Source organism: Perognathus longimembris, chromosome 28, assembly GCF_023159225.1.
Source record: "Perognathus longimembris pacificus isolate PPM17 chromosome 28, ASM2315922v1, whole genome shotgun sequence".
NCBI classification, from domain to species: domain Eukaryota; kingdom Metazoa; phylum Chordata; class Mammalia; order Rodentia; family Heteromyidae; genus Perognathus; species Perognathus longimembris.
The window spans coordinates 84,050,565-84,122,653 of NC_063188.1; the positions used below are offsets into that span (position 1 = coordinate 84,050,565).

Consider the following 72,089-nt stretch of genomic DNA (forward strand, 5'->3'; position numbering starts at 1 on the left):
GACAGGATGATGGATGAGTTATTCTATGACTTTTCACACAGTTAGTTTACATGAAGATAGAATGGTAAGTTGTTCATTCTCCACTAGACTTTACTATCACTGATGACAGAGATTACATTTGTTTTTCTCATCATTTTATCCTTATCATCTTAAATAGTGCTTGGAATATAATGGATAGCCAGCAAATATCAGCATTTAGTGAAGGAAAGTACAAATGGGAAAATTGTATCTAACCCATATTGGATTAAATGGTGACCAGTAAGTTTAAAACCTACAAATTCTACCATCACTCTGTGGAAAAAGCAGCAGAATTGACTTAACTCTAGGTCCTCTTCTCATTACTTGGAAGAAGGGTAACATGCTCTGCTGTCTATTTCAGTTACCATTTTATAATTTACATCTTAAATGTCACCATCTTAAATGCCACCAAACACTCATGTATTGCTGAGTTCTGTCCAAACAAGAGTATCTATAAGACTCTTATCTACAATAAATCAATCAGAAAAAGCCAGAAGTGGTTCTGTGACTCAGGTAGTAGAGAGATAGCCTTGAGCTCAAAGAGGCTCATGGACAGTGCCCTGGCACTGAATTTAAGACCTAGAACTGTCACACACAAAAAGAATCAACTCATGTGTTAAAGGCTTGGATGTTATCTGAGAGTACTGCTTGGAGTTGGGGGAATTGGAGTTTAGTATAATGAAGATAGGTCCTTGGGGACTTGTTCTTGAAAAGGATATTGGAACTCATCCCTTCTTTCTTTTTATTTCCTGGCCACCATGAGAGGAGCAGCCTTTTCTAACATGTGTTCTCCAACATGGTACATTGACTTGGCACAGACACAAAGGCAATAGAAATGAATAAAGATGACTGAAATTCTGAACCAAGATAAAGCTTTCCTCCTTATAGGTTGATTATTTTGTCACTTGAACAGAAAGAAGAGTAATGAAGAATCAGAGGTAGATTTATTACAAAGCTAATAAAACTTACATGATTTCCTTCTAAGATCATAGGTGACATGTGGACATTGTATTAATATCATGCATTTTTAAAGAATTGAAAATTAAGATATTTTAACCATAATCTGTTTTATGGAAAATTTCTTTGTATCACATTTTCATGCATGTCGGGTAGCAATGGAGTGGCTACAGAATTTGGGGTGACTCTGTTACATGAACATGAGTTAGAAGTCATTTTAATTGGAGAAAGTCAAGTATATTTATTTAATCCTGTGCAGAGTAAAGGACATTATTATTAGCTTTCCAGAAATGTCTTCTGCCACCATGTGTCAACCAATCCAATACCATTATTCTGTTGTAGGGCCAAATTGTAGCACCTATCACTGGAAGAATGAAACAAAGGAACATACGTAGTCAAAATAAGAGAAGAAAAGAATTAAGAGATCTTAAGTAGCCCACTTAGTAAATATTCCTCTCTGAGTTCCAATGACTATGCCCTCTTATTGCTTTTTTAGGCCTAAGGGTCTCCATTACTGCTATTGTGGAGAACTATACCATTTCTGTTGGTTTTCTGTACCTATGCATTTGAAAATAGTCCTTTTATTAAACTGTAATCTAATAGCCAGAATAAAAATAATCAAAAACTGAACACCAGCAAAGGTGAATTTCTTGTCCTCATGAGAGGGACTAGAGTCTTTGTCCAGGGATCCTAAACATCATTTTTCATATAGTGCTCTGAGTTGAGAAAAAGCTTGTATCTCCACAGAAACACACTTTCATAGAGGGTGTCAGAGAAAGTCATATCTTCATTCTGGAGAAACCAGGAGTTAGAATGTTCAATTGAAGAGAAAGGTTGATTAAACAGGAAGAAAATGTGAAAAAGAAACATGAAGGTATTTTATTGTAAATTTTGAACATGAATCGTTGAGCATGAACAGCCAAGCTTAGTATTTATTAGAGTGTTTGTTATTTATAATTATTAAAGTATTTTTATTATCTTCAAGTACAAGTAGCTGCCATTCAACAAAGCAGTTTATATAGTATATCTTGATCAATGTCAGTCTTTCAACATTCTCACCCATACTTCCCAATTGACCTCTTCCCTCAATTTTATTAATTTTGTAGGATATGCATTGACTTTTTTCTACTACTTTCTCCAGCCTTCTCTTCTTATTAAAATGGACAACTCAGTTTTGCAATACAGGAAAAGGCAACTTTCACTATTAACATATTATATGTATTTACTATTAAGAGATAGACTGTCTCAGGAAAAGTAGTTAACATTACTGTCAAAACATTTAGTTCCTCTTTAGCAAGGAAGACTATAATAAAAATTGTGTAACTATTTAACAATCATTAGTAAATGAAGCTTTTATAGAACAGAGGAAAGGAAGTAAAAACAATATAAAATTGAGAATCTTTCATTCTACATTAAGTTCAACTGCTTCTAGTTCTCAAAAACAAGTTACCTTGGGGCTGGGAATATGGCCTAGTGGTAAGAGTACTTGTCTCATATACATGAAGCCCTGGGTTTGATCCCCAGCACCACATATATAGAAAACGAGGCACTGTGGCTCAAGTGGCAGAGTACTAGCCTTGAGCAAAAAGAAGCCAGGGAGAGTGCTCAGGAACCTGAGTTCAAGGCCCAGGACTGGCCAAAAAAAAACCAAACAAACAAAAACAATAAAAAAAAACAAGTTACCACTAATAAATGATTAGAATTATTTTTAAGAAAATAATAAATAAAATTATTCTGTCATAGAATCTAATTTTCCTAAGCTTCTCAACCTGCTTCTTTTAATCTTCTTTCTTTTGTTTCTCTTTATGACCCATTACCAGGCATTTGTGAAAAGAATCCTTCATTAAGCAAGGAGATCAAGTTAAATGTAAAATAAGAAAAATTTCTAAAAGAATAGGAAATTACATGGTGAAATAAATGAATAAAATGCTTGCTAGTTAAAAATATGTAACAGTTGAAAAATAAAGGTAAAAAGTCTTCTTGAACATGCATCAAAGAGAAAAACAGAAAAGTTGAGAAGTATTTAGCATTCGTGTTTTTTTTCTTTTAAGGCAGATTTTCTTTTATTATGATAAACTTATATTTTCTAAAAATGCCTCCTCACGCATGCTTATTTTGTCAAATGATCCTGTTTCAACTTCCCTACTAAGATATTTCACTCATATTTTGATCGAGTGACTTTTGTACACAGAGGAATGCATGATAAATGCTTTCCTCAAATGCCAGAGAACTCCTCTTTCCTGCTTCTGTTGATACTACAAGGTGTCAATACACATCATTGTGGCTGGATCAGATTCCCAACACCATGTATATTAACATCTACTGTACATTTCAATTTGCCATAATAATATTTCACATATTTAAAGATAGAAAACAATTATGATAGTTTATCTTTTTAGAAACATGATCTTCCATTTTGATCCATTTAAATTTAAAAGAAATTAAAGAATTTTTCTAGAGATTTTGAAATCAATGCAGGGAGGTAGCCAGATAGCAACCACTGATTTTGATATATCTTGAGATTTTCTGTATGAAGTCAGTATAGCCCACAATGTGTTCTATTAGATGGCACATAACCATTTCTGTAATTCTCAGAAAATAGGTGATAACCATAATGTATTATTCCTCATTCATTTTGTTATACCTCAAAAACATTCTACTCCAAGATATCCATGTTTTACTTTAAACTGAGAGCACTTGGGAAGCAAAAACTGCAGGATGGTCTTTTGTGATGTTCCTTTGTTTTGTAAGGAGAAACAATTGCCTTCAATTTTCTCACTGGAATTTTATTAACCAAGGAAGATACAACTCATATCACAGAGGAAAAGGCTGAATATCAAACACCAAAACTAAAAGGGGAACTTTAACCAAAGCCCTTGTTTGTTTTGGGGGTGAGTATTCATCTCCCGTAAAATCTCCTTACTCCCCAAATAAGGACAATCCTTTGACTTTCATGTGATTCCCATGTGCATATTGATAAATTTGCATTACTTTTTCCTTGTATCTACTGTCAGTTTATTTAAGCAGATTCACTTAGCCAACATGTAGGGTGAAATTTTGAGCTTCCTTACAACTCTTTTATTGAACTAATATTTATTGAAAGTTTGCAATGAATAAAATTCTATATTTTGAGTATGTTAATCAGAATGGGACAAGGAGATCAAGTACTCTTCATATTTGTTGAAATCTGCATATCTTTTGAGAATTTAGAACCTCTTTCTACTTGTTATCTACAAAGCTGATTACTCTTTTCTGCTCCTCTTTCATCATTCCACCCTCTAATCTCACTACCATCAACTGTTTTTCCCTCCAGTTTCTTAGATGTCATTTTCTTCCTTGGTTTTTCTTCTGTATCATTTAGAAACTCTACCCTTTCACAGTCTCTGACATGGTTAGTGCTGGATACAGTCTTACAGAATGAATAATTAAATGCACTATGGTCATATGTGAGTTTCAAAAAGACTGTGGGAGCAGATGTCATCAGGTGAAAAAAAAAAGAATATTTTGGCTTGAGTAAGTTTGAGAAGGATACACACACACACATACTGAGTTTGGGGTTTTTATTGTTTCTCTGTTTTTTAATTAATTAAATTTTGTTGACAAGGTGTTGTGCAAAAGGGGTACAATTACATAATAGGGCAGTGAGTACATAACTTGTGATATCTTACACCCTCATTTTTCTTTCCCTTCCCTAGATCAGGTAGGGAATACCCCATGTACCAAAATTATATACAGTAACCACATGGCATACACCAAAGGAAATTCACATAAAACTTTAAATGTAACTGAGTTTTGTTTTTTTATCCAGGAAAAATTATCCCTTTCTAATGATCCTTGAGACATAAAATCCTTTGCTTCAATGGGTTTTCAATAAATATCTGACTGGTTGATGCCTTAAAGTTTACATGGTTGCTATAAAAGCATTTACTGAATTTATATAGATTTAGTCTTCTGTCCAAAAATATTATAAGGTGGATTCTTAATGCATTTTGCATTAGTCTTAAAACATAAATGGCCACTGTAGCTTTGTGGCTTTTAAATGACAGCTATTTTTTATTTCTCATGAAGTACTTTTATTGGCTGCTGACTACTATGTGAGAAATTCTTGCCACATGTTGTACTCTTTGAACAGCAGGCTAGTCCCTGCAGAGGATGGTGGGGATATAAGTACATTTTATTGCATTGTTGTATATTTTTACATGGTTGATAGGCTCAATAACATCAGATTGTACCAATATATCCGCACACTAAGCATTATTATCCCAGTCCCATGGAAATGACCAGCATCTTGAAATGAAATCACAGGTGGCAGCATTCTCTGACCTTTCATTCCCTCTAGAATTGTTCACTTCATTCAATGCATCAGCTCCCCTGGTATTTTCCTGATACTTAGTTTGGAAAGCTATGATCTGGCCTTTATCGTTATCTCCTGAGTTTTGCTAATAGTTCTGACTCATGAAACCCATGATAAATTAGAATTTTTTAAAGAACTCTACCAAGAATTGCAAAGGATATGAAGAAGTTTCAAAAGTGAAATGAATGCCTATGCATATAGATTCTTGATCCTGACACCACAAGCCTTTCTGGAGATCAGCTGCTTGGACAACATTAATTCAATTCTTAAGCCTCTTCCTTTGTCATCACTGACTTTGAAATGATAGAATCCAAACACAGCAACCTAGAAGAGATTCTGATAGGTACCTATAGGGGGCCACTGGAAGGCATAGTCCCTTCCAAAGCTTATCTCTAGTAGTTCTTATCTTTAACTTTAGCCAACAATCCACTGCCTAGGATCTGCCAGTCTCACTTATTCATGTTATCAGTCAAATATCTTCTTTGTTTTATTATAATATATATCAAAATCATTCCCTTAATGCAATGTGTGACTTCTGTCTTCTAGTACTTACCAAAAGAAAATTTCTTCCATAACTCTCTTCAGGATTCCTTCCCTGAATGTCAGGTCAGAATGTATGCATTCTTTCTCAAATTCTCTCTGGTTCTGACACAGGGATTCTGGAAATCCTACTCTTATCACCACTCCACTTCTTCTCATTTTGTTTAATGTAGTGCCAGATAATAAACTTATTGCTTTTCTAATGCTTTTCTTTTGGAATAATTACACAGTCACAAAAAATACAGCACAGAGTGTACAAAAGTTCTATTTACCCTCACTATGTTCCTGTGGAGATTACAGCTAATATAATAATAGTACAGCCTCAGATAATCAATAATACTACATTAATAGTGGTACAACATCAGAACCAGTATAATGTGAACTTCACATTGACACAGTGTGTATAAACAGTTGTGTGCCATTTCATCACATACACACATTCGTGTAACTAACACTGCCATCAAGTTGCAGAACTATTCTAGCACCACAATGATCTGGCTTGACATTGGGGACTCTGAATTGTGTATATGTCTTCTGTTGTAGCAGGCTTCCTCTCACACAGCTCAAAGGAGGAACTGTAGGCAACAATTTCCTACTTTCAGATGGAGTGTTAGGTCTACATTATTCACCTAGCCTCTGTTGTCGTCCAGGAACAAGCAACTCTTCCTTACTGCTGAGTAAAGGTGGGAGTTTGAGATGAACACTAGGATTCTGCCAAGACCACCCTGACTCTGAGAGGAAGAGGTACTTCATACATACTTCCTACATGGCTTCCACAGACATTATAGAAAGGACCTCATTTCTTTTAGACAACTATTAAACTTAGCTTTTGTTATTGGTGTGGAAATTTAGTTTTATCTGTGATTGTATAGAGTAAAACAGTTGTTATCTAAATGCTTTCTCCCTGTGCTGATATTTTATGGTCCTTTGGTTTAAAAACGTGGGCGTTTATGAGGGCTTCCTTTGTTTGGTTTTGTTTCTCTTTAGTTGTTGGCATTCTTTCATATGTTAGAGTACTTTTTATTATTTTTTAAAAATTATCCTTAGTTGTATAAAGGAGTTTCAATTCAACATGTTAATTTATGAGTACAATGTATCTTGACATTTTAGAGTCTTCTATTTGTGCTCAGAATTTCTAGTTCTACTTAGTAAAGGGAATAGGGAAAAGTACTTCTACTCTGTTTTTCCTGATGTGGGAGTGTTGCTTTAATGGTGCATCATCAGACTAGCCAGGCTCACTTCACCAGCAGCACAGAGGGTCACCTGCAGGAGAGGCCTCCTTTACCATTCTCTTCCCAATGTACTACCTGCACATCTTGACACCAAAGCCTGGATATTTGGGGCAGAGTTCAGGGAGGAGGTTGAACAAATCAAAAGATGCACAGAAATTTGACCACTAGGAAATGACAGAGAGAAGAAATACATGTTAGGGTTGTAGTAAGGGCAAGAGCTGATTCATGAGGAGTCAGGAAAGGAATGCAATAAAGTACTTTGGTCAGTAACAAACATTATTTTGAGGGCTAGTCCAAAAGCAATGTAGAGTCCTTCAACATTTACATTTACCAACAAAGTGTTCTATCAGACTTTCAGCTCTGTTTTTGATATCAGGGATCAAAAAATAGTTGCACCCCTTGTCTTATTAGGAAGGAACAATTGATTTACCTTGTTTCTGTTATATATACAGTATTTCAAGGCAGAAAGGTATGAAATATAGAAAAGATGAAAGTTTATATATTGGGTTCTATAGATGATTCCTAAAAGTAAGTTCCAAAGATTTAGTAAGAATTCATTCCAGTAAAGTATTATACAGAAAAAGGAATTTTATTTATTTAGAGGGCATAATCCTAGAGGGGAGAAGATAGTAGAAAACGCGGCAGCATAAATGTTCTGAATCTATAAAGACTATATCCTAACAACTATTTCCCACATCTTAGCTTACATGAAACTCTTCTGGAATATTTACTGAAATAGAGAGGACTGATTCTCCACTTCATACAGAGACTGTAATTCAGAAAATCTGATTAAGGGCCTAGAGTGTCTAAAAGTACCCCCAGGTGAAACTAATCCTGTTTCCCTGAAGACTATACTTTGAGTAGTTATAAAGACCTGGCCCATAATGAGATGCTGTCAGAGAAAGTCCAGTGTGTCAACCACATCTGCAAGGGGTGCAGTACATATTCAATCCACACCCCTACTTATCACACCAAACATCTCCATGTTCTCAGGTAATGGAATTCAATGTTAGTGAAAGTTCACGGATTACTTTACAAAGAAAGCTGTGGAACAGATGAATGTATTAAAGGAGATTAGAAGTAGAATTGTTTATTTACCTGTTCATAGAATTATCAGGTAAATTTCATTTAAAAATGCGTGAAAATACATATTTACTAGTTTAGACCATTTTATTTGCTCATTAAAAGAAACAAATGCCTGACAATATCCTCTGAACAATTAGACTAGACACGTGTTTGTTTGGAGAGGAGGGGGCTGGGAAGGTGTTCTTAGCAAATGTCTTAGAACTATCTACTGTTTCTTTTCCTGGTCATTATTGTTAAGGATATTCTCAAAGAGATACCCATACCATTGTTATATTGTTGTGTGTTGTTTAAGATTTCATGGCCTCCTGATGTGTCTCTGCAGTCTGAAGATTTTTCTCTCAGATGATGTTGTCAGGTGAATGTGGTGAATCTACGTTTAGGGCACTGCTAATGATGTCCCAGTGGGAAAATGTGCTTGAATTGATGAGGACAAAGGACTGTTAATGAGATAAGCTATTAATGGGATCTTTATGGGACACAGGCAAGCTGAGCATGTTCAAACGGAAACTATGTGTACCTTTTGAAGATGTTTCTATTTCCAAAGGCAGATCTTAGCACTTACAGGTATTAAAACATGATGTAACCCTCTTAAACTATAATTACTTCAGCAGTCTTGAAGAGTATGTAACTATGGTGAACACTGAGAAGATAAAACTTCTGTTTAAAAACTAGGTGCCTGAGGAGAAACCAGAGTTTTCTTCAAAGGTGTACTCAGAAAACATGACTAATTGCCATCTGATAGATGAACAAATATTAAGTGACCAAGTGAAACAAAATACAATTTTATGCTACTATAACTGTCCCCATGTGCATGACCTGATCATCCTAAACTCCAAGATATAATTTCTAAATGAGAACATTAGCATTGACTTTGTGATTAGAGAATAAACAGATTGGGATGGAGGGAGGCAATACAAAAAATTCCAAGAAATAGCCCCCTATTGATTGATTTCAGGGTGTTTTTGAACCATGAACTAATGTTGAGTCTGTTCAATAGCTTTAATTCTCCACTATTATAGAGTCCCACAAGCTTTCCTTGGGGAATGCTATCTGATTTTATTGATGCACATGATACCATCAACCAGATAGATACCTCTTATAGTATAAGTTGTTTTACATAAACAAGAAATAATGAGTTACAGCTAATACTTATTAATAGAGCTATACTGTAAGAAGCCTACTTGGAGATAAGGACCTAAAGTCTGAGATTAAAAGCACTATTCTGTGCTATGAAATGTAATGGAAATTACCACAACTGTAAATGCACACATATCCCAGTGTGATAGTCTGTCCTTGAGTTTCTTCTCAAACCACTCTGATGGTATTTGTTAATAGTTAGAGAAGCACAAAGTGTAAAATTTGACTCATAGAGATTCACCATCAAACATGAAAAAAAGATAAACAAGAATGGTTGTAGAACTGTGTTGAAAGAGTCCTGACACATTTTAAAGATCTTTGTTTTGGGCATCTTACTTTTCAAGGTAATTATTTGGGTGTCACAAAGAGGCAAGTATGCTACTGTTTTATTCATATGCACAATCTCTTTCACTGCATTGATTTTCCTAGGATAGACTGGATATTTTCACGAAAGTTCATTTGAGTTTTCCCTCTCATTGGTAGAACTACGGAGCAAAGCAATCTGTTGTAGATATCTGTTAATAAACGAATCTATCTCTCAGCTGGGAAAGGAAAATATATATATTTGAGAGAGCCCATGTTCTCTACCAACTGAAGTTGGTCTACAGTTCATTGAAAGGTAATCTGAAAGAATAACTTCTAAGGAGACTCAAATGAATAAAAAGCTTTGACTCTGAATGAAGTCATTAAAAATACTGTCCATTAATGGGAACTCTAGTGGTAAGATGAAAATTAGCATGATCACAATGGAACACTATAGTATATCTACTAAAACTAAGTATATGTTTTATACCATATGATACATTCCCAACAAACTGTACTTGAGTAGTATTCAAAGTAGTCCCAAACTAGAAACCAAGCCAGTATCTATGAGCAGATTGAGTAATACCTCGTGCTATGGCCATGCAATGAAGCAATACACACCATTGAAAAATAATAAATAACTGCTATATGTAGCAATGTAGATAATGCAAAGTAAAATGATTCACACACAATAATATATAAAATATATTGTATAAATATATATAGTTTTTTTGTAGTATATATAGTTTGCATATTATTTATATACAAAATAAATGAATTTTTATCTAGTATTTAATTTATACATTTTCATAATGATGTACAAAGGAGTTACAGTTTCATACGTAAGGCAGTGAGTACATATCTTATCAAAATTCTTACCTCCTCCCTCATTTTTCTCCCTCCTTTCCCCCTCTCCATTTCCTCCCACCCCCCATGAGTTGTACAGCTGGATTACAGCATATAGTTTCGTAAGTGTTGCTGTTGCATTGTTTTATGTTTTACCATTTGTCTCTCAATTTTGATGTTCCCCTTCCCTTCTCTAATTCCAATAAACATATATACAATACCCAGGATACCAAAATCAGTAACACTGACATCAGGGATAAAACTCTGGGGAAGAAAGAAAAAGGTAAATGGCATAATTTCACATGGTACATTGAAAATAACAACAACAATGGTAAATCACTTATTTCCATAACTTGGTTTATCTAGTTTTTTTAAAGTCATGATTAATCTATGGTTGCAGTTGCCTTCGAGCAAAGGTATAGACTGGAAGGGAGAATGAGGGAGTATACTGAGATGCTGAAATAAGTTTTTGTTATTGTTGTTGTTTTGCTTTGTTTTAATCAGTCGTGGGGCTTGAGCTCATGGCCTGGGTTGCTGTCCCTGAGCTATTTCACTCAAGGCTAGCACTCTATAACTTTGAACCACAGCACCACTTCCAGTTTTCTGGTGGTTAATTGGAGATAAGAGTCTCACAAACTTTCCTGCCCGGACTACATTCAAACCACAATCCTCAGATCTCAGCTTCCTGGGTAGCTAGGATTACAGGTGTGAGCCACTGGCGCCTGGCTGTAACTGTTGTATATTTTGATATGGGTTAAAATGCACCATCCATATGCACTTCAATTAAAAACAGAAAAGTAAAACAGCAGTATGCTTGAACCTTGGCAAGGTAAGCATATAGCCAGTTATAAAACTGATCTGATAGAATAAATGTTTTACTTAATAAGGAACATGAAGTAACACATTAGACAGTGAACTTGATTATGTTTATTGTAAAAGACCCAAAATATTATTTACTTAAATACCTGCAAGTTACATTATGCTTCCATTGCATTTGGAGCAAGGGTGTTACACTGATGTTTGAACTCAGGGTCTTGTGCTTGCTGGGCAGGTGTTCTACTACATGAGTTATGCCCTTCCTGCTCTGGTTATTTTTCAAATAGATATCACTTTTTGCTTGGGCAAAACTAGAACATATTCTCAATAATTTGGATGTCAACCACATACCAGCTTTTTAATGGGTTGAGAGGGCTTTCACAAAATTTTTGCCTAGGCTGGCCTCTCAATCTACAGTTCCTTTCAATCTCAAAATCCGAAGTACTTAGGATTACAATCATGAGCCATCATCACCAGTTCCACTTAATTTTTAAGAAAAAAAAATGAATTTCTATTGCTTTATGTTCCATGTCCTAATTTACAGACTTCGGTTTGAGGAATAGAAATGTGAACATATTTGGACATGTATCCCCCATGCATACACATAAACAACACATGGAATAGGTAAAGAAAACTGAAGAACTTTCCCCAATGGAAAAACAATTTAGATATATTTATGTAAGGTAGGCTTGTCTGGAATCTTTCAGTGCAGATTTTTCTTAAAAGTCTAGGTAGCTAGGCTCTGGTGGCTCACGCCTGTAATCCTAGTTACTCAGGAGGCTGAGATCTGAGGATTATGGTTAAGTGAGCTTGGGCACAAACACCGTAAGCCTTTTTTTTTCTGGTCATGGGGCTTGAACTCAGGGTCTAGGAACTATACCTGCGCCTCTTTGAGATCAAGGCTAGTGCTCTACCACTTGAGCCACAGCACCACTTCTGGTTTTTTTTTAGTAGTTTATTGAAGATGAGTCTCATGTTTCTGCCCCGGCTGGGTTTGTACCGTGATCCTCAGATCTCAGCCTCCTGAGTAGTAGCTAGGATTAGAGGCATGAGCCACTGGAGCCTGGATTATGAGACTCTTATGAACCACAAGAAAACTGGAAGTGGCACTGTAGCTCAAAGTAGTAGAGTGCTAGCCTTGAACAAAAGAGCTTAGGGACAGTGCACCCAGGCCCTGAAGTCAAGCCCATGATGGACAGAAAAAAAGTCACATTTTATGAAACCACCTCTATGGGCCATGTATACTGCTTAAAATTTTTCTTGTTTGTCACATTGTAGAAGATACCTTTCCTTGATTTCCAGTGATCTGTATCAAGTTTACATGAAATGTAAAAGTTGAGCAAAACAGAATTGGCAATCATTTGATAGTTTCATTCATAGTACAATTAATATTTATTAATGCCCTCAGGAGGTCTGAAATCATATTAGGCCTTATATCCCATACCCATCTCCCCTTTTGGCTCTCTGGTATATAATTCAGTTTGACGTGTCAATGAAATATGGAGAAAGGTAATTATATTCATGACTTTTCGGAAAAATTTCCAGCTGGAAAGGAAGCTAGATCCCTGGAGATAGGGAGGGGTAAAAAGGAAGAGATGGAAGAAAAAATAAAAATATATTTATGTTATTCACTTAATTAAGTTTTAAGCAATTACTAGTCATTTATTGAGCACCTACTGTGAGTAAGGAATCTAGTGAGTCACAAGTCAACTGGTCTGGGAACGCAATTAGACAGTCAGAGAATTATTAAATCGAATCAGAGATTACAAGGGCAGTGGGGAGTTTGATGTCAATCTTACTGTAACTCAAGTTCCTCAATTTCCAACTCCTAATCTTTTCATTCCCTTCTCACCCAGCAGTAGCAGATTAATGCAGATAATTATAATTAGATTCCACTACCATTCTGATGGCTCTCCCATCTGCTTAGCCAGCTTAATTTTCTCCAGCCTTAAAGAGAAGAAGAAGAAAATTTGTGGAAAGACACTATTAGTTCCATTTAAAAGATATTAAATTTGAAGTATATACCAAAGAAAATTCAGGTGAAGGTCAAGTGAAATGGGAACACACTTGTAGCAATCAATATTACACTACCAGTGGTGATCTCAGCAGGAAAGGCATGGAAGCAACCTTGACAAAGCCAGTTACTTATCAAATGCAAAGACTGGCAAAAATGGTCAAAATCAATGTATTTAAGAACTCTGGATACTAATAAAAAGTTTTTTTAAATGATCTGAGACAGCACTTATTAAAGAAAAATAATTTAATCTCATTAAGAACAGTGACCTCTGGGACATTTAATGTCCCCTAGTCCCATCTCAATAGCCTAGATGACATGGGAGGATGCAACATATTTCCAAGTCCTTCAAAATAACATTATCAGATAACTGTTTCTAGTTGATCTATCTGGTAGTTACCTGAAAACCCCACTCTCAGAGCTCATGTTTATTTGAACTGAGCCAAACTGAACTGCCCAACCTCTGGATACTGGATATATTTGGAAAAATAATCAGAAGCCAGTATTGAACATTGTGGCTGCCAAAGGTAGCCACAACTGGGGTAAATGAGAATCTATCCTTAAAATATAAAAGCAAGATGTAGAGACAGATACCCAGAGGCATCATCATATTCCTGGGAATTCTAAAACCCATGTACATGCACATGGCTGTGAGTATTCCAAAGGCTGTATTCATGTCTGAGCAAGAGCTAAGAAGGCTCCAAACACTCATCCTTAGCCAACACAATCAAAAAGGAGGCTCTACCTACGAAGGGCACTTGATTTCATGATTGTTGTTAGAGTTTGAATCTGAAATGTCTTGCACAGGCATTATGTGTTGCTCTCCTGGTCCTCAGTTGATGACACTATTTTAGGAGGTGATGGAAACTTTCAAAAGTAGGACCTGGCTGGAGATATGGCCTAGTGGCAAGAGTGCCTGCCTCATATACATGAGGCCCTGGGTTTGATTCCCCAGCACCACATATGCAGAAAATGGCCAGAAGTGGCGCTGTGGCTCAAGTGGCAGAGTGCTAGCCTTGAGCAGAAGGAGGCCAGGGATGGTGCTCAGGCCCTGAGTCCAAGCCCCAGGACTGGCCAAAGGAAAAAAAAAAAAGTAGGACCTAGCTAGAGGAAGTAGGTCACTAGGGGTATTACTTTGAAAGTTGTATGTGATCACTGGTTTGTCTCTCCCCTCTTTCCTATCCTCTCTCTCTCCTTCTTCTTTCTCCCCTCTCCTCCTTCCTGTCTGCCATGATGTGAGCTGCTCTGCTCTACCATACCCTCTGTACTATGATGGATTGAACCCTTTGAAACTATGAGTTGAAACAGATCCTTCCTCTCTTAAGTTGCTTAGGTCAGGTATTTTGTCATTGCAATGAGAAATCTAACTAAAACAATTAAGTTTCTGGACTATATCAAAAGAATGATTTTTTGTGAAGTGATGAGAGTGGTAGGAAAAATGTTAACAGTGTGGTTACTTCATTGGTTGAAGCAATTTGCTAACAAAAAAGGAATAAAATAGAGCTATAATTCAAAAGGGAGTCAAAGTGATGGAAACATATACTTTTTTGGCAATAGTGGAGGTTAAACTCAGGGCCTGAAGCTTGCTAGGTAGGCTCTCTACCATTTGGACCACTCCACAAGCCTTTTTCTTGTGGGTTTTTTTTGTGTGCTCATTCTGGGGCTTGAACTCAGGGGTTGGGTGCTGTCTCTGAGCATTTTTGCTCAAGGCTAGCACTCTACCACTTGAGCCACAGCTCTACTTTCAACTTTTTGAAAGTGTATTGGAGACAAGAATCTCATGAACTTTCCCGCACAGGCTCACTTTGAACAGAATCCTCAGATCTCAGCCTCCTGAGTAGCTAGGATTACAGTTGAAAGCCACCAATATCTGGCTTTTGTGGTTATTTTTGAAGCTGTGTTATGCTTTATGTTCCAAAAATCCTAGGCTATGATCCCCCTATTTGTACTTTCACACACCACTGGGGATGTCAAGCACATGTCAAGCCCAGTTACTATGCTTCCCCCACAGTTGGGCTAACAGGAGCATACTACTTCATGCAGCCATTGGTTGATTCACAATACTTCAATCTCTATCTCCAAATGTAGTCAACACTTGGGAATCTGTATTATCTCGGGTGTCTTAAAAGATAGACATTTAATTGAAAAGAGAATCAGAGAACTCTCAAAAAGATTCATTGATGCCCCCCTCTTCAAATGCAAAATGCATCCCCTGGAGGGCATATTAAACACAAATTTCTGAGTTCTGGCCACACAGTTTCTAATTCAGTAGGTCTAGGGGGAGGCCCATAAATTTGCATTTCTCACAATTTCATGAGTGATGCATTTGCCATCGGTCCAGTTTCCACACTTGAAGAATGACTGTTATAGATGATCTAATCATACTGGCTCTGAATTGCTCGTGATGGGAAGACTGGAGGACAGGTCTATTGAACAAGTGGTAGACAGGATGGTGAAAAGAGGCTAAAGTCTGTAAGCAGAGGACATGGCTATCACAATGGCAGATCCTAAGGAAAAAAGTGAAAGACAAAACACTAAAAGGATAAGGGCCAGATGTGATGGCTCACGCTTATAATCCAAGCTGTTTGAGAGGTAAAATTTGGGAGGATTGTTGTTCTAGGGCAGCCTAGAAGTTAGCATGACCTCTTCTCAATAATTAACATGTATATGGTTGTGCAATCTGTTATCCAAGTTACACACTATAAATAGGAGGATCATGATCCAGGTTGGCTTGGGAAAAATTGGCAAGATACTGCCTGAAAAATAACTAAAGTAAACTGAACTGGATCTATGGTTCAAATGGTAGAGTGCCTGCTTAGCTAGAATGAAGTTGTGTTCAAATACTAATATTGGAAAGAGACAGATGGACAGAAAGAGAATGAAAAAGAAAAAGAGAAAAAGAAAAAACAAAAAAGCGAGAGAAAAAGGAAGGACAGAAAGAAGACAGAAAGGAAGGGAAGTAAGAAAGAAAAATAAGAGTGTAGGATGTTTGCACTAGTAGGAAAAGTCTGGGATTTGAGTTGAAGTTTGCAGGGGTGGTTCCTAAATAAAAATATGGATCCCTGTGAAGCTATGTTAATGGGTCACTATAGAAATAGCAGAAGAAAATGGATGTCAGAATGGAAGAACACATGAATGCGAGGCCAGGTTGTAGGAATGTCCGGAAAATGGACAGTGAAATCACCAGGAATGATAACAAGGAAGGGAGTAGAGAGAGGAATTCTGAATCTGGTGCTAGAAAAAAAGAGAAAATACCCTGAAAGCATAGAGACAGTAAAGTCTCCCCGAATTTCCTCCAGGTAGAAATTGGCAAAGTTAAAACAGCAAATTGGCTCCTTTCAACTGCAAAGCCCATGCTCAGATATTACACAGCCATGTTTACTTAAAGCAGGCTAATGTGTTAGTTCTGAAAGCAACTACAGAGAATGTGTTTCCATTTTGAAGGTGCTTTGTGTCTATATAGCTTACATACACAATGAGTGAATGCTATTCTATAGCCTGTTCTTCCTAGAATGTAATCACACAATGAAGTCATGTTCCTCAGGTAGATTTAGAACTGCTCTGGTAAACAATGCTGATGATGATCTTCCCTCTCCTTCCAGCTTCTTTTTATGCATAAACACTTTCAAGTGTACTTTTTCTGTATGCAAGGAAAAAATCAGCAGAGATAATTTAGGCATATTATGAATCCCAAAGTAACACAAATGGCCAATAAACTTATGAAAAGATATTCAGTCTCACTAGTAATCAAGGAAATGTAAATTAAAACTACAATAAGAGCATTTTTGACTCATCAGACTAACAATAATTTAAAAAGTGTTACAATCAGCAGTATAGAGAAGGAACATGGGTAGACAGGTAATCGTACACCCTGCTTGTGTGTATATAAATGCACAGTCCATTGGGAAGGAAACATGACAGTGCCTCATAAAACAAGAAAGGTATTAACCTTACAGCTCAGAATTTACACTCTTCGGAATACATCCTAAGACACTCCTGACTACGTACAAACAAGGACACACAAGTGAATAGTTAGGATAGCATTGTCAGAAAAAGAGAAAAAAGAAAAAGAAAGAAAATGCTCATCTATAAAGTAACAGATAAAATCAAAATATGACAACTTCATGAAACTGATTGCTGTCTAGACAAAAGAAAGTGATTGGAACCATATACATAAGAATAGATTGCAAATATTTAATAGTAACAGAATTTATTTTTAGTGTTGAGGATTGAATCTAGGACCTTATACATGCCAATCAAGTGTTCCACCACTGAAATAGATCCAGCCCCTACTTGCTATCAATTAAAAAAAACAAGTTACAGAGTGAAATGCATGAAACAATTTCATATATATAATTTTTGTATTGATGTGTATAATAGTATTTTGAAATGGCTGTCAAACTTATCATAGTGTTTTATTTTGAGGAACAGGGAGAGAGCAGTGAGCTGGGAGCATGTCCAAAGGGATTTTTTACATCTTATTTTTTCTTTAAAAATAAAAGATGATGGGCTGAGGATATGGCCTAGTGGCAAGAGTGCTTGCCTTGCATACATGAGGCCCTGGGTTCGATTCCCCAGCACCACATATACATAAAATGGCCAGAAGTGGCGCTGTGGCTCAAGTGGCAGAGTGCTAGCCTTGAGCAAGAATAAGCCAGGGACAGTGCTCAGGCCCTGAGTCCAAGCCCCACGACTGGCCAAAAAATAAATAAATAAATAAAAGATGCCTAGACTTCCATTATTAGGTATGAAGCACATGTACAAAAAGTCTAGAAGGAGATATAAAAATTGTTGTTATAGCCAGGTGCTGGTGGCTTATGTCTGAGTTCTTTTTTCTTTCTCCACCAGGAAAACTTCTTTTTCTGTTATTATAAAGGTGATATACAGAGGGGTTGCAGTTATATAAGTTAAGTAATAATTACATTTCTTATGGTCAATGACACATGTTCTCTTCAAATTTTTCCCTCCTGTTCTCACCCACTAGTTTTCTAGTTCATTTTCAACCTAATGTCTAGTGAGTACCACTGCTGCATTTGTTCACCCTTTGTCCCACCATTTCTGTCCCAAAGACAGATAAACAAACAAATAAGACAAAAAGAAAAGAAAACTAGAACAACAGAGAAAAGAAGTGGAAGTAGAGCCATGGCTCAAGTGGTAAAGTGCTAGCCTTGAACAAAGAAGCTAAGCCACACAGGGCCCAAAGCCAGGACAAAAATGTAAATAATTTTATATATTATTCTTTTGAATAAGTGCCACTTTCTAAAAGAAGAAAAAGTTCCTTAGAATTATTACAGAAACAGAATTCTTTTTTCCCTGAGAAAGAGGGGAAATCAAGCCTTTGTGAGAAGTGATCAGATGCTATACTGGAGGTTAATGTTCTCTGATTGTGCTATACTGGTTTTTACCAGTGCATGTAATCTCAAACTAATTAGTGTGTTCCTTCTTCTGTGGAAATCCCAGTGGCATCTGTTAGAGGAGATTTCATCACAAATAGAGATTATAAGAAAATGACCATAAGGAGTGGGATGAAAGGAACAAGCTCCAATAAAGACCAGACCAAAGAAAATCCCCAATGAGAGAAGAAAAACACAGAAGATAATAGAATATTTAGGTTACTTCTATTTCAAACAATCCTCCTTCCAGCTGGGCAGCTTCTTCTAACACACGCTGTTGTTGTCACCATTCTTGGAATAGCTTTGGGGTCTCAGTCTGACACTCTGTCTGTGACTATAAACAACTCTTCCTCTACACTTACCACAGCCACAGAATACTGATACTGCATTAGAAACATGAATCATGGCATAAATACTTTTGTATTATGTTTAAATAAATCATTGGATAGTTCTATAGACATAGGAAGAATACAAAATAAGCTTGCTTTTCCTTCTTGCTTTTTCAGTAGTACTGGGATTTGAACTCAGGGACTTGTGCTTTGCTAACAGACACTCTTCTGCTAAATCATGCCTCCAAGTTTTATTTTCCTGTTGGTTATTTTTTTTGCATAAGATCTTGCTTCCTGGCCATGTACATGCCTGAGGTCTGCCTATTTTAGGCTTCTCATCTTAACTAGGACGACAGGCAGGTGACATCACATCTAGATTCTTTCCATTGAGAAAGAATCTGAGAGATTTTTCTTTCTGGGCTAGTCTGTAATTGCAATACCCCACCACCCAGCTCAGCCTCCTAATGATCTAGGACTACATTCATCAGCCATTAAGTTCCTGGAGGATTTTCTGGGTTATTTATTATGCAGTAGAATTGAGGGTGTTTGTTCTCACACTTGTTTTTCAAGCTGATTTCATTATTTGACCCACCCTGGTCTTGGGTTCCCAGGAGAATCTAGTCTAGATCCATGGAATCTAGTCTACCCCTGGCTGAAGCCTAAAGAAGGAAAACGACAAGATCATAAGGCTTGTACTAAAAAAAAAAATCAAGTTTTTGTCCCTTAATAATCCTGTTAAATGCATACTCCCAGGACTTTAAACAAATGCTTGATGCAGTCTGCTTGGACATGAACCCATCTATAGGAATTCTTGGAGTGGGGAGGAGGAAAGCAGAAGATTTGGGAACTGACTAATGAGTATCTTCCTGTCAGCTTCAGGTGGTGGTCTCAATGCTCCCTTCTTGATCCCTCTTCCTGTTGCTTTTCAGAGCCAACCTGAAACTGCTGTCCTCCTCTGTCTCCACCAGAAAGCAAACACTAGGACAGAAGTGTGAGACAAGAAATAGACTGCTGTTGTCACCCAGGGCAATCCTTCCCAGATCCTCCTTTCAAACGTAACTGCAGTTGAGGATGGAACCATTTATCTCCACATCTCCCAGACCCTCAGCCTTCATTACTGGTGTCTCTGGGGATGAGAGAATGATCAGTGAAAAATACAGCAAACTACATGGGATGGAATAGGGATCTTGGACAAAGTTAATATTTACATATGTCCCAATGTCAATGTGTGTTTAAAGTTAAGAAGTTGGTTATTATATAACATAAGGATGTTACATCATCTGACTTTTGGGGGAGGGCGGCCCTGGGGCTTGAACACAGGTCCTGAGTGCTGTTCCTGAGCATCTTTATGTTCAAGGATAGAGCTGTACCACTTGAGCCACAGCACCACTTCTGGCCTTTTCTGAGTAGTTTATTGGAAATAAGAGTCTCATGGACTTCTCTGTCTGGACTGGCTTTTAATCAGGGTCCTCAAATCTCAGCAGCCTGAGTAGCTGGGATTACAGGCATGAACCACAGATACCCAGCTTCTTCCAACTTTTTAGTATGCCAGTTTATTGCTATAAATATAGGTGAATTGAAGTAAAGAAAGCCTACATGTAGGCTAGACAGTTTTCTAATCATGTCTGAGGCTTTTCTGTGCCTCAGAAAATCTCATCTCTGCTCACTCAAAACTCTTGAGAGCAAGCTCTATGTAAGAAATGCCAAGAGAAATTTTTGGCTTGACATGAAGTTACTAACAATAACAGCAATAATAATAAGCACTCATAAATAGTGTATATGTGCCAGACATTTTGAACATGTTATTTCTAAGCCTTGCAGTAATCCAATGAAGAGGCAATATTATCAATCTTATACAGAGACAAGATGAGCAGAATCCTAGAAAATTTAATGTCATTCACAAGTGCCAGCGCATGGGTTCCATAGGCCCCTGGTGCTATAAAGATACATTTCTTCTAGAATAGAAAATGACAATGGCTTTTCCAGTAAAAGAGAGAAAAATGATGATACATAGATCTTACTATTACATATAGCTCCAACTCTTCCATAATTTCAATTTCATGCATCTTGGTCTGTAACCACTGCCTCTGTCTTTCCAGTTCACTTCCTTGAATAACTTGAATCCCCTAATTCTTCAGTCTCACTGAGATTCACAATTCATTGAGCCTATTCTTCTCCCACTGACTCTGACCTCTTGAGTGTTACCATTTCTCTTGCCATCCAGTTTAAAAAATGGATGATCATGATCAACACTAAGCATACAATGCAAACTTTCTTTTCCCCCTCCCATCATAAGTCTCATATGCCGAAACGTCAACCATAGTTACATTGTGCTTTCTACCTAAGCCATATCTCTATGTGAACTTTACTGAATAAAAACATATATTCATGCTGAGTTGTTTGTGAATTTGTGATTACTCACTGCCCCCCACCCCAAAGTCCTCATTGCTACCTGGTAACCCCATTGTATTTCCATAGTCTTTTCTCTTTACTGCTCTCTTATAGGACTACTTTTCTATATTTTCAACTATTTCCAACCCCAACACTTTCTTCTTAATTTCAGCTAACCTTGATTGTTGTTTTATTGATTAAATAGAAGAAATCAATAGAGAATTTCAATAAGCTGCCACCAACACATATACCTGCTTATTAGCATTTTACCCTATGCTCAATATTTTCTATTGTTCCTAAGAATGGAGTCACTCATGATTCAATTTAACACTCAAGCTTCACCATATGAACTTGGTTCTGCATCCTTTTACCTTACTCTGTATCCTTAAAAGCCTCATTTTCGGTGATTTTTTTTCCCACTCCTATATTGTCTCTCCCTTTAAGTCTACAGATCTTTGAAATTAACATACAAAGATAGCACTAAAATGGCCACTATTTTTCAAGGCTCTCTACACTACCGATCCTTACATCTGTTATCTTAACTGTCGTTAATTCCTTTATTCTCACTTTTAAAGCATATTTGTATAAAACATTCATACCCAGTGCTCCACAGAAACCATTCTCAAAATCACCAGTGATTTCTAGCTAATGAAGCAATTGTCAATCTTTACCTTAATTGAATTGCCTACATTAGGGTGAAAATGGTAGCTGTCTCATTATTTCTTTGCTTGACTTTCAGTCCATCATAGACTCCATGTTTCCCCTCTAACTTACTGTCTACTTCTTCTTGGATTATTTATTTTCTTTCTTTCCTTCTGCTCCACTTGTGAATTATAATGGCTCTCTTCTTTTCTCAGGATATACTCACTTCTTTGATGACTATAACTACTCCATTCACCTAGGAATGTGTTCTACATTCCCGAAATCCCTATCTCTCCTTAACTCCAGACCCTCATATATAAACACTTGCTTTATGTCTTATTGTGAATGTCTATGACCTATTGTACACTTTATTTATCTAAAACTAAACTCAATCTAACCTCCTCTCTTAAACTATTTTGTTTGGGAATATTTACTAATCCAGTCTCTCTAATATTGTAGAGAACTATATTTCCCATGTTAATGACATCATCTTGGCTTATTCTGGGCAAAGAAAGGTGAAAAGAAGTGTAATGCACTATTTCTAGACAAAGCCTTAGGAGTCAATCCATGGTTGTCCATGATTTCTTCTACTACCTCTGACAAGATTTGCACTTATCTTGATTATAGGTGCATTATCAAGGTTCCAGAACAAAAAAGACATGAATGAGTAGTATGAACAAGAAATAAACTTTTGTTGCCATATGCTATCAGTGTCTTTGATGTTGCTATGTGACTTGGCCTAGTCTAATTGATTGAGTAGTTGATACAAAAAATAGGTCCTGCTAAAACAGAAAAAAATAATCATGGAACTGGCCTCAGGGCCAGGCATTGAGAGGGTGAAAATGGCACCTGAGTATGGAAAGGATGCTGATCTCTAGTACAGAGTACTGAATTGCTAAAATATTGCTAAAAGATAATGGATATCATTCAAGACTTGGCCACTTTATAATGGAAAATATTGGAAAACATAATGCTAGTAGCCTGTCTCAGTTCTAACTGAGTATATTTGATGACATAGCTAAAGAACACAATGAACTCAAAAACATGTCCCATTTTGAAGCAGAGATGATAGGGAATAGGAAGAGTTTAAAATTTTTCAGGGAGCCAGGTGCCTGTGGCTCAGGCCTGTGATCCTAGCTCTTCAAAAGGCTGAGATCTGAGTACTACAGTTTGAAGCCAGCCCAGACAGGAAAATAATCCATCTGTGAGACTCTTATCTCCAATTAATGATATAAAAAGCCAGAAGTAGCATTGCCTTTTGGCCACATCCCCATCAGCATCTGTTGTTATTAGATTTCTTAATAATGGCCATTCTAACTGAGGTGAGGTAGAATCTCAGTGTTGCTTTGAGTTGAATTTCTTTTTTCTGCCAGAGATGTTGGTGGGATTAAAACTGCTCTGGAAAGAGGTATGGAAGTTCCTCAAAAGACTAAACATGGAGCTCCCCTATGATCCAGCAATGCCTCTTCTGGGCATTTACACAAATGATCACAAACAAGGCCATACTAAAGCTACCTGTGCAACCATATTCATTACAGTACTATTTACCATAGCTATAATATGGAACCAATCCATATGCTCCTCAGTAGATGAATGTATGAAGAAAACATGGCATATATACACAACAGAGTTCTATGCTTCCATCAGAAAGAATAACCTCACCCAATTCATAAGGAAATGGAAAGACTAGGGGAAAAATTCATACTAAGTGAAGTGAGCCAGACCCAAAGAAATATAGATTCCATGGTTTCCCTCATTTGTATTAATTAGTATATGTCTAGGATAGTCCTAATAAAGGATCACAATAGCTCAATAATGATGTATGATCACATAAGATTTATGATCACTCCAGGATATGGAAACAATAGGTTTTGCCTTGCTGTTATTTTTAATGTACTATGTGAAATTATTTTTTTTTGTTTCATTTCTCTTTCACATGGTTTATCCTGTTTTGTCAGTGTATTTGATTTTGATATCTTGGGTATTGTATATATGCTTATCTAAATTAGAAAAGGGAGGGGGAACATCAAAATGGTGAGATAAACGGTGAAGCAATGTAAGTAATACACACAAGACAACATATTGGAAAGTAACTGTACAACTTGGGGGGATAGGGAGATGTTGGGGGAAGGGAAAGTGGGAGAAAAATAAGAGAAGGGGTAACAAGTTTTACAAGAAATGTATTCCCTATCTTACATAGGTAACTGTAACCCCTCTACACATCACCTTGACAATAAAATTAAATTTAATGGTAGAAAAGAATGTATTAGAGAAAAAAGCCAGAAGTGGTGCTGTAGCTCCAGAGCACTAGCCTTGAGAAAAAGTAGCTTATGGACAGCACCAAGGCCCAGAGTTTGAAGCCATGAACTGGCAAAGTTTTTTTTAATTAAAAATAAAATTTCTGGGACATGTCAGGTCCAGTGGCAGTGGCTCATGCCTGTAACCCTAGTTGCTCAGGAGACATATCTGAATATTATGGCTCAAAGCCAACCGGGGTCAGAAAGTTCAGGAGATTTTTATATACAATTAATTACCAAAAAGCAAAAAAGTAGAGCTGTGTCTCAAGTGGTAGAGAAGAAAACCTTGAGTAAAGAAGCCAAGGGACAATTCCAAAACCTTCAGTTCAAGCCCCAGTACCACCATGCACGTGTGCACGGATGGATGCACACACACACACACACACACACACACACACACACACACACAGAGTTAGTTCAGGGGCTTCATAGGCTGGAAGATATGAAGATAGTGGTGTTTTTCACCATTATGAAACTATAAAACTGAGAAAACCTTTCAACCTCAAAACCTTTAAAAATCTGACCTTGAAGCAAGGACCAAATAAAAAATATCCCTGTCATGTTCTTTGAAAATAAAACACTGAGATTTTAGGATCATTCGTCACTGCAGCATAACCTAACCTATCCTGACAGAACTTTCAAACCCACTTGTGTAATCTTTCTCATCTTAGTCAGTGGCAGCAATTAATTCGTTCTCATTACTTGGGTCAAAAAGAAACATTGATAGCTGTCTTTTATTCACATTCTCAACAAAATGGACAAATCTTACTAGTTCTACTCTTGATCTAAACCAGCATTGTAGTAGGCAGAAAAAATGACCTCTTTAATTATATTCTCATCTCAGTTCCGTGAGTCCACAAAAATGTTACTTTGCCCAGGTGAGTCAGATGTGACAAAAGGAAGAAAGATATGAGAGGTGGCAACATGAGAAAGTTTCAGGACCTTGTGATCTTAGATGGAGAGGACTCTGTCCAAGAACAGGGGAATGGCATTTGGGAGCTGAGAACAACCCTCAGTTTATAGGACCTTATTCCTACAACCAGAAGGACTAGCTAATTGATTCTTCCAATGATCTGAATAAGGAGGAAATGAATTTTTCCTTTTTGCTTACCAACCTTCAAATCTGTGAAATAACAGATGTTATAATGCACTAAGTCTGTAGTAACTTGTCACAGCAGTAATAGGAAACTTATACAGGCAACATCTCTTCTTTGGAGTATTGTAAGAAAAAGTCTTTAAGTGGACTAATTAATCTGTCTTTTTGTTTTTGTTTATCCAGTTCTGGGGCTTGAACTCAGGGCCTGAGCACTCCCTTTACCTCTTTTTGCTCAAAGCTAGTACTCTACCACTTAAGCCACAGCATCACTTCTAGCCTTTTCTGAGTAGTTAATTGAATAAGCGTCTCATAGACTTTCCTGCCCGGGCTAACAGTTCTTAGCCTCCGAGTAGCTAGGATTAGAGGCGGAGCCATCAGCACTGGGCCTAATCAACCTGTTTCTATGTTTAATCCCACTCAGTATTCTTAACCCAGAAGTCAGAGTGCTGGGGTGTTTTTGGCTTGATTTTAGGGTTTTTTGTTGGTTTTTACTTTGTTTTTATGTCATAGTCATTTCTGTGCTCAAATATACAACAGCTTTTCAAGTCTACTCATAAAAAACACCAAAGTCTCTAATGTCACAATCCAGGCCCTCATTACCACTATGACCCCTTTTCCTACTACTCTCTTACTTATCCCACTTTGTTTCCTTCATTCCAATCACACAGCCTCCTTGATGTTCTCTGACTATACATATAGATGCATGTACCTGCCTAAGGACATTTGTAGTAGCTACTCTCTTTGAGTGAACTTACCTCCCCCTGGATAGTCACATGGCTCTTGCCTCTTCTGGCTCACTAAATGGTCACTTTCCCAGTCAAATCTTCCCTTACTTACTCTATTTCAACTATCTGTACTTGTTAATTTCACATATATTCTTTGTGTAACTTATTTGTTGTGTGCTTCCTTTAATAGAATTTAAGCCCTATGATTGAAAGGAAATTTGAATGCTTTGTTGATTCATGTACTTCCAAAACCTAGAAGAGTCTGATACCTAGCAGGAAACATTTGTTGAATAAATGAATAAATAAATGAACCAATGAGTAGATGGAAAGAAATGAGGGTTGGAGGGTGGATCGGGGTAATCAGAGTTTAGTAGCAGAGGGCTGGTAGACTCAAAACTCCCTCTTGAGAGTTTCCACAGAACCATGTTTACAGATACACCCTGTAGACTCTTTTGTAGATATTTCCAATGTTTACATAGCTATATCTCCAATGGCACAAAAAAAGGTTCTGATGAAATATTCTCAAAATCCATTTGTTTTAAGCAACATCTGTTATTACCACAATGTTTGAATACAGGGAATATTAGATGATATCCATGACAGATGAGTGAAATGGTAAGAATACAGTCAGCAGCTTATTTCTACCACTTACAAATTATAAGACATTAAGCAGGTACCTAGTCTCTGTTATTCTGAGTCCCATCATATGTACTATGTGATTATGAACACTTAACTCATAGGGTTATTAAGAGATACGACCAGTTAATGCATGCAATAATAAGTTAAAACATACAAAGTATTTGGAGTAGTTTCTAAAACATAGCAAGCACTAGCATGTGATCATTATGATCAATACAAGCATGTTTTCTATCCTTAACCACCCTGCTCTCCTTTGCCTTATATGCCAATCATGTCCTCCTTTGACACAGACACAGACATCTACATTGCTTACCACTTTTATTCACCTTTATTCCCATTCTTCTCCTATCACTAACCTAGAGTTTCACGTTGTTCCCCTTAGATATCCAGGGATGTAGACCTAAACATCTTTTGACTCAAAGAGGCAGCATGATTGAAGATGTGTGTAGAGAGGCAGATCAGAAAATTGGAGAAGGATGTCATGGTCTAGGATATATGTATATATATATATATATATATATATATATATATATATATATATCTACAGTTCAATGTTCAGTAAGAACATGAAGCACAGCACCAGCTACTCAGGAGGCTGAGATCTGAGGATTGTGGTTTGAAGCCAACAGAGGCAGAAAAGCCTGTGAGTCTCTTATCTCCATTTAAATCATAGAAAAAGCTGGAAATGGCACTGTGGCTCAAGTGGTAGAGTGCCAGCCTTGAACAGAAAGAGCTTAGGGACAGCACTCTGGCCCAGAGTTCAAGCCCCCAGGACCAGAAAAAAAATAACATAATTATACAAGACACTGAAGGGGGTGTCAAGAAACCCTTTCAGAACCCTTTCATTATTCATATAGAGAACCTTACTAGGATTGTGGGAACTAATCACATAAAGTCCGAGAATGCTAGAGTAACAGACCACCGTCCTACATACCATTCACATACAAAGTTGACCAGGACAAATTTTCATGCTATGGGTGAATCAAAGACTAGTCATGGAGAAATAGAGATTCAAACTTAGATCACCATCATGCAGCAAAGGATGCTGCTTAGATACTTCCAGCATAACAAATAGGAAACAACCCCTTTTCATTTTTACAGTTTCAGGGACCATATTAATTGATCTTATTCTTCACTGTCTTTTCTATTACCAGAGCATAATAATACTACTTATAATAAAATAGTAGTAAAGGCTTACGAATGAAAGGAAGTAGTAGATATTTTTCAAGATCAAACTTACAGTGGCATCCACACTGAAATAAACCCTAGCTGTCATACTAGATTCCATCTTCAAAACCAAGAGGCTTGGCCAGGCTCAGTGGGTCACACCTATAATCCTAGCTACTCAGGAGACTTAGATCAGATCTGAGGATTATGGTCTGAAGCCTGCCTGGGCAGGAGATACTTGGCCCTAATTAACCACCAAAAAGCCAGAAGTAGAGCTGTTCTCAAGTGGTAGAATACCAGCCCTGAATGAAAAAGCTAACGGATAGCATCCAGGTCCTGACTTCAAGCCCTACCAATAGCACCAAAAATAATAAAATAATAATAAAAATAAAAAATTATATAATAATGATGATGAGAGGCTTAAATTAATCAACTAATTATTATTTTGGCGCATCTCTCATTCTCTCTCCCCCTCTCATTCTCCCTCTCAGTCTCTCTTTGTACTTGCTGGCCACCATGTTGTGAGTTATTCTGCTCTGCCTGCCATGATGTACTAAAACCTCTTAAACCATTAACAATAGCCTTAAAAATTTTAGCAGTTTGAGCAGATCCTGGAGAGGGCAAAGGCAGCCCTTCACTGACAGTAGAACTGACAATAGACGAGGGACTGACTGACTCCTGAAACTCTACTGAATAAAAATGGTGATAATACAAATGCTGTTAAGTATCCAAATCACCATCAGATGGTGCAGCAGGGGCCTCCCATCAGTGGAAAAAGGCGTTATTTCTAAAGCATCCACTTAATCCAAGAGAGGAGTATTTTCTTCCAAAGTGGTAGCCTTTCCAGCATCTAGACACAGCAGTTTTGTAATTCTGTTTTGTAACTGCGTTTTCTAGCTCTGTGTTTGGTGGGGTAAGAAATTAGAATATTACAAGGTAGTATTTGTATAAGATGACTTCAATTTAGTAAAATAACTGATCATGGACTGTGACTATTGTGTTTACAGATAACACACTGTACTTCATTCCAACCCAATCCACTTTTCAGGACATAAAGGCTTGGTAAACTTTGTTAAGGGGTGCTGAATTTGTTCCATTAATAATAGAGAGCTATAAAAGAGTGTTTTCTTAACAGTCTTCAGATTGATTTGGAAGATTTGCAAGCATGGGATTAGAATGTTAATGCAAAAGTCTAGGCAAGAGGTGACAACAGTTTTGTTTTTAAAAGAAAGGAAAGGTTTCTGAGTACAAATAAATGATAATATAGATGCCATTCCCAGTGAGGGGCTTTGATTGGCTCACAAAACATGTTTTCTTTTGAGTAAGAGAGGTCTAAGACAAGAGTCAAGAGACCATCAAGCAGGAGGAGACCTTAGTACTTCCCTCTGGTAGGCTCATCATTTTTTTTGTTTGTGAAATGGGTTTGAATTCAAGGTCTCATGATTATTCAGCTTGTTTCTTCTGGTGCTCTACCACTTAAGCAATGCCTCCAGCCCTGCTTTGTGCTGATTATTTTCTCAAACTTTTCTGCCCAGGTTATCCTCAAACTGTTATCCTTCTGGCCTCAGCTTCTTGAGTAGCTAGGATTATAAGCATCTCCTGGTAGAATCACCAATTTTTGTTTTTAAGGTTAGAATTGGTGGCCTAAAGTCTTAACAGAAGACAATCATATAAATTTCCTTAATGTATAAATATTTGAAGATATTTCATGATAAGAAATATCAGGTGAATTTAAATTAAAAGATACTTATCATTTGACCAGAAAGCCGTATTTCTTTTCAAGAGAGTGGACCAGCATTTCATGACACTGCAAAATCTCTGACATGGCCGTTCAGTTTGGTGGAACAAACTAGTGTATCAGGCACTAGCCATGTACTAACTTCTGAGTATATGAAAATAAGTAAGAAAAGGGAACATCTTAACAGAGTGTATTCCCCAAATAGCACATAATGTGTCTAGGGGACTTTGTACACTATCTTCAGTCAGGGTACCACTCTGACTTACTGACGGCCCAGGTTGATGATTTTCTCTGTGTTGAAACACCTCACTACATTTACCATATTAATCAACAACTATCTTTTTATGTGTTCATTTTCCCCAAAGGATCATGAGGTCCAAAGGTATAAGGATGATACCATCTTTCATTTGTAGAACCTTGGACAGTGCTTGACATATGCTAGGAGCTCAATAATGAACAAAGGTTGACTTTTATTCTTTTAGTGAATCCCATTCTTTTCATTCTGTAACCAGAAGGAATATTAGAATCTCATAGATCCTCTGAAGACATCTGATAATTACCATCAAACTTATTGCAATGTATGAATACTGGAATCTCTGTACATTTATTCTGAGTTATCCTACCAATAAATTAAACATATCACTAGCTCTTCTCTTCCTATTGGTATAGATCAAGAAATCATGGGACTTGAAATCTAAAGACTTGAATGATGGCTCTCTCCTGTAATCCTAGCTACTCAGGAAGCGGAGATCTGAGGATCACAGTTTGAAGCCAGCATAGTCAGAAAAGTCCATGAGATTTTTATCTCCAATTAAGGAGCAAAAATCAGAAGTGGAGTTGTGTCTCAAGTGGTACAGCACTACCTTTGAGCAAAAAAGCTCAGGGACAGTGCTAAGGCCCTAAGTTCAAACCCCAGTACTGGTACAAAATAAGATATAAAATAAAAATAAAGACACCAGTGAAATTCTAGCTCTACAATTTACTATCTGATGATAATTATAAATCAGTTTTGTTGTTTGAGAAGAATAGAAGAAATAGTTCTTCTGAAGATCAAATAGGACCATGAATGCTTATTGTTTAGTGTTCATTGTCTGGGATGCACACCAAGTAAAAAGCAGAGTTCTTTTCCTTGGTGATAAAAAGAGTCTTAATTTGATAACTTTGTAAGGTTAGAAAAACGGCCAGGCCTTATAATTCTGAATTGTAATAAATAATATATAATAATTCTAAGTATTTTAATAAAAAAATTCATCAGAGAAATTAGAGAGTTTCCTGAAATTGGTCTCTTTTGGGTGGAGAGAATTTTATAGCTCAGTTGATGAAGAATGACTCTGAGTGGGAATGAGAATCATCTTGTTTTTAAAACACCCATTGCCCAATTATTATGTAGCTCTTTATCTTCTTTTTCAATAACTGTGGTAAAGAGAATTTCATAGTCTATGCCTTCTGCAAATACATCTTGCAAAGGAAAATAACCAGATTTAGTGAATTGGACTGACCTGTTGACTCACTGGATGAATTCAATAATTCTCCCTCAGATAGTTGGCAGAGGAAAAAAAGAAATACCAAGCCTTCAACTTCATGTTTGATTCTGATTTTACCCAGTTTATTTTCCCTTTAGGCCCCCAAATGACAATTAAAAGTGCTTTGTTACCTTATGACATTTATGGATGATAAACTCCTTGCTTTAGCTCCATAAACATAGAAATGAGAGCAGCAGCGCGCGCCAGTCCGGTGGATCTGTGTCTTGCTTCAACAGTGTTTGGACGGAACAGACCCGGGGACTCCTCTTTTTCACCACCAGCTGCCTTCAGATCTCCTCTCCACTCACAACCTCTGACCCTTATCTTCTCGCCCGCCAGTCTCCTGCTTCCAGGACCAACCAACGCCGTGTGTGTGGGGGGGGGGGGGGGGGTGGGGGGGGGTGGGGGGGGTGGTTAGCTCTGTATCGACGACTAGCCATGACCTCCCAGCCCCGTCAGAATTATTCCACGGAGGTGGAGGCTGCTGTCAACCGACTGGGCAACTTGCATTTGAGGGCCTCCTACACCTGCCTCTCTCTGGGCTACTATTTCGATGGCGACGATGTGGCCCTGGACGGCGTGGACCACTTCTTCCGCGAGCTGGCGGAGGAGACGCGTGAGGGCGCCCACCGCCTCCTGAAGATGCAGAACCAGCGCGGCGGCCACGCGCTGTTCCAGGATGTGCAGAAGCCTTCTGAAGATGAGTGGGGGAAAACCGTGGAAGCCATGGAAGCCGCCCTGAACCTGGAGAAGAACCTGAACCAAGCCATTTTGGATCTTCATGCCTTGGGTTCTGCACGCACAGACCCCCATCTCTGTGACTTCCTAGAGAACCACTTCCTGGTTGAAGGGGTGAAGCTCTTCAAGAAGATGGGTGACCACCTCACCAACCTCCGCAGGCTGGCTTCCCCTCAGGCCTGGCTGGGCGAGTATCTCTTCAAACGTCTCACCCTCAAGCACGACTAGAAGACCCCAGAGTCCAGCAGCCTTTGGGGGCCATCTGTGCATCGCGTGACATCAGGGTTTCCACCTGAGCCTCTCCCTCTAGCCATGGGCAACTTCCTAACTAACCACCCCGGAGCTCTTCTCAAGCCTTGGACCAAATGAAATAAAGCTTTTTGCAGCAAACAAACAAACAAACAAACAAACAAAAAACATAGAAATGAGGATTCATGAAGATTCTGTTTACAGCTTCTATTATAAATAAATACTTTCATTACTGTCTTCACTAACATGATGAACAACTCAATTTAAAATATAACAGCCCCCCCCCCCCACACAACTTCTAGAGTAGACTGCACTTTACTGAAGGGAAGAAATCATGGCAAGGGTAGAAGATGCTGTGCTTGTACAAAAAATTGTGACTTCATTATAAATGGCATTTGGATATTTTAGGATATAACCATACAGTTAAAATGAGCAACTAATGAGTTTCTCAGTAAGGTATTTGCTTTCATTTAGGAAACATTCTATGTGTCAGTTATTGGTCAGCCAATGTGCTAAATGCTGTTGAATCAAAGAATACATCTTTGCTCTTGTGGAGATATTTAAACACTGACAGATATTAGAACATATCAGCACATCAGTGAATATTTATGAGGCAATAGGTGTCCTTGTGGCCTAAGAATAGAAGAAATGTGAGAATTATTAGATAAAGGAGAACTACAAAAGCAGACCAAGGAAATACCACATGCAAAGATCCTGTAAGTAAAAGGAGTTGTTTGATAGGCTTAAAAAAGTTCAATTTGATTGAAACACTGAGTAATAGTTTGGGAAGAACATTGATAAAAAATTACTCTGGAGTTAATGATACTGATCTTTAACATCGTAAGGGATGAGGATTAATTCATTTGTGTACTCAGCAAATATTTAGGCTGCATACGGTCTCCATCCACCTTTCTAAGTTCCAAAGATACATCAATGAGTAAATGGTCCCACTTGTGTCCTTCTTGGATAGAAGTTAAAATGATCAGTATTGATCTCTAAATTTGAGTTTGTATACTTTTGCAACATTTCACACAGAACATGATGGTGGTTTGGTTTAGGGTAAACAGCGACAATAGAGATGAAATGGAGAGACGTGGACAGAGTTAGGAGATGTTCAAAGGTAAAATTAATAGGCTTTGGTGATAGATAAGAAATTGGCTTGTGAAGGAGAGTTATTATCTTTATCTCAGTGCCTCATCCTTAAGACACTGTTGATAAAAGTGACATTCACTGCAAGAGAGATTAGTTGCATTGAATTTCCTTTGTTGGGATAGTAGGGAGTGGCCATAAGTTGAATTTCATTAGTTGCTTCCCAGAATATGTTGACTTTCAGGGAATATTAAAGGAGAAATGTAGAGTAGATAGTTGGCCATACAATTCTGGAACTCAAAGAATTCTTGGCTAGAGAAATTGGGTTATCATCAGAATAGGAATGGAAATTGAGATAATCCAATTACAAATTTCATTGCCAGAGGGTCTATGTCTATATTTGCTTGCATTTGACACATAGAAGGTACTCATTAAATATTTTTAAATGATGGCTACTCAGTAGATGAACATTTTTAATTGTCGTATAAAAGCCCATGAAACTGTACTCATCTGGACAACTTCAGCAATATTATATTTTTCCTTTTGTATTAAAAATAGTAAGCAAATTATCAATATAATACCTTTAGGGTAGTACAAAAAATGAGTGTGTTGGGAGATAGATGTGATTTCATCTTGACAACCGCGTGTTCCTCTTTCGTTAGGATGCATATCCAATCACGTGTAATTTATTAAGGAATAATATTGGACAGTGACTGAAAGACATAAAAAGAACAATGAAGTAGAAGACAAACAAGAAAGGGAGGAAGAGGAAGTTAATGCCAGGGCTACATAGAAGAGAGTCCTCTGAAAAATAAGTCGATAACTTTTGTTCCATTTGGCTATATTTGACATAAATCTCTAGTCAGACTCTGAGATCAGGAAATGTGTTGAAGCAAAATAAATCCAGAAATTTCTATGTGATTCATTTTCTTTGAAGGACTTCCACTAAGAGCCTTCCACCTTCCTCAACTCCAATTCATTATTGCAAATTGTTTCCTATCGGCTTGTCCCTGAGTGAAAAGCCAAAGTGAAAACGCTAGAAGATATTGAGGCATCGTCACCCAGTGTTTCTTTGTGTACTGAATCTTTTCAGGTGCTAGGCAGAAGGGCCACATGAGAAGCTGTGATCTTTTAAAATATATTAACAATAGAATATTTAATGTTGAAAAGGGTGACATTGGTCAAGATGTTTTATTCTCATACATTGTTGTATTGTATTGAAATCCCTTTGTACAGCTTCTTAAAGATAATTAAAAATTAAGAGACTAGGAAGGAAATGGGGCAGTCAGGACAATCAGCTAAAGTGGGGCATGACAATGGTTCTCTATCTAAGAAACTGCTTTCCAGGACAATTAAAAAATGCCCAGTAAAAAGTACAGTAATAAGCAGCAGTGATAATCTAGAATACTTAAAACAATGTGGTTGGCAAATGGGAGGACTAAACCAGTAAGAAAATAAGAAAGGAAATGGAACAATAGGATACTGTGCAACAAAGAAGGTATGTGGCTCACAATACTATTTTCAACTAAACATGGAAACCCACTTGGTTAATACCACAAAAAGGATTATTATATAAGTAAGAATTTAAATATTATGAAACCTAATAATGTACCCATGAATGATCAGTGTATCATAATGGATTAAAAATGGTAAGAGATGTTAATGAATTCTCTCTTTCTGGAACATTAAAGGATATTTATTGAGCTTAGCAAGGATCTTCAGGAAAGCTCTCTAGTTGTTTTTGGTTCTTAATCAAAGATGCCTTCTTTAGACTCTAGCATACTATTCCTACAAATATGTTGGCAGAATTTTTACTGAGTCAAAAGAATCACTTTTCTTGGTATCAGTTGTCAGGTTCATGGATTGCCTCAATCATAAATTCCACAGAAATATCAACAAAGTTTCTGAATAAACAAAACAACAACAACATAAAACCACAATGCCCATCCTAGGGAATATCCCTGAGAAGATTCCCAAAGTAGAACAAACTTTGAGAGAGCCACAAAAATGCTTTGTAATAGCTGCCTATCTGCATCTACCTCCTTTTTTCAGCTTCTCCTAGGGCTTTATCCTACAAACAATATTCAACAAGTCTTCATACCCTGTAAATACACAGTAGACTGTAAAGGTTAAAACCAAATTCCATAGGAGATATTGTCCATGATTCTCTTGGGGCTTCTGGGGGTGGTTTCCCCAGCCATGGCAAAGGGATGAATAGTGATTCAAGCTCCTTTGGGGCCCTATGTGCAGCAATTACAGCTGAGGTTCTTCCCTTCCACTGCTCATTAAGGCAGAATCTTTCTTTTTCTCTAACTGGAGTCTGAAGTCCAGAATCCTGTCATCTTCCTTCCACTCCCTACTCAGGTTTCAGAATTGTGATTTTCTTCATTACATCCTAATTGGCAATACATGAGCATTTTTTCCACCAGTCTATTACAATTGCCTGATGCCTATTCAATATGCATATGTTAATATTCCATGAATAATTTTTTGAATCTCCATTTATAAAAATGTTTAATTGGAGCCCTGCCTTATACACACCTTCCTGGATTTAAAGAGAAATGGGAGGAAAGAAGCATGTCCAGACCAATTTCTAACAACAAAGCACTGTTGCCTAGCTGTTTAAATAGCTGCTCCAGTTCCATACCTCCTTTATAGTGGTGGGAGGGGGACAGTGATAGATCAGGTAGCAAGGATTGTTTACTTAAGGTAAAATGGCAAATCTTATCACAATAATGCAATGGTCTAAGTGTCATTTATAAAGCTGACACTACTGGTCAACCGCAAGTGCATGTACTTTGAATTGTTTGTTTCCCAACTGGGATGCAGCCTCTGTTCACACTTCTCTGTGCTCAGAAGTAGTAAGATGAATAACTGAGGCCACAGAATCTATGAACTGGGTTCCAACTTGCAACTGACAAGTGTTGGCTTAGGATGCTCTAAGAATATCCAAAATTTATTGACTTATAGCGTAGTACTACTAGCTATACTTAAGAATTTTATGATTATTGACCCCCTTCATACTTATGCAATTCGGGGAGGTCACATTTTACATAATTACTGTCTTGCCATTGATCTCACAATTTATAGGTGACAGGATGGTATTTAAAACCAAATGTCAGCTGAGTTCTGGTGGCCCACACCTGTAGTTCTAGCTACTCAGGAGGCTAGAATCTGAGGACTGCAGTTCAAAGCCAGCCCAGGCAGAAAGGCCCATGAGACTTTTATCTTCAATAAACTATTCAGAAAAAAACCCAGAAGTGGTGCTTTGGGGGACAATGCCTAGGCCATGAGTTCAAGCCCCAGGACTGGAAGAAAAAAAATCACACTCATGAATAGGCCATGGCTCAACTAGTAGAGGACTCGCAAAGTATGTGAACACCCTGTGTTCAATTCCCAGTACTGCCAGGGAAGAGATGGTTAATGGCAAGTTCATACTGGCTATTGGCTCAGATACTTGCTACATGGACTTCTCCAGAGCGATAAGTGAGGGTTGGCCTTACGTGGCAAACAGTTTCCAGCAGAGAGGACCACTCAAGAAACAGTAAAGTAGAAGGCACAATGATTTTTGTGATATAGTCTTAAAAAGCAACCACTTTCATTTCTAACACATTCTGCTAGTCACATAGGTTGTTTTGTGAAAACGATGTTTGTCAGTCTCTGCAACAATGAGCAAGAAGGTTAAAAGCCAGGTAAAAGTAAGGTTTTCATACAATATCTTAGCCTCTGCTTGTGCCTGCAGTAAACTCTGAAGTATTAAAATCAAAGTGTGTCCTATTCCAGGAAAAGGGATCTGGGTTTTCATGATACCAAGAATATAGTATTGGCATGGTATGTTGATTTCCAGGAATTTCTAGCTCTCTATGCAAAGGAAATAGCTCCAGTAAACCACAAGGCAGTACAGGAAAGGGCACAGATGTTAGATGTTTAAAGCACACAGAAACTCAGAAAATCAGAGGGAATCTGATGGAGCCCTTAGTAATGTGATTTCATTCCAGGTTATACCTCACCACTATATTCTCACTCTTAAACATTTTCTATCTTGCAAAATTTGACTTTTGCGTTATTAAATTCTTGGCTTTACAACTGTGACCCAGAAATATGCACCTCTCTAGAGAAAAATTTGATTGTGTTAAAGTTTCAGTTGTTAAACTATTGATTACCCTTTCTTCATCTTTCTAGGGAATATATATATATATATATATATACACACACATATAGTTACATATTACACATATCTACATATTTTCTAGAAAAAATACATATACACTCATTTATATGTATGTGTGTGTGTGTGTGTGTGTGTGTGTGTATGTCTGAAATAATCCAATGGACTTTGGCAAATTGCTCTTTATTCTTCTGTCTCCTGACTTCATATCCTGACTTCATGCCAATTATTTATTGAATTCGTGTTCATCTCTGTCCAACTTCCTACTTATCCCATCCAATTTCTTTCCAAAAAAAATAATGCTCTAATGTATAGCTCTTCACAAAAACTTTCCAAGTAATCCTTGAATAAATATTAATATACATAGATACTCACCAACATATTTATTGATAGATAAATAGATAGATAGATAGATAGATACGACTGTTCTAAAAATTAGACTCTCCTATATGTAGTTGTTAGAGAAATTGGCTCTTAACAAGTCACAACCTATGCTAAGGTTCATGGATAAAAGATCCCTAAGATTTCAGTACACGCACTGACACAGACATACACACATCAAACAGACCAAGATGAATCGGGATGATCCAAGGGATGACCGTAGGAGAAATCATTCCAAGAATCCACTAGTCTCATCCCCAAATTGCACAGAAATTAACACATGCTCTCTACACTGATATTTCCTCTTTTTTTTTTTTTTTTTTTTTTTTGGCCAGTCCTGGGCCTTGGACTCAGGGCCTGAGCACTGTCCCTGGCTTCTTCCCGCTCAAGGCTAGCACTCTGCCACTTGAGCCACAGCGCCGCTTCTGGCCGTTTTCTGTATATGTGGTGCTGGGGAATCGAACCTAGGGCCTCGTGTATCCGAGGCAGGCACTCTTGCCACTAGGCTATATCCCCAGCCCGATATTTCCTCTTTTTAAACCTTGTTTTGCATTTCCTTTCTGAGTGCTGGTCAAGGGACATAAAAAACAATCCCATAACAAATTGACTTTGTCAAGGATTTGCGGATTCTTTGGGGCCTCAGCTCAGTGGCAGAGAGCTTGCCTAATGCATACCAGGTCCTCAGCATTGGTTAAAAAAAGAAGGAAAGAAAAGAAAAGAAAAAAAAGACAGTTGTTGATTCATCTACACAGTTCAAAATTTGACTTTTGAGGCTTTGGTACTATATGTGCTTTGGGGCTTACTTCAGAAGTAAATATCTAGTTCCTATATTCACAGGAGCTTTCTATGTTCGTTAAGCTGTTTTAATGCAGTATGGGACACTCTCACGATAACACTGCCAAGTGTCTCCAGATTTCTTCTGAAATCAACTGAATTCAAATTGAAACAGTACTTAATGCTACAGTTCTTTCCTCTGTGTCTTTGGCACACTGGCGTCCATCTCCATGGCAACAGGTTGTTGATGCAACACACAGTAAAAAAAAAAAAAAAAAACAACTAGAGATTGCTTATCGAATTTTGTGAGCTTAGACTGAGATTTCCTAGGACTGAATTTCTCTAACATCAATAGATATGAGACTCCAACTAATGTAGTGATTATTATTCCACCACAAGAAGCAAAATGAAAAACTGAGGTCTAGTTTTCAGAGGTAAATGATTAATGACCAAAATATTTAGCCTCAGCATCTGTCTATAGGTAACCAACTAGTGTCTCTTTTCATAATACCATTTTAAGTTGGTTTGTGTGATAAAAGTTAGCGATTTTTATTTTACATCAATCAGGAGGGTAGCATGCTTCTAGAATAACCTTGTAATTTAAACAATCTTATTGAACATCTAACATGTTTCATCTTGCACATTTGTCACTTACGTAGGCACATTTGAGTAAAATAAAATACCAAAGGATCTAAGTTCTATAGTATATGAATTCCCTGATAATTTTATTCTAGACTTTGCCTCTAGAGATTTAGCTTTGATGCATCTGGAATGGAGCCTAACAGCTTAACAGCCACCATCCCTTCTCTGTAAGTGACTGTGATCTCAGTGACCCTAGGACCACATCTTCAAAAATCACTTCTCTAGACACTTTTTTCTAAGATCTTAAGATGTATTACTAAAGAAGTCAACCTATGCATTCAACATTAAGGGTCTAGTACGTGAACAAAACATATTAAAATGCATTCTTACACACAAGCCTAAAATTCTGGGATACCCAGGGCTCTCCAGTGAAAGGAGGCCTTGTTAATCAAAATTGCATTAAAAATTTGTGAGTATAAAGACGATCCAACTTATGAGCTTTTCCTGCTCAACAATGGTATCCAAGTGATTTCTTCAATAGAAATTGTACTTCAGATTTGAAATGTGCATTGTTCTTGGCCAAGAATGTATGGTTGAATTCTCTCTCTCTTCTTCTTCTTCTCTCTCTCTCTCTCTCTCTCTCTCTCTCTCTCTCTCTCTCTCTCTCTCTCTCTCTCCTTTCTCTCTCTCTCTGTAGATGCTTTGTGGCCACTCTGCAGTGGGCTGTGTTACTGAGCTGGGATGTGCAGTGGTTCAGAAGAATCACTGTTTTTCACTTAATGATATTTTTCAAGTAGGATGCTTTTATCAATCCGGATATAACCTTCTTATAAATTGAGGAGCATCTGTGTTAACCTTCCAACAAAACCTTGGGAATTGTTGAGATCTGTATTCCTGAGATCTAAAGATCATCAATAGCCTCAGGCAAAGAGAGACAACAAAGGAGATCTTAAAAAGATAGAAGGACAAAATAGACCCTGTACTCAAGAGAGAGAATAATCCCAGGGTAAGAGTGAAAAAGCAATGAACAGAAACAGAAATGGTGGGACAAAGGATCAATCAATTTAGTAGTGTAACCCACTAGACACTATGTTGGAAAAGAAATATACAACTTGTAGGGAAGAAAGTTGAGAGGGGGAAACTGGCAGAGAATGAGGGAGGGAGTGACACTGTTCAAGCAGTAATGTACACATAACCTGATTTATGAAACTGTAACCTCTCTGCACATCACCTTTACAATAATTTTTAAAGCAATGAACAAGGAAGATCCATGGAGACAGAATTAGTTAATATATGTCCATCTGCCTCTCGAACTTGGGTTTTCCAAGCTCTAAGTGTGTTAGGGGAAGATCATGTAATGTAGACCTTAAGACCTAAGATGAGATTCACATGTGAACAGTTTATTTAAAGAACTTTCCCAAGAGAAGTCACTACAGGGTTGGAAGAAGAAAGCTTGTGAAGAAGAAACCAAAGAAAGAATATAATACAGACAAAATGCTACAGAAAGGACCTACAACTTTGTCTTTATGCTTCAGAGTTGCTACCACCAAAAGTAAGTGAGCTGAGACTTTTTTTTTTTGGCCAGTCCTGGGCCTTGGACTCAGGGCCTGAGCACTATCCCTGGCTTCTTCCCGCTCAAGGCTAGCACTCTGCCACTTGAGCCACAGCGCCGCTTCTGGCCATTTTCTGTATATGTGGTGCTGGGGAATCGAACCTAGGGCCTCGTGTATCCGAGGCAGGCACTCTTGCCGCTAGGCTATATCCCCAACCCCTGAGCTGAGACTTTTTATACCCCAGTCATCAATCATTGATTGAGGGCAGCCATAGGTTATCAGATCCACTCAAGCACTTCCAGGTCCCAGACAGACAAACAGAACCTCAGAAGTCCAAAAGTAGCTTCCAAACTGGGGTTAAGTGGCTCATGTCTGTAATCCTGGCTGCTCAAGAAACTAACATCTGAAAACTGTGCTTCAAAACCTGCCAGGGCGGAAAAGTCTGTGAGACCCTTATCTCCACTAAACTACTAAAAATGCTTAAGTGGAGATATGACTCAAGTGGTAGAGTGATAGCAAAAGAAGATCAGGGACAGCACCCTGACCCTGAGTTCAAGCCCCAGGACAGGCACCAAAAAGACATCTGGAATGATTAGGGGACCAATGATATCTACTATATTTATTTACGTGCTTAACAGTCTTCCATCAACATAATGAACTAGATTCTGATTTTTTCTTTTTTTTTCTGTACTGGGTTTGAACTTAGCTTTCCTGATTACTAGACAGATCTTCTATCACTTGAACCATTCTACCAGTTAGACTCTGAAATTTGAGGATTACAGAATTGTAGGAAGAAGGCAGTTAGTGTACGTGGAAACTAACACCAACTATCTTACATTGTTCTGAATACAGCAGTGTGCCATGTACAGAGAAGACAAAGAAGAAGAAAATGTATCCAATTGAGCAAGGGTTGGAGTAGCCAAGGGAGGCTGAGGAAGAGATTTTTGCAGGGGATCTTGTATAAACCCCCATTTCAACACCCCCACCCCTACCCCATTTCAAAAGTGAAAAGGCAACTTCCTGACAACATGTGGAAGCAAGCTCATAATATGAGGCTCTCCATCTGCTCCACTATATTGCATGATTGATAAACTGTAACAACTAAAAATAAACCTACCCAGCCTTGCAACCAAAATAGCTATCTCCACAGATCAGAATTGTAACAGAAATAAACAAGGGTGACCAACCTTAGGGCTGCAAGCCTGGTAAGCTTGCTGGGTTCTGCCACTGGAAACCGACAATGCTGAATTTACCTTCTGAGAAATGTAGGGACAACAGTCATTCTATAAGCGTGAAGGAAACAGCTTCTTCAATTAAAGCAAAAGGCTGGGAAATACCCCCACCAACACCCCCAACTCCTGGAAAGAGATGGCAAAACACAGCTGTGCCTGAAGTTAATGATAAAGAACTCCCGGCTAGCAAAGAGAGAGGAGTCCAACTTTGCCTAAAAACCAGGAAATAGGCCAAGTTGACAGCAAGCCTAGAGACTATTTTTGCCACATCACCGACATCACCAGGGCTAAAGCTTCAAGCTGATTCTGCCCAGGTGTAAGGAAGGCAGGAAGCAAGTAGGAAAACAAGATGAAGTGCTTAAAATATGTTTGCATACCCAAGTTACAGAATGCACAAAACCAGTTTAAGGTTAAGTATGAAAGCCAGTGAGGGTTTGTAAGAAATTAGAGCACAAGTTTATTCCAATAGAAATAATACACTAGAACAGACTGACCAATTAATGCAAAATAAGGATGTTCTGAATATCCAAAGTAATAAATAAAGGAACAATTTCAACTATGAAGACAATATGAGATTATGAATTAAATTGGAAATCAAAACAAAGGTTTGAGCATATAGAGGATGTTAATGATAATAGGCTATGAGCACCAAAGATCCAGGACCCTTTCCTGGTTATGAAGCATTGGGAGCCTGGGTTGAAGCTCAGTATGGACACCTTTAGGGAGGAGAGAACAACCTCAGTGTTAAAATGGAAGGAACAGAAAAGTGTTTCCTAAACCAGATGCAAGTGGCTCATGTAATCCTAGCTCCTCAGAAGGCAGAGATGGGGAGGATCATGGTTCAAGTTCAGTAGGGGCAAAATGTTCACAAGATACCATTTCAACGAATAGGTGGACATGGTGGCTCATGCTTTTTTCATCTTATCTAACCAGAAGACTGAAATTGGGAAGAGTACCATTCCAGGACAACCTATGGGCAAAAAACCCTGTGAGACCCCTATCTCAACAGGAAAAAAAATAACTGGACATTGTGGCACACATCATGAACAGTAAGATCAGAGTCCAGACCAGCCTCAAAAAAACTTGAGGCTCTATATCAAAAATAGCCAGAACAACAATTTTGTTTGATCCCAAGTTCAGTAATGTGAAGTAAAGTTTCCCAGACTTTAATGGCTTAGAATGAAAGAAAATCAGGTTTTTCTGTCTGAAACTGGAAATCCAAAGAATTACTCCATGAGAATCTTCGCTTTTACTTTGTAGCTCAGCTGCAGGAAATGGGGAAATTTGGGTCAAATGTTTCATTCACATTCCAAATTGATAAAGGGTGGGAAAGTTTGAGAACTGTCTGAATCAGAAGGCTAATGAGAAAGTTTGACAACATAAGATCATCTTTTCACTAAGTTAATTGCCTCAGGGGTGATGGGAGAGGAAATGGAGAAAAAAGTGTCAGTATCTTGTTCTGGGCTAGTTAAGTTACTTTATATTAACCATCCCAGAAAGTAGAGTTTAGAAGCTTAGCAATGCTGAGCCTCATTGCCACCGTATCATTCTTGGAGGAAGAAGATTGGCGGTAAGACATCCATATACACAACGGAATTTTATGCCTCTGTCAGAAGGAATGACATTTCCCCATTCATAAGGAAATGGAAAGATTTGGAAAAAAATAATATTAAATGAAGTGAGCCAAACTCAGGGAAACATAGACTCTATGGGTTCCTTCATTGGTAATAATTAGTACATATCTAGGATAGTCCTTGCAGATGATTACAATAGCTCAATAGCTATGTACATATGATCCCATAAGATGATGCTAAGTGAAATGAACTCCAAGTTATGGAAATAAGTTTTATCATAAGATTTATCATTGCTTTTGTCATTTTCAACATACCATGTGAATTTATGCCTTTTTCTTTTGTCTTTCTTCCCCATGGTTTTCCCCTGATGTCACTATAATTGATTTTGGTACCCTGAGTATTGTATAGATGTTTATTGGAATTAGGGAAGGGGAACATCAAAATAGAGAGACAAAAGGTAAAACGCAAACCAATACAACAGTAATTCTTACAAAACTATATGCTGTAAACCAACTGTACAACTCGGATGGGTGGGGTGGGGAGAGAATTGAGGATGGGGGAAGTTGGGAGGAAAAAGAGAGAGGAGTTAACAATTTTGATAAGAAATATGCTCACTGCCTCACTTATGAAACTGTAACCCCTTTGCACATCACTTTGACAGTAAATAAATTAATTATTTAAAAAAAATAGCCAGAACAAGAATGGCTGGAGGCATGGTCCAAGTAGAGTAGAGAATCTGCCCAGGATGAAGCTTTGAGTTCAAACTCCGCTACTACAAAAAGGAAACATGCTGAAAAAAATACATATAAATTTATACACTATGACATAATAGAGACATAGAAGTAATTAAAGAATAAACATATAATGTAAAAGCTATTGAACAAAAGAGAATATGTACTAAAGAATAATTTAACTGATAGTAGAATTCAGAATAGCAATTAATGCCAAAAATCTTTACAAAAATCTGTCTTCACAGCGCTGAAAAGAAAACTACCAACCTATAATTTTATATGCAGATTAGTAGAGGTAGAAAAAAGGAGAAAAATGAAACTTTAAGACACATAAAGATTAAAGTTTTCAATCAGTAGATCCATATTAAAGAAATTATAAAGAGTAACCTTTGGGATTAAAAAAGTAAGCACTTTAAGAAACAGTATTCTAAAAGAAATAACACTAATATCCAAAACTAAATCTCTAAAGATCAATAATAAAAGCACGATAAAGTCTGTTTGTGAAAACGCCAAAATGACTAAGTGATTTTAGTGTATAAAATGACAAAATTAAGTACATATTTCAAAATATTAAAGATAGAATAACAAAATGGAATGTAAAATTAAGCAGATAAGAAAAATAATCATAGAGAAATTTTATCAATTCATTTATTAAGTTCCTATTATGCAAAAGTAAAGACAAAAACAACACAGTATTAATCCATCTATATGCTTTATATAAGAGAAACATGTAAAACAAAAAGCACAGAGAAAGTTTAAAAATAAAGAGTTGGAGGCAAGTGTGGAAACTCATGAGTTTAATCTTAGTACTTGGGGATGTGAGGTAGAGGACTGTGAGTTCAAAGCTAGCCAGGCCTACATAGTAAGACCTTGTCTCAAAACACCAACCAACCAATCAATCAATCAATCATAAAGTAATCCATCAATAAAGATGTGAGAAAAGTTATACCAAACATCTAATAAAGAACTAGTGTAGTTATATTAATAGTAAACAAAATAGATTTATACAAAAAGCATTATTAAAGGTAAATAAAAACTAACATTAAAATTTAGGAAAGAATCAGTACCGAAGCATAACTATTAGACTCATGGACTTAAATTCATCGCATAATAGCCTCAAAAAGAGAAAAATCAATAGATGAATGGATCAAGAAAATGTGGTCCATATATGCAATGGAATTTTATGCTTCTATCAGAAAGAATGGCATTGCCCCATTCATAAGGAAATGGAAAGACTTGGAAAAAATCATACTAAGTGAAGTGAGCCAGACCCAAAGAAACACAGGCTCCATGGTTTTTCTCATTAGTAATAATTACTATATGTCTAGGATAGTCCTAGCAGATACTCACAATAGCTCAATAGCTATGTACACATGACCGCATAGAATGATGCTAAGCGAAATAAACTCCAAGTTATGGAACTAAGTGGTTTATCATTGTTGTTGCTATTTTCCATGTACCATGTGAAATTATGCCTTTTTCTTTTGTCTTTCTTCCCCAGTGTTTTACCCCTAATATCACTGTAACTGATTTTGGTACCCTGTGTATTGTATATACATTTATTGGAGCTAGGGAAGTGAAGGGGAACATCAAAATGGAGAAACAAAGGGTAAAAGGTGAACCAGTGCAACAGAAATACTCACAAAACTGTATACTGTAAACCAACTATACAACTCATGTGGAGAGGAGTTGGAAAGAGGGAAGGTGGGAAAAAATCAGGAGGTAACAAGTTTGATAAGAAATGTACTCACTGCCTTACATGTGAAACTGTAACCTCTCTGTACATCACTTTAACAATAAATAAAATAATTAATTAATAAAAAACAGCAAACCTCTTAAAAGGAAAAATTGAAAATCCCTCTTTAGAGTATATTAAACATAATCCATAGTAAATTGAGCAATCAATAAAAATAAGAGCATAAAAGTTTTGAAACTTTAGCAATACACATACACACACCCACACACATGTGTACATGTAATGAAAGCTGTAGGAACTATAATTCATTTTAATTTTTAAATTTTTTTCTTTATTGTCAAAGTGAAGTACAGATGGGTTAGAGTTTCATATGTAAGACAGTGAGTACATTTCTTATCCAATTTGTTACCTCCTCCCTCATTTTTCCCTGCCTCCCCCCTCCCCATTTCTCTCTCCCCCTCATGAGTTGTACAGTTGGTTTACACCATATAGTTTTGTAAGTATCACTGTTGCATTGGTTTGTCTTTTTATCCTTTTTCTCTCAATTTTTGTATTCCCTTTCCCTTGTCTAGTTTCAATACACATATATACAATATCCAGGGTACTAAAATCATTTACAGTGATATGAGGGGTAAAACCATGGGAAGAGGATACGCGGGGAGGGGGGCGGGAAAGGTGGGTAATGTTAGTAGAAAGCAATACAATTGATTTTTTTTCTTCTCTATTGTCAAAGTGAAGTACAGAGGGGTCACAGATTCATATGTAAGGCAGTGAGTACATTTCTTGTTCAAATTGTTACATTCTCCTTCATCCCCCTTCCCTTTTCCCTCTCCCCCATGAGTTGTACAGTTGGTTTACACCAAATTGTTTTGTAAGTATTTCTTTTGGAATGGTTTATCTTCTTTTTATCATTTGTCTCTCAATTTTCATATTCCCTTTCCCTTCACACACACACACACACAGACACACACACACACACACAGACACACACACACACAGAGTATCCATGGTACTAAGATCAGATACTAAATTTTAAGTATTCTTGAAGCAAATGCAAAAATTAAGTACTGTATCACAAAAGAAATCTCAAAAAGCATGAGAAATAGTGTCTTCTTTATTCCAGACACGATGCAGTTAAATTTTCTTAAAGGAAAAGAATCTTACCAAACAAAAGTAATACTTTTCCTGGTGTGTGGCTTTATAGTACCTCCTGAAATATCAAGAACTGATTCTAGTTAGAGCCCTTTGGGGATTGTTTTCTTCAAAACTAGACCCAGTTCCCACCAGAATTTAAAATCATTTTCCTTTTAGGATAGTTTCAGAGATATTTCTTTTCTGAAGTTAGGGGTATTATATTATTACTTCTGTGCACTGTGTCTGGCTACCAGAAAGATTTGATTGTTAAGGACTATTGCTACAAAAAAGGTTACACTTTATTACTGTTCCTGTTAAGCTAGGAGGAAGACTGAAGCAAACAGAAATGCTGTGCCTATGACCACTGAGAAGTACTAATAGATAAAATTGAATTCATGTTTTCCCCATTTATATTCTATTATCTGTACTGTGGGTTGAATATAATAAAATGAATATTGTTTCAAGGTTTAAAAGTACATAGTGTTGTCAATTTTTAAGGGTGTAAATTGGTGGGGGGTTTTGTTTTCTTTTGTTTTTGCCAGTCTTGGGGCTTGAACTCAGGGCCTGAGCATTGTCCCTGGCTTATTTTACTCAAGCTCAGCACTCTACGACTTGAGCCACAGCACCCCTTCTGGCTTTTTCTATATATGTGGTGTTGATAAATGAACCCAGGGCTTCATGTATAAGAGGCAAGCACTCTAGCACTAGGCCATATTCCCAACCCGGTATTTGGTTTTTAATTCAGATTTTATGTTAATGAGAAATCATAAAATACACTTAAAATACTTATAAGTAAGCTTCAATAAAAGAATGGCATATCAAAATTTGGTAGATACAGTAGTTAGAGAAAATCAAGCATTCAATGAAAACAATAGGAAAAGTGCATAACTAAGCTTAAAGAAAGTATGAGGAAAAAGTAACACACATGAGAGCAAAAGATATGGAAATAGAAAATAAGAAAAATAGATCAGATTAACAAAATGAAAACAAAGTTGTTTAAAAGCTAGTACAAGAGGTAAATTGCTCCCAAAAATCTGATGAAGGAAAGGAAAATGTATGTAAAACAATATTTGTATGAAAATGATATATAACTATCAGTGTACTACAAATTCTTTAAAAATTAGACAATCTATGATCAATTCTATTCAGATCATAATAACTAGAAGAAGAATGAATGAATGTATAAGAAACTTTAATATACAAATGAAGAGCTGCCATCTTCATTAATGGCCAAGAAAACACAAATCAATGACAAAGTAATATCACTTCATACTTTCGCATATTTATTCTCATTTCTCTGATATTATTATTTATATAGAAATTGAGACAATCTTGAATAAAATTATTGGAACTAGTAAGATATTGGCATGCTTGCAAAACAGACCTCCAACATAGAAAAATCAATACTCTTTTATGCATCATTAATAACTAATTTAAAAGTACTATTAAAAACACTCTACACATAAACAATAATATTTATCAGATAATCAGAAATAAACCTAGCAAATATGTTCAAGGTATGAATAGGGGATAATTTCAAACAAGTCTGTTGAAAATAGAAATAAGTAAGGTGTTGCATAGAACTGGATAAATTAATTCTAGGATTCATAATAATAGATTTTAAATGAAGAATGAATCCACAGTAATAAATAATGTATTGTACTAACATGCAGACAAATATAACATTTTCATATATTAGTACTGTGTGTTTCATTTGTCTACAACAGATAAGTTATTGCAAACTAATAAATAAATCATGGGTGATTCAAGAAATGGGATAGGACAAACATCTCCTATTCTAGCCCTCATAATTTGTGAACATGTATCTAAGAAAAATATTTTCATGTAAAATGTAAAATAGTAAAACTTTTAGAAAAAGTGAAAATTAATATTTTATCACAATTTTTTTCTTTTTTTTTTTTTTGGTGCCCATACAGAGGCTTAAACTCAGCCTCAAGCTCCAATTCAGCTCCAATTTTAGCTTATGGATGGCACTCTATAACTTGAGATGACATACCTCCAGAACAGCTTTCTGCTAACTAGTTGGAGATCAGAGACTCAAGTATTTGTCTTCTCAGACTAGCTTTGAACCTCTATACGCAGATCTCAGTCTACTGAGTAGCTATAGGATTATAGGCATGTGCTACCAGCTACCAGCTTTGTTTTCTTTTTTTTTTTCCTTTTTTTTTTTTTTTTGGCCAGTCCTGGGGCTTGGACTCAGGGCCTGAGCACTGTCCCTGGCTTCTTTTTGCTCAAGGCTAGCACTCTGCCACTTGAGCCACAGCGCCACTTCTGGCCATTTTCTGTATATGTGGTGCTGGGGAATCGAACCCCAGGGCTTTGTGCATGCTAGGCAAGCAGTCTACCACTAATCTGCATTCCCAGCTCCAATAGTAGAAATTTGAACTTCCAAGGCTTTACACTTACTAAGCTAGTGCCATGCCACTGAGCCATGCCTCCAGTTCTAGGTTCAAAAAGTCGTAACTCAATTCTTGCACCTTGGTGCTCCTTTATGTGTTTTTCTGACAGGATGGTGGACTTCTATCACTTTGATGAGATTCTGATAAACAAAGACAGTCAGAGGCAACCTAGACTCAATGGGGAGTCTAGCATATACAACAACATGTGCACCAACATAGAAAAATAATAGATCTTTAAGGACTATACATAGGGAGAAAGACCACCTTAATGTAGAATGCTGAAAGTTCACACTATAAAGTTAAAATGTTTGTAAAAAAATCATTCAAAATATACTGTACAAGCACAAGCCACAAATTAAACACACACACATACACATACACACACTCGCACACATCAATAATAAATATATCCTCCAATATTTTTGTTGTTGTTGCTGCTATTTGGTGGTTTTGTTGGGGGTTATTTGTCAGTCACAGGGCTTGCACTCAGGGCCTGAATGCTATCTCTGCTCAAGGCTAGCACTTTACTCCTTTGAGCCACAGTGACACTTCTGATTTTTGAGTAATTAATTGGAGATAAAAGTTTCAGAGACTTTCCTGCCCTGGCTGGCTTTAAACTGCAGCCCTCATATTTCAGCCTCCTGAGTAGTTAGGATTATAGGTGTGAGCCACCAGAATCGGATTCCAACATTGCTTTCAAACAGTCAAGTAAGAGAATAGGAATTTTGAATAGCTTATAAACTTAGGGAAAGATACTCATTTTCATTATTAGTCAGGGCAGGGGTGGTGGTGGTGACAAAGCATCATATCATTCCATATAATAGGTTAATAAAAAGCATTATAATACCAAGTGTCAGTGAGATTATGGGAAAGTAGAGTTCTCATACATTAGTGGTAACTGTACAAATTGGTAGAACCACTTTGAAGAGACATTTGTCAATATCTAAAATGCTGATGGCACATATACAGTTCAATATTCCTATGTATTTGTGTAGCATTTGCACAGGAGAAATATAAAATATTTCCTCTTGTAGTGTTGTTGCATTATGAAACTTTAGAAGCAAAAAAGCATCTGCTACAATAAGATAGATAAAGTTCAGTGCATTCACATATACAATTATTCACTTCTATATACTATACATGTAATATAATTAACTCAGAGTGTGACTTTGGAGATAGAACCTTTAAAGATACAATTAAATCAAAATGAAGTCATTAAACTACTTTGAACTCAATGTAGCTGGTGTCTTATTAAGAGGGGAAATTTGGACTCAAAGAGACACTGAGTTACACAAGTAGAGAAAGACCATATGAGGACAAAGGTAGACGGTAACCATCTGCAAGCCATAGAAAGAGCCATCAGGAGAAATTCAACCTACTGCCACATTGATCTTGGGACTTGCAGCCTTCAGAGCTGTAAAAAAAATTAATTTCAGTCATTCAAGCTATCCAGGCTAATTCTTTTGCTCCTGGGTCTTGAACTCAGAGCCAGGTAGTTATACAAAGGGGTCTCAATTTCACAGTTCTACATTGTGAGTACAATGCATCTTGATCAGTGTCATCCCTTCCATCATTCTCCCCATCTTTCCTTTTGAAAACCGGTTTTGTCAATTTAGAATACAGAATTCATTGGTTTTCAGTATACTCAAAGATAGGAACATCCATCACTAAAAGTTTAGAACATTACACGACCTCAAAATAAATCCTGTACTCTGCATCTATTGCTTCTGTAGAGCCCCAATCCCCCAACCTTTAAGCTACCACAAATCTACTCTTTGTTGCTGCAGAGTTGGCTGCTCTGAACACTTTATAAAAATGTGAAATTAGAGCCACATGATGTATACTATTCTGTTTGAGGATGAACATGATGTTCTATGGTTCAGATATTTTGTAGTGCATATCAATACTGTGTTCCTGTATTATGGCTGTATAATAGTTCATTGTATGTGCATACCACATTTTTTTTTAACTTTAAGATTTATTTTTGTAACTTTTTGAAACAGAGAAAACAACACACTCTCGGGGGGAAAGGCCAGGGGGCGGAGGAGCAGGCCCTAGGTAAGTGGTCACTACAGCATCTGGGAGGGCCACACGCCCTGCCACACAGCAGAGGGCACAGCTAGGGTCTGAGGCCTGGCAGAGCAGTTCATACAGCATGGAAAGCCGCTATAGGTCCAAGTCATAAAAGTCTTCCAGCTCATCATGAAACAAGTCCCACTCATCCTCAGAGTCTGTCAGCTCTGCAGAGTCTGTCAGAGTCTGCAGCCAAAAGCATAAGCAACATCTCGCCCAGCTCAAAGGTGACCTCCTCTTCATCGTTGTCAAAGGGGCTGCTGTTCTCTCTTTCCTCAATGAGCTCCCAGAAGTGGTTCCTTCGTTGGGCCGGTTATCGCCTCCAGGCTCCCATTTTCTGTCTCTGTGGCTCTTCTCTCCGGCCATCGGGGTACGCATGCTTGTAGAAACAGTTCCCTCCAAACCGGCAGCTCCCACATCCTTCATCGAAAAACCTGCACGCCTTGTTGCTCATGGCCTCCTTGTACTTCTGAATGAGTTTCTGCTTTTCTTCTTTCTCTTCCACCGAGTACTCACTTGGAATGACAAAGTTGGATGTGATGCGGTATTCGGGGCAGGACTTTATGATCTTGCTCTCAAACTGCTTAGCACTCCTCCACTTGCGAATGCACTGGAGACAGTAGGTGTGGTTGCAGTTGGAGAGGATGCCGAAGCAGTGCTCGCTGGGGTCGGCCTTCTCATAGACCACCTCCATGCAGACGCCGCACACCATGTCCTTACTGCGCTGCACGGGGAACAAGAGCTCCATGTCCTTCTTGTGGGCCTCGATGCACGATTTTATGTGCTGTGACCTCTGGGCCGCATCCATGGGGTGCAGGACCTGCAGCCCACACATGTCACACGCGTCACGGTGGAGGTACACGCAGTTCTCCCCGTAGCGGCACTCGCCCACCGCAGCATAGGGGCACAGCTGCTTCTTGCTCTCCACTGCCTCCGGCTCCTTCTCAGACTGCACCTTGGCCCCCAGGCTCTGCAAGCGGGGTTGCGGTGCAGGGAGGGGCAGTCAGGCCACAGTAGGTCTGCTCAGGAATGAACTCGACCGCATTCACCTAGTCGTCGGAACTTGCCCCACCTACAGCGGCGAGGGGTGGGGTTCCTGACTCAGCTTTGCCCGTGTCCATTTCAGTGAGCTGTTCAGCTCCGGAAGGGAGACTCGAGGAAGCAGCTAGAGATGGTTCTGGGCTCGGATCTGTAGCAGTCGCTGCTTCTTGTTTCAATGGCTTGCTGTGTTCTTATCTGCAGCAGACTCCGTAAATACAGTACCCACGTTGAAAATACTTGCACAATACACCATATTGGCTGTCAGAGAGGTCGTGCGAGTAGCGACAGTTATCTCCTTCCTTACAAACCCCGTGCATAAAATACAAACCAATTCAGCTCCAATGGAGAGATGACTCGGGACATCGCGGTGACTGGAGATGAACCAGGAGATAGGGCTGACGACGTGAACTTGGAGACATGTGGCAAGGCGTAATGGCGCCTGAGCTCTGCATACCACATTTTTTTATCCAATGAACATGAGGGTTATCTTTAGTTTCAAATATTATGAGTAATTCTGCTCTAAACCATCGTGTAAAGTGTATATGGACATTAGAATTATTTTTCTTGGGTATATACCTGGAAGAATAATTGCTAGATCATATGATAACTCTATGTTTTTGTAATTAAATTATTTTTCAAAGTGACTGTGGAGTGGGGGTTCGCTACAATGAAACGGGTCCCCCCCCAAGGGAGGGGATTCCTGGTTCCCCCAAGAGTCTACCACACAGTCTCCAGCTACAAGATGACAAAAAGATTTATTGGGGAAGTAAAAAGTGAACAAAAAGTGAATCGACCGGCCTTGGTCACAGCCCAGACTCGGGGAGCCGAAACTGCCGACCACGTGTGCAGGATCAGGGCCCAGACTCGGAGCTGGAACCGCCTGCACGTATGCCCTTCCAGCCTGGTTATAAGGCAAACATCACAGACAAACTTGCCACACGCAGGCGACCAATGAAGATACAACACTTACAGAGCATGCTAGGCCGCACGCAGGTGGCCAATAGAGTTACAGTCTGTCTCATAGTATCTGTTTGAACCAACCTATCATTCTAGTTAGAATTGGCCCATGGATTTGGCAGGGCTCACATGATGCAGGTGGATGCACCTACTCATAGGAGGGCATAGATTCCCTTGGATCTCCCAGGCCTCAAGTGGTCAATTTACATAACTTATCATAATAAAGGGGAGCTTCCCTGGATAGGGTGGGGGAGAACTTAGTGGAGATGGAGATGGCTTCTGCTCTAATCTGAGCTGGAGTCAACCTGAAGTTCCTCCACAGCTAATGATGGCACTGGCCAGATCTGACCTCCCTATTACAACTGCATAATTTACATTATACCCTTAGCGTTATTTCCAGAGACTATATGCTTTTATGCTTTTTTATAATTTTCAGCAGTATCTCTAGGGAGAGGTAAACACATTCATGTACAGATGTTCAGTTTTTAAGTGATACCTGTTTTGAAGGTAGACACTAAATGAAACAATGAGGGAAAATTCTGAGAAATTTAGACTATGAAATAGGCCACTAGTTAACTGGCCCGATGACTTCAAAAAGTGCTTTTGTGACTGGTTTAGGATGAAAAATTAAAGACATAAAACCAAATGTAATCAGATAACCTTTACTGGATTAAGTGTAGAAAAAAAAAAACATAAGCGTACTTTTGATAGATTCAAGGCAGATCTCAAATAGTGTAATTCACAAAGTTCAGCAAAATTAAACACCAGGAACTTCATACTTGAAAGGGGTAGTAGGGTCAAGCGGAAAGGAGTAGAAAAAAATGAAGAGGAGAAGGAGAGAATACAGTCAAAAGAATCCAATATACATCCTACAAAACTAAGAAGAGTGCCTAAAGCAGTGGGTAGAGGAGGAATGGATGAGAATGATGAAAGGAATGACATTAATCAAAATATATAGTATTGATAAACTGCTTTGTTAAATGACAACTCTTTTGCACAATTACTTAGAGAAAATAAAACAGAGAAAAGATGGGCATGCATTAAATTGTACCTAGCACAGGAAATTTATGACATTTCCAGATTAAATATAATGTACTTTGATTATATCCCCCTCTTTTACTTTTTATCACTCTTCCTCTTCCTCCTTTCCCCATCTCCCTCCACTTCTTTCTTTCCTCCTTCCCCTTCCAGCTCCCTATCAGTTCCCCTGTTACTTTGCTGCAAATGACATTTGAGTAGAAAACTAGAGAAAATCACCCTTGTATGTGGACAGTATATAAAATGAGAAAGGAGACCATGGCCAGTTTTTACAGACACAGCACTGGCTTGGTGGTTATGTAGTAGAACATTATATACTGAGGAGGTATAGTGAAAATATTTAGGGATTTAAATGTTTCACATGGGGGAGGGGTATAGTAAGGAATGCACAAATGAAAAAGAGACTAAATCAACAAACTGTTAACAATTGTTTGAACTCAGCACCAAATATATTGGTGGGATTTTTTTTATATCATTACACTTTCTATTTGTTTAAAAATGTTCACTGCACATATTGAAAAATATACATCTGAGGTAAAGATAGGAACATAACAGTATTTTTAAACAGATGGTAGGGACATGCTTATTTATTATGTTATTCTCTGTACTTCATTTATATTTCAAATGTTTCATAATATAAGGTAATAAATAACCAAAACAAAACAAAGCAGTAAAGAAATGAGTCAGGGGCTGGGAATATGGCCTAGTGGCAAGAGTGCTTGCCTTATAGTCATGAAACCCTGGGTTTGAATCCTCAGCACCACATATATAGAAAAGGCCAGAAGTGGTGCTGTGGCTCAAGTTAGCAGAGTGCTAGCCTTGAGCATAAAGAAGATAGGGACAGTTCTCAGGCCCTGATTTCAAGCCCCAGGACTGGCAACAGTAAAAGAAATTAGTCAGTGTTTTTGAGTTGAAAGAGAGGATGCTTAAGCAGAGGATCGAATCTCAGGAACTGAAGATTCCCTAGACTCTATGGCGAAATAACAAATAGCAATACAAAGCCAATCCAATCAGCAAAACAGATCACTTCAGGAGGTTCAAGATACAATCAGGAATCCCAATTTAAGGCTAATAGGTATCAAGGAAAACCTAGAGAAAGAAGTTAATGGAATAGGCAATATTTTCAACAGAATAATAGCAGAGAACTTCCCAAATATCCATAAGGATAGGCCTATCCAGATACATGAAGCATTTTGAACCCCAAACAGACCAGACCAGAATAGGACATGTCACTGACACAGTGTAATCTGAACAGGACCAACCGAGACCAAGAAAAGAATCCTTAAAGCTACTAGGGAGAAGAAAACAATCACATGTAAAGGAAAACCAATCAGAACTACTTTCAGCAGAGACCATGAAAGAATACTGTACCCAGCTAAACTCTCATTCATAGCCGAAGGTCAAATAAAAGTCTTCCACAGTAAGGAAAAACTGAAACAATATATCTCCACCAAACCAGCATTACAGAAAATCCTCAAGGATGTCCTACACATGGGAAATAATCAAGATCACAATACAGACAGAGAAATGAACCCTAAATACAAAACTGGGATATTAGGACAAGAATGGGGAAGACACTGCCTTTAAAAAGATAGCTATAATGAAAGGAACAAGCAATCATCTCTCAATCCTAACTCTCAATATTAATGAACTTAACTCTCCAATTAAATGACATAGGCTCATAAGTTGGATCAAAAATCAAGAGCCAACTTTCTGCTGCCTCCAAGAGACACATATACACAGAAAAAACAAACATTTTCTAAAAGTGAAAAGCTGGAATAAAATCTGCCAAGCAAACAGTCCCCATAAGTAGGCTGGAGTTGCAATCATAGCATCAGATAAAATTGACTTCAAATTTAAAATGGCAAGAAGCGACAGAGAAGGTTACTACATACTAATAAAGGTATCTCTCCTACAGGAGGATATGACCACCCTAAATATCTGCACCCCAAATACAGGAGCACCCAACTTCATCAAACAAACACTACTGACTCTAAAACACTCATAGATCCAAACACATTGATAGTTGGAGACTTTAACACTTCACTGTCACCTCTGGACAGATCAACACGCCAAAAACTGAGCAAAGCAACCTCAGAAATAAACAACTGCAACTGACATTTACAGAAAATTCCATCCAGCAACACCAGGATATACATTCTTTTCAGCAGCACATGGATCACTTCTTAGAGCACAAAGAAAATCTGTACAAATTCAAAAGCATTGAAACCATTCCCTGCATTCTCTCAGACCACAATGGAATAAAATTAGAGCTCAACTCAAATAGCCACCACAGAAAACCCTACAATTCATGGAGATTAAACAACACATTTCTGAACCACCAGTGGGTCATTGAAGAAATTAGAACAGAAATTCAACTGTTTATGGAATTAAACCAAGATGAGCACACAAAGTACCAGATCCTTTGGGACACAGAAAAGGCAGTATTCAGAGGAAAATTTATATCTCTGAGTGCCTACATCAACAAACTGGAGAAACATCAATTCAACAACTTAAGGAAGCGCCTTAAGCTCCTTGAAAGAGAACAACAAGCCAAACCCCAAGCCAATAGACGGAAGCAAATAATTAAAATTAAATCAGAATTAAATGACTTAGAGTAAAAAAAAAAATAGAAAGAATCAACAAAAAAAGAGTTGGTTCTTTGAAAAGATTAACAAGATAAACAGACCCCTAAAAAATCTGACCAAAACATGAAGGCAGCACATGCAAATAAACAAGATCAGAGATAAAACAGGTAACATCACCACAGGGGGGAAAAAAGATTCAGAACACAATAAGGGAATATTTTGCAAACCTTTATGCCAACAAATTTGAGAACTTGGAAGAAATGGACGAATTCTTAGCAATAATTGATATGCCCAAACTTAACCCGGAAGATTTAAACCTTCCAAACAGACCCACATCCAGCATTGAAATAGAAAGTGCAATAATAGATCTCCCATCCAAGGAAAGCCCAGGTCCAGATGGATTCACAGCAGAATTCTACAAGGCCTTCAAAACAGAACTCACACCAATATTTCTCAAACTCTTCAATGAAATTGAAAGTGAAAGTTCATTACCAAACACATTCTATGATGCCAGTATAACCCTTATCCCAAAACCAAGCAAGGACTTATCAAGGAAAGAGCCGATTTCCCTGATGAACATAGATGCAAAAATTCTCAACATAATTTTGGCGAAATCAACTTCAACAGGTCATCAAAAAAATCATACCCTATGACCAAACTGGATTAATTCCTGGTATACAGAGCTGGTTCAATAGACCCAAGTCAATCAACATAATCCACCACATCAACTAGAACAAGGTCAAGAATCCCATGATTATTTCTCTAGATGCAGAAAAAGTGTTTGAAAAAACCCAGCACCCATTTATGACAAAAGCTTTGGAGAAAATAGGATTCCAGGGAACATTCCTGAATATATAAGACTGTCTACGACAAACCCAAGTTAAAGCCATTTCCTCTAAAATCAGGAACAAGACAAGGTTGTCAGCTCTCCCCTCTCCTCTTCAACTAGTACTAGAATTCTTAGCCGGGGCAGTAAGGCAAGAGGAAGACACAAAGGGGATCCAAATAGGAGAAGATGAAGCCAAACTCTCTCTCTTTGCAGAAGACATGATCATGTATCTAAAGAACACCATAGACTCTACTCCCAAGTTAATTGAGCTCATCCAAAACCTTGGCAAAGTAGCAGGATATAAAATAAACCCTCAAAAATCAATGGCTTTTCTATATGCCAACGACCTGGACACCAAGGCCCAAATCAGGAAAGCAATTCCTTTTGCAATAGCCTCAAAAAAACATAAAATACCTAGGAATAACCTTAACAAAAGAACTGAAAGACCTCTATGATGAGAATTGTAAAAACATGAAAAAGGAAATTAAGGCAGAACTAAGGAAATGGAAAAGCCTCCCATGCTCCTGGATTGCGAGGATGGATATTGTCAGAATGGCAGTATTGCCAAAGGCTATCTACAAATTCAATGCAATACCCATTAATATCCCATCATCATTTTTTTATGAAATAGAGCAAGCAATACAGAAATTCCAGAAATATGGAGCAATAAAAGACCCTGAATAGCAAAAAACAATCCTAAGTAGAAAGAACAGTGATGGAGGAATTACAATACCAAACTTTAGCTGTATTACAAAACTATAGTAAGAAAAACAGCTTGCTTTGGCACAAGAACAGGCCTGAGGACCAATGGAACAAAACTGAAGACCCAGAAATGAATCTGCAGAACTATGCCTACTTAATCTTAGATAAAGGAGCTAAAAAATAGGATGGAAGAAACATAGCCTCTTTAACAAATGGTGCTGGCAAAACTGGTTCAACGCCTGTAGCAAATCAAAACTAGATCCTTATATATCACCCTGCACCAAAATCAATTCCAAATGGATAAATACCTCAGAATAAAAACAGATACCCTGAAAACACTACAAGAAGGAGTAGGAGAAACACTTAGGCTCCTTGGCCCAGGATGAAACTTCCTTAACAAAGGCCCAGCAATGCTACAAATCAAAGAAAGGTTGGACAAATTGGACTGCACCAAAGTGCAGAGTTTCTGCCTGGCAAAGGATATAGCTTGCAAGACAAACAGAAAGCCCACAGATTGAGACAAGATCTTTACCAACCATACAACGGACAAAGGCCTCATATCTAAAATATATGCATAACTAAAAAAACTAAATTCCTCCAAAACAAAACCTCAAAGAACCAACAGCCCCCTCAACAACTGGGCTAAAGACTTAAAAAAGAGACTTCTCTTATGAGGAAATGAGAAGGCCAATAGACACATGAAAAAGTGCTCTATATCACTGGCCATAAAAGAAATGCAAATCAAAACCTCACCCCAGTAAGAATGTCCATTATCAGGAAAACTAACAATATCAAATGCTGGAAGGGATGTGGCCAAAAGGGAACCCTACCTCATTGTTGTTGGGAATGTAGACTTGTTCAGCCACTCTGGAAAGCGGTATGGAGATTCCTCAGAAAGCTAAACATAGAGCTCCCCTACGACCCAGCAGACCCTCTCTTGGGCATCTACCCAAAAGATTACAAACAAGAACACACTAAAGCCACCAGCACAACAATGTTAATTGCAGCACAATTTGTCCTTGCCAAAATATGGTGCCAACCCAGATGCCCCTCAGTAGACAAATGGATCAGGAAAATGTGGTACATATACACAGTGGAATTTTATGCCTCTATCAGAAATAATGGCATTGCCCCATTTGTAAGGAAATGAAAGAACCTGACAAAAATTATACTAAGTGAAGTGAGCCAGGCCCAAAGAAACATGGACTCTATGGTTTCCCTCATAGGGAATAATTAGTACAAGTTTAAGTCAGTCAAAGCAAGGGATCACAAGAACCCAATAGCTATGCCCTTATGAACACATACGATGATGTTAAGTGAAATGAACTCCATGTTATGGAAACGACTGTTATATCACTGTTGTGAAACTGTAGCTTTTTTTGTTGATGATCTTCTTGTATGCTCTGCCTGTGGTTGTCCCCATGCTATCATTGTATCTCATCTGAGTACCCTGGATACTATATATACTGTTATTAGAACTAGGTAAGGAAAAGGAAATATCAAAATAGAGAGAGAAAGGATAAAAAGACAAATGACTCCGAAAGCAATACTTACAAAACTATTTGGTGTAAACCAACTGAACAACTCATGGGGGAAGTGGGAAAGGGGCAGGGGGGGAAATGAGGGAACCTGTAACAAATTGTACAATGTACCCACTGCCTTACATATGAAACTGTAACCCTTCTGTATATCACTTCGAAAATAAATAAGTAATTATTCAAAAAAGGAAGAAAGAGAGGACACACAATGGGTAGAAGGACTATAACACCCAAGGTCTACAGCCTCTAAGAGCGTATTTTCTTCATTCAATATGGTGACCCTGGTTATTTAGAAAGCATCTTGAGGAACCATGAAGGTTCTTGAAGGACAAGAGAATGACTCTGATTATTTTTGTCTTATGTGGGGCTTGAACTCATCTGCTCAAGGCTAGCTCTCTACCTCTTGAACTACAGTGCCACTTTCAGTTTTCTGGTGGTTAATTGTACCTATGAGTCTCATGGACTTTTTTGCCCAAGCTGGCTTCAAACCACAATTCTCAATCTCAGACCTCTGAGTAGTTAGTATTACAAGCAAGAGACACCAGCACCCTTCTGTCATTCCAAATTTTAGAGGGGAATGAAGCACCACAAACAGTTTTTAAGGTACAGGGAAAACTAAGTCAGGGAGAGATAGACTAGACTAAGAAGCCAGTCATGTCTAACAACAGTTCTGGTGAGTGAGGGCACACACATAATCCCTGCTTGAGCCAATAGATATAGAAAAGATTTTGAAGAAGGATCAAGTTATTTTAAAGAATTTCTCATTCAACACATAATACTTTCTAGTAAAAGGAATCCAGAGACACTGGATCAGCACTAATGAACAACCTATGCTTTCTAAATTCATTAAGATGAACAGATAATTTACAACAGATGCATATTTATAAACCTGTGTGGGAGATATTTTGTCTGATAAAAAAAGCAGAATATGAGCCAAGAGGAGATATTTTCAGTTGTGGTAGTTTATTTATTGAGATTTCTCTTTTCCCCAAACAGGCACATTTTAATAAATGCTAGCTTTAGGGAAGCAAGTTGGTATATTGTGAGAAGATTCATGGAAAGGGGCCATATGGCAAGGATCTGTGGAAGCCTTTAGAAGCTGAGTTATCAAGACGGAAGGAATATCTGTAAAGCTTCATTATGATTCCATTGTCTTTGATTTTAGTCACTTTCTGTGGGCCAATAACTACATGTCTGTCCCCGGGTTTACCCTTTTAGCACCATGTTGACCCAGAGAGAAAAAGGAGTGCGATGGAAAGTCGGCTGAAACCATTATGAATTAGAAAGAGGAAGCTCCTTCTCCAATAACTCAGATTTATTGAGTTACAATTAACAAAAGTGGTACAGATGGTTCTGACTTAGGATTTCTTAGCTTTGCAAGGATGTGAATGCGCCTTGCATGTAGTAGCAACTGTATTTTACATTTGGGATTCTGATTTTATTCCTCTGGGATAGCAATATGCAGCACAATTCTCTTTTGTGATGTTTGTAGGTTAGACACATTCAGTGCCAGTTTGGGACAATTTTCTGGTGCATAATGGCTTATTAGGATGTAAATCCCATAATAAGTAAAAGTGTATTTGTCTATATTTAAGGTGTTCACTATATATGCAAATATTGTGGAATAATCACCATAATCAAACAAATGGACTTATCATTTTGCATACTTTCTATTTGTGTGTGTGTGTGCACACATGCATGTGTGTATGTGCATGTGCCCCTGTTGTAGAAACCCTTAATACCCTCTATTTTTTTGGCTTGTCTTTTATTTCTCTTTTTTTAATTAATTAAATTTTGTTGGCAAGGTGTTGTGAAAAAGGGGTACAGTTACATAATAAGGCAGTGACTATATTTCTTGTGATATCTTACACCCTCATTTTTCTTTCCTTTCCCTAGATCAGGTAGGCATATATACAATACCCAGTGTACCAAAATCATATACAGTAACCACGTAGTATACGCCAAAGGAAATTCACCTAGGACTTTAAGTGTAACGTCAACAATAGAATCCTCCTGTATCCTTCTCTTGGAGTTGTTTTTGCTTATCCTTGTCTTATATGATCATATGTACATAGCTGTTGAGCTATTGTGATCCACTGATAGGTCTATTCTAGACCTTTTTATATTTCGTAGTTGTTTGGTTTTAGATACATAATGTAAGTTCGCTGACCCAAACCTGTGGAAATACCATTTGAAAAGAAGTTTTTTGTTTCACAGATCTGTTTTCTATTGTTCCCCCCCACCTCACGGCCCTAACAGTCATATATCAAGGAGACCATGCCCCTTTATTCTCTGTGTTCTAGGCTTGTCTCGCTCTACATTATTTGTTCAAGTTCTGACCCTACCCTCTTAACAATGTCCAAGAATACAATACAGCTGGGCACAGATGGTTTGCACCTGTAATCCAAACTAGTCAAGTGGCTGAGATCTGAGGATTACAGTCTGAAGCCAGGCCAGGCAGGAGAGGCTGTGAGCTCTTTATCTCCAATTAATTACCAATAAATAAATAAGGCCAGAAGTAGTGCTGTGGCTCAACTGGTAGAGCACTAGCATCGAGCAAAATAGCTCAGGGACAGTGCCTAGGCATTGAGTTCAGGCCTCACGCCAGCATACACACAGCAAAGAATACAGTACAATACATACTGTAAACTGTAGTCACTATGCTGCTGTACATTCGATCTTCAGAATTTAGGAAAGTGCAACTTTATGCCCTCTGACCACCATTTCCCCATGGAGCTTATTAAATCAATGTACTGTAGCAGACAAGCTTAAATGGGACTCCAAGATCCCTACCTCCTGGACTTCATGCCTTTGTATGGTCCCTTCTGTTTGAGTGTGGACAGAACCTGGGACTTGCTTCGCATCTGTAGATTATAGCAACTGTGATAGCATGGCACACTGGTAACTCAGTTACATTATGTAAGGCTACCTCTTGTTAGCAGAGTTGCTATCATATTTGCCTGCTAGTTTTCAAGAGAGAAGCTGCCAAGTCATTATAGGACCCACAGGAAAGGTCATATGGGAAGAAACTATAAAACCTCTAGAAACTAAGGATGACTTCTAACCAAAGGCCAACAAGAAGCCAAAACCTTTAGCCTAACAACCACACATAGATAAATTCTGCCAATGAATACAAGAGCTTGTCAGAAGAACTGAGACCTGTTGAGCCTCTAGCTCTGGTCGTAACCAACATTGCAGCCTGACAGAGGACCCAGCTAAGCTGTACGGACTTCTGACCCAAACAGTGAGATAATAAATATAAGTTGCTGGAAGCCACCAAGTTTGTGATTATTTGCTATGCAATAACAGAAAGCTAATATTTCTGAGTAATCTCAGCAATTGTCACACAGCTGTATGACTTCTCATTCATATTGGGTGATTTTCTCTAAACTCCCTCTGCCACCTTCATTCATTCATTCATTCTCTCAATCATTCTGACTATTACGAATTTATCTGTGTCTTGAGACAGGATTTCCCTCTATAGTCTAAGTTGGCCTTGAATTTTCTTTTATTGCCAAATCCTGCCATTCTTTCTTAATTTTGGCCTTGAACATTCTATCCTCCTGTCCTCACCCCCTAAGTGCTAGGATTACAAGGGGGCATCACCTACCTGGTTCTCTCTCTCTCTCTCTCTCTCTCTCTCTCTCTCTCTCTCTCTCTCTCTCTCTCTCTCTCTCTCTCTCTCTCTCTCTCTCTCTCTTTCTCTCTCGTCCTGGAGCTCAGGAATCCGGGCCTGAGCACTGTTCCTGGTTTCTTTTTGCTCAAGACTAGCACTCTAACCCTTGAGGCATAGCACCACTTCTGGCTTTTTCTGTTCATGTGGTGCTGAAGAATTAAACCCAGGGCTTCATGCATGGTAAGCAAACATTCTACTGCTAAGCCACATTCCCAACCTCTCATCTCCTTTTTTTGTTAAATAATAATACGTATTATTTTATTTAGGGCCCAGTAGAATAATCAGACAAGATTCTTAATCATTTCCAGGTATAGTGGTACACATTTATAATTCCAGCACTGAGGTTAAGGCAGCACAATGAGGAGATCAAGGCCAACTTGGATTACATAATGAGATTTTATTTTTTAAAAAGGTGATTATTTTCTATGCATTCTTTATTGTTTATTTTAAAGATGATGTACAGAAGGGTTACAGTTACATAAGGCAAGTGCAAAGTAGCATTTCGTTTTGGACAATATCACCTCTTCCCTGGTTTTCTTCCAGTTTTACCCTCCTGTCCATACCCACAAGTTGTATAGTTCATTTTCAACAGTATCTAGTGAGTATCACTGCTGCATTTGTTCAGCCTTTGCCCCTCCATTTCTGTGCTCCCCTTACCTTCCCAAAGGCAGATAAATAACAAATGAGACAAAAGGGAAAGAAAATAAAAGTAGCAACAAAAAACTAGCAACAAAGGAAAAAACCTCTTTTTTCATTTCCTATAGTTCATTTTGATAAACATTATTTTCTATGATCAGCTGCACATAGCTTTTGGGCCATGGTGATCATCTCCTAAGAATATCCTCCTTCGATCTCACTCTGTGCGAATGCCTAAAAATATGAATAATTTATCATGTCCCAGTACAAACATGATTCTTAATTATATGTTTTGTCATAGGAGATAACATATTCACTTATTCATTAGATTAATGGAGTATTTGCAAGTCCATGGAATTAGAAAGTGATATCTTCTTGAGGGAGGTGTTATTTCCTTAGCTTACCACAGTGATCCCCAAATTGGCATTTGTATAAAGAAAAGGAGTAAACGAGGTAGAGAATCTCATCTTTAGGCATTAAACAGAAGCATTCAAGGATTTCATAAGCTTAATTTCTTTAGAAACTGTTGGCTAACACACAGACACACACACAAACACACACAGACACACACACATACACACACACACACACACGTATATACAACCCCAAATTAAAAGAGCCTGTTCAGTTCTCTCCAACTGACTCAAAAGATCTTTCCAGAGACTAAGGGCAGCAGCTACAACTGAAGAGACCCATCCATACCTTCCCCCATTTCTGTGCACATTCGCCTACCTCACACATAAAAGATAAAGACCACACATGTCAAAATGAAATGACAAGTTTAGGGTGAGGGAGGAAAGCTGGGATCCAGAGATTCAAATTAGAGTCAGGAAAAGGCATATCTAGGCCCATACAGGTGTGCGTGTCCAAGGAAATGTTAGAAGGCAGGTTCCTGGAGTGCAAGGCTTGCTCTGACTGCTTGAAGACCTGGACAACAAGTAAATACACTGGATGATTAAAACACAGACACACAGACACACACAGACACACACAGACACACTCTCTCTCTCTCTCTCTCTCTCACACACACACACACACACACACACACACACACACACACACACACGGACTCTAGACATTCACACACTGAGGCCAAAAGAGGATATGCATAAGAGTGGTTGACAAATGCTCAGTAGTTATGTGCATATGATGATATAAATTAACACATATGAAATGATTTCCAAGAATAGAAAAGAAGAGACATTTTAGTTGCCATTGTGGCTGTTTTAGTTGTCTTTTCCTTTTGACTTGTTTGTTTGTTTGTGTTTGGGAGGATAAGGGGGGCACAGAAAAGGTGGAAAAGGGTGAACAAATACAACAGTGCTACTCACTAGACACGATGTGGAAAATGAACTGTACATCTTGTGTGGGGAATGGGGGGAAACTGGGAGAGAGCAAGGGAAGGCGAAGCATGGTTCAAAAAGAATTGTACTCAATACCTGACTTATGTAACTGTAACCCCTCTGTATATCAGCTCTACAATAACAATTTTTGAAAAAGACTTGGCAAAGAAGTCTAAAATGCCTGCATTCCTTTCCAGCCCTCTCATGTAATTTGTTCTGTATGTTTCTATGTGAATAGTGAGCCCTTTACATGAGAGAAGCTTGGATGGTGCTCACAGAGCAACCTTATATGGGGAGGGGAAGAGCAATGTCCATTCTACAATCTTGGTATCCCATTGTAAAATCAAATTTCAAGCCTATGTGATTCAGATGGCTGCTTCCAAGGACATAAAACCCATCACTCTGATACATGCAGAGCTATTCTATTTTAAACCTTTCTGTAACTGCTGGTATTGCTTGACATATGGCTCCGCTCACATATCTTCAATGGTGTGGTGCCGATCTGTCATTGCCTACCCAGGAGCAACAAGCTTTATCACACTTTGGGTATTTGTGGGAGGTGCAATGAATTTAAACAGCAGTACTTCAGTATGAGGAAGACCCTTAAACATCTATTTCCAACCAGCAGTGAGAGTCACTTACCCACTTTGGCTATGTTTAAAAAAAAAGGGGGGTGGGGGGGCTCCATTGTTTTGACATTGCACATATGCAGCCCAGCATCAGCCAAATTGGTGGGAAGAACTTAGTGTGTAGTTCATTGTGACCACTGAATTCAGACTAGAAAGGAGACTATACTAATGCTAATGCATTCTGTGGAGACATTTGAAGTTCCTTCAAGGAACCTATGGGCCCATTCCCAAGTATAATCATACTGACTTCAACAACTCATCATTTATTTTATCCTTTTAAAAAATCTACTGAGTGATTCCTAGATGACCTTTTCCTTCCTATCACCCTCCCAGGAGATTTCTAAGAATAGCAAGGTAGAGAAATTTTCTTTCCTTTTGGAGGAGAATATCATTTGATTATCATCACAGCTATGCTGATGTCTACATAGATGACATCTCTCACTTCTTTCTTATCTGCATGGCCTATCAGTCCATCATTCAATGACCTTTCATGCTTCTAGCACCATCATCCATGCTGTTTGAACTTGTCTGATAACAGCAAGTCTGAAAATAAATTATTTTATTATCAACCCTGCTGCTGAAGCTAAGCTTATTCTGCCATTAACATCAGGCTTAGACATTTTCATGTGTGTGAAATGGCCAGATTCATATCATTTTCTTCAAGTGTAGGTTAGTCACAACACGAATCAATCAGTCAGTAAGTACTCAAACATGTCAGTATTCTGTTAACTTTTTTTCTAAAAAAAATAGCCCCAAGGAAAATGGCTTTTGAAACAATATTGTTTCAGGATCTCACCTTGCTTTCAGACATCATAAGATGAAAACAAGATATTCTAGCAACATTAACCTGCATAGGACCCAAGGATAGGTTTTCAGTAGGTCTCAGAAAGCTCCATTTGACTGGAGCTAGCTGATCCAAAATGTCTCCTCCCCTTATAAGTCAATTCAAATGGCCATTAACCATATTTTCTCCAGATAGAGCATTTTACTTCCATAAAGCAAAAGGTGGGAGACAGAAAGAGTAGACAAAAAATATACCATACAGAGAATGAGTTAATTCAGGCCACACCCTTCTCAATAAAGTGTGGTAGAGCAAGTGCTCGGAGCCTTGTTTTGTTTTTCTTTTTTAGTTTTGTTTTTAATTGTTTTTTTCTCCATGGCAGCAGGCATTAAACCATGTCAAAATCCCTTATCCAAAGGTAAAAGATGAAGCCAGCTTGGTTTCCTCTCAGTCACAAAGCAGAGGTTTCTAGTATCTCTTGATTATGATTTTCATTATACGATTTTCCCCATAATGTTATTAGTTTCAGAAAGTTCCCTTTTATTAAGTTTTATTTAGCAGAGCTTTGCCCTCCCCTTGATGGACAGAGAATTTTATCAAATTTCTTTACCTTTTTTAGAGGTCTTCAGAGGTTTGCACTATGAACAATACAGTGCACATTTTTCTATTATTAAATCAACCTTGTGTTTCTCACAGTATACTCACCTTTGTTCAGATACACTTTTGTATATGGCAGGATTTGAATGGTTATTATGTTATTTCGGGTTTTGCATGTGTGTGTTCTTGAGTGATATTTACTTAAAATATTATCTCTTTAATATCCATGATTACATTGGGGTTAAAAACAAGTTCGATAATGTTCTATTTTTTTCTATATTTTACAGATTTCTTTTTATTCATTTCTTTTTTTCAATAGTAGGTTTGAGGGCCTTGTGCTTGCTAGGCAGGGGTTCTCTCACTTGATCCACCTTCACGCAGAGTTTTTCAGGTAGTGTCTTAAATTTTTTCTTCAGCTATCCTAAACCTTGATCCTCCTATTAATATTTCCCTTGCAGCTGCCCTTATAGCTGATATGTAACGTACATTCCTCCATGACTAGTTTGTTGGTTGAGATGGTGTTTTGCCCACAGTGGCCTCCAGCCACAATCCTCCAAATCTCTACTTCCCAAGTATCTGAGATTATAGACACAAGGTACTGTACCTGGCTCTCATTGAGTTTTTGAAAAATTGGAATTCTATTTTGTTTAAACGTGTGGTAGAATTTACTAGTGAGGTCATTTGTGAATTTCCTTTGTAAAGAGCTTACAAATTTTACTTTTTGAAAATATTTATCTATTGTTCAGATTTTTTATTGGTTTTTGTGACAGGCTTATAAAGCATATTTTCTATAAATTTATTTAATTCATCCAAATGTGTCCTTGTTTATGGCATATGTTTTATATAATAGTCTCTGTACATTTTTATATCTTTTAGGGGGAAAATTTTATTCCTTTCAATACTTTCTATTGTACTTTTTTCTTTGTGTGTGTGTGACTGTCCTGGGGCTTGAACCCAAGCTTTGGGTGCTGTCCCTCAGCTTTCTTTCTCAAGGCTAACATTCTACCACTTGAGCCACAGCAGCACTTCTGGCTTTTTGGTTATTAGTTGGAGATAAGTCTCTCCTGGACTTTACTTTCTGGACTGGCTCAGATCTCAGCTTCCTGAATATTTAGGATAATTTTTTCCATTTCATTAATTCCTGCTTTTAGTTTTTTCATCTTTATACTTGTCCAAGAGTTTCCTTTTCTTCTTCTAATTTATTGTAAGTTCTTGTTTTATATATATATATATATATATATATATATATATATATATATATATATATATATATCAGACAGTATTGTCCAATATCCCAGGCTGGTCATCCAAAACTCACCATCTTCCTGCCTCAACCCCGCAAGTGATAGAAACTTTTCCTAATTTCTCACAGTAAATTACTAGTGTATTGATGTTTTTCACTCGTTTCTCTTATACTACATGATTTTTTCTCTTATTTATTGTCAAAGTGATGTAAAGAGAGGTTACAGTTTCATATGTTAGGCCTTGGCTACATTTATGATTTAAAACCTCTAGCTTCCACCTGAAAACCAGCAAGACACTGAGGTACAACTACATAAACTTCGAAACAGTCTTCCTCAGTTTATCTCCACATGAGAATTAGTTCTAGCCAAGGCTACTTTGATTGTAGCCTTGTAGAGAGGCTGACTAACCCATATCCAATCTGCTGACCCAAGCAAACTGAAAAATACATCTCATTTTAAGCCATTAAGTTTATGGTAATATCAAAATGTAGACATAGATAACTAAGACAATGTGCTTGTGTGACTTACATTATTGAAGAAAATTCTCACTGAATATAAAATTCCAGGATGGCATGAATTTTCTTTGAACATTTTAAAGCTGTCATTTCAAAGTATTTGAGCTTAGAATGTCTCTACTGGGAAGTCAGTTGACATTCTATTTGTTTCTTCTTTAAAAATAATTGATATTTTTATTTGGGGATTTCAGTCATTTCACTATAATATGGCTGGGTACTGATTTCATTTTCTATGTCCTGCTTTGAATCAATAGGGTTGCTTGGTACCTTTTATTGCTTTTTTAAATGTTCCCAGCCTTTTCAAGTGTTGTTCTGCTCCAATCACTCAATCATTTCCTTATTTCTTTCTTCTTCTTCTTTTTTTTTTTTGCCAGTCCTGGGGCTTGGACTCAGGGCCTGAGCACTGTCCCTGGCTTCTTTTTGCTCAAGGCTAGCACTCTGCCACTTGAGCCACAGCACCACTTCTGGCCATTTTCTGTATATGTGGTGCTGGGGAATTGAACCCAGGGCCTCATGTATACGAGGCAAGCACTCTTGCCACTAGGCCATATCCCCAGCTCAATCATTTCCTTATTTCTAAGATTCCAATTACATAGATGACTTGCCTGTGTCAGTTACATCTGTACTTTTAGCTTTTCCACAGTCCCATGACCTCAGAGATCTCTGAACATTAAACTACTTCTAGCCACATAAAGCTAACAGATAGGTTAGATTCTCAGTTACTGCTAAAAATAGTAAAACAGTCTCAGAGACAAGTAGTCCCAAACTTTGGTTTACTTCTTGGGTATCTACCTTCTTTTTCAGTTGCCTGATATGTCACTTCCCACTGAACTTTCTTTCTTTCCATCTTTCTCTTTCCCTCCCTCCCTCCCTCCCTCCCTCCCTCCCTCCCTCCCTCCCTCCCTTCCTTCCTTCCTTCCTTCCTTCCTTCCTTCCTTCCTTCCTTCCTTCCTTCCTTTCTCTCTTTCTCTCTCTTTCTTTTGTGGTGCCAGTACTGGAGCTTGAACTCAGGGCCTATATGCTGTTTCTTAGCTGTTTTGGTTTAAGCCAGGCACTTAACCACTTGAACCATATCCCCATTTCTAGCTTTCTGGTGATTAATTGGAGATAAGAGACTTACAGATTTTCCTGCTCAGACTGTCTTTGAACCACAGTCCTCTGCTCTCAGCCTCTTGAGTAGCTAGGATTACAGGCATGAGCCACAGGCTCCTGGCTTTCCACACACTTCCTACTTCCTTAACATGTGTGTGTCTGTGTGTGTGTATGTGTGTGTCTGTGTCTGTATACATGAGCATGAGTATGCACCTAATGCTAAGAAAATCTGGGAAATAGAGATGGTAGACAGAAACAGACAGACAATCTCTAGGAGGCCAATTCTTCAGCATGAAAGCTAGCACACCCTTATGAGAAGAGGGAGTTGTGGATGCAGAATGATCACATCTACCCAGTCAGATGATCAATGATCAATTCATCTGTAAACTCCTTCCTCAAGCTTTCTGCTTTTGCCTCTTAACTTGCATCACTATGCAGATGGTGTCCCTTCAAGTACATTCTCCTTCTGCTTCTGAATCTACCAGAGTCTGTGTAAAATACAGGAGTTATGAGCATCACCCACAGCATGGTTCATGCATCCATGTATTCTGAAAAATATCTCAGGACTAAACCCAATGAAGAAAACCGTAATTCTGGGCTTTGCACTCGTTCCGTCTGTCCTGCTGCCTTGAGGAAGATGATCTGAAGACTCGGTGCCGGCCGTCTCCTTCCCGCCCCCCGCCCCAGTCCCTGTGATTGTCCCAGCCAAGATGGCCTCTGGAGTTCAAGTTGCATCTTCCTGTGGTTGTACCTACACTATCTCTGTAATCTTATCTGAGTATATTGGAAACCGTGTATACTGGTATTGGAACTAGGAAATTGAAAGGGAATACCAATATTGAGAGACACAGGGTAAAAAAAGACTAACAACTACAAAAGCAATACTTGGAAAGCTGTTTGGTCTAAGTGAACTGAACACCTCAGTGGGGAAAGGGAAAGGGGGAGGGGGGAGGGGGGTATGAGGGAGGAGGTAACAAACAGTACAAGAAATGTATCCAATGCCTAACTGTATGAAACTGTAACCTCTCTGTACATCAGTTTGATAATAAAAATTTGAAAAAAAAAAAAAGAAAGTTAGAAAATGCTCCACACCAGAAGAAATCAAGAAAAGGAAGAAGGCTGTCATTTTTGTCTCAGTGCAGACAAAAAGTGGATCATTGTTGAAGAGGGCAAAGAAATTTTGGTTGGAGATGTTGGTGTTACCATAACTGATCCTTTCAAGCATTTCGTGGGAATGCTTCCTGAA

The 72,089-nt window shown here is 38.0% G+C and overlaps 1 protein-coding gene and 2 pseudogenes across 1 annotated transcript; 2 read left to right on the forward strand and 1 right to left on the reverse strand.

Moving 5' to 3' along the window:
* Window positions 1-31,659: 31,659 nt before the first annotated feature.
* LOC125343447 (ferritin light chain-like) lies at window positions 31,660-32,371 on the forward strand. Its single transcript, XM_048335877.1, has one exon. The coding sequence runs from the start codon at window positions 31,682-31,684 to the stop codon at window positions 32,207-32,209; it is 528 nt and encodes a 175-aa protein (XP_048191834.1). The 5' UTR covers window positions 31,660-31,681; the 3' UTR covers window positions 32,210-32,371.
* A 19,356-nt stretch (window positions 32,372-51,727) lies between these two features.
* LOC125343886 lies at window positions 51,728-52,995 on the reverse strand (annotated as a pseudogene).
* A 13,476-nt stretch (window positions 52,996-66,471) lies between these two features.
* Window positions 66,472-72,089, forward strand: part of LOC125343165 — a 6,153-nt pseudogene continuing 535 nt past the window's right edge.

Coding starts and splice junctions, on each gene's coding strand:
- LOC125343447 (XM_048335877.1), top strand. CDS start 31,682: ATGACCTCCCAGCCCCGTCAGAATTATTCCACGGAGGTGGAGGCTGCT.